This window comes from Hevea brasiliensis, chromosome 8 (genome assembly GCF_030052815.1).
Source record: "Hevea brasiliensis isolate MT/VB/25A 57/8 chromosome 8, ASM3005281v1, whole genome shotgun sequence".
Classification (NCBI taxonomy): Eukaryota; Viridiplantae; Streptophyta; class Magnoliopsida; order Malpighiales; family Euphorbiaceae; genus Hevea; species Hevea brasiliensis.
In genome coordinates, this window is record NC_079500.1 from 3,881,311 (window position 1) to 3,942,258 (window position 60,948).

The 60,948-nt window shown below is 34.1% G+C and overlaps 5 protein-coding genes and 1 non-coding gene across 6 annotated transcripts; 1 reads left to right on the forward strand and 5 right to left on the reverse strand.

The window, feature by feature from the left end:
* Positions 1-795: 795 nt before the first annotated feature.
* On the reverse strand, positions 796-2,369 carry LOC110654975 (F-box protein CPR1-like). The gene has a single exon (XM_021811126.2). The coding sequence runs from the start codon at positions 2,364-2,366 to the stop codon at positions 1,017-1,019; it is 1,350 nt and encodes a 449-aa protein (XP_021666818.2). The 5' UTR covers positions 2,367-2,369; the 3' UTR covers positions 796-1,016.
* A 14,142-nt stretch (positions 2,370-16,511) lies between these two features.
* On the reverse strand, positions 16,512-17,903 carry LOC131182428 (F-box protein CPR1-like). The gene has a single exon (XM_058151980.1). The coding sequence runs from the start codon at positions 17,901-17,903 to the stop codon at positions 16,512-16,514; it is 1,392 nt and encodes a 463-aa protein (XP_058007963.1).
* A 2,275-nt stretch (positions 17,904-20,178) lies between these two features.
* On the reverse strand, positions 20,179-23,845 carry LOC131182462 (F-box protein CPR1-like). The gene is made up of 2 exons (XM_058152015.1): positions 23,836-23,845; positions 20,179-21,936 (listed from the first exon to the last, which is right to left on the reverse strand). The coding sequence occupies exon 2, from the start codon at positions 21,929-21,931 to the stop codon at positions 20,561-20,563; it is 1,371 nt and encodes a 456-aa protein (XP_058007998.1). The 5' UTR covers positions 21,932-21,936; positions 23,836-23,845; the 3' UTR covers positions 20,179-20,560.
* A 9,022-nt stretch (positions 23,846-32,867) lies between these two features.
* LOC131182429 (F-box protein CPR1-like) lies at positions 32,868-34,079 on the reverse strand. Its single transcript, XM_058151981.1, has one exon. It carries the CDS (start codon positions 34,074-34,076, stop codon positions 32,868-32,870), a length of 1,209 nt encoding a protein of 402 aa, XP_058007964.1. The 5' UTR covers positions 34,077-34,079.
* Positions 34,080-45,260: 11,181 nt separating this feature from the next.
* On the forward strand, positions 45,261-45,367 carry LOC131182565 (small nucleolar RNA R71). The gene has a single exon (XR_009150829.1). It is a non-coding gene; the product is annotated as a small nucleolar RNA R71 (small nucleolar RNA).
* Positions 45,368-54,081: 8,714 nt separating this feature from the next.
* On the reverse strand, positions 54,082-59,261 carry LOC131182430 (uncharacterized). The gene is made up of 4 exons (XM_058151982.1): positions 58,463-59,261; positions 58,127-58,348; positions 54,424-54,531; positions 54,082-54,377 (listed from the first exon to the last, which is right to left on the reverse strand). Exons 1-4 carry the CDS (start codon positions 59,259-59,261, stop codon positions 54,082-54,084), a joined length of 1,425 nt encoding a protein of 474 aa, XP_058007965.1.
* Positions 59,262-60,948: the final 1,687 nt, after the last annotated feature.

Sequence of the window (60,948 nt, forward strand, 5' to 3'; positions counted from 1 at the left end):
ATTGACTAAAAATTTAATAGAAAACTAAAATATAAAAACTAAATAGTATATTTTTAAAATATTAAGATTAAAAAATTAATTTTATTAAAATAAAAAACTAAATAGTAATTTTTTGATAGGGTAATGGTTATGTATTTACCTGAAAAGATCACATTTTTTTTAAATTAAATATTGAATTGAATATTAGTTTGTTGAAAATATATTATTATTTAGTAAGGTGCATTTGGTAACGTTGCTATTTATGGTTTTTTTTTTTAATTTTTTTTTTGAGAAAAACATAAAATCTGTTGAATTGTTAACTATTCTCTAGTAATTACTTTTCATTTTGTGGTGACTTTTTTAAGTGGGACCCCTTTCTATCGAGTAATTATATGCTATCATCGTGATTTCATGTAAAACAGTCTATATAAAATGGTAAACTAATGATACAATAACAAATTAGTAGTGGTGAGTCCCATAAAAAAGTTATTTTCTGATGTGTTAAAAAACATATTTTTTCCAAAAAATTATAACTATTTTTTTTATCTAGTTATCATATTTTGATTAGTTTACCATTTCATGTGCTAATCCTACATAAAATAATCGGAGTTCAAAATATAATTTCTCTTCTCTATCTCCTATATACATATTCATGGGCAGACAGCTAGAAATTTTCTAAAAACTCGGATGTACATCCTGAGAGGAAAATAACATTCAAAAATCATCAAATGTGAAGATCTAATCATGTGAAAATATGCAAATGATATGTTGTATTAGGGACTAGCTGATCAAGATTCAAGACAAATAGCTATTTTTTAAAAGTTGTTATTAAAATATAATGCTAGAACTAAATTTGCAATGACAAAGACTCGATAAATGCTCCACTAAGTTTAGGTACGATATTGCTACTTCTGGTCCAAACTAGCACAAGAAGACTATTGATTAGAACATTCAGCTGCTGGACTTTGTCCAATGTGCGGAGCAGAATCATGCTCCCCAAGACATCATTTGCTTCATTCTGTAGAAATGGACTCTCCCTATGCTTCTTCATTTGCTTCATCAATTACTGTCTGTGAATTAGAACTAGATGCAACCTCCTCCAATATTTCATTTGCTTCGTTCAGTATAGTAAGACTGTTGACGTTCTTGTTCCCTTTACTGTTCTTCTGCAAGTCTTTGTCTACGCCATCAGGAGAAAAAGAATGCTCCTTTGAAACTCCATTTGAGTCATCATCCTCAGAAGCTTCCTCCTCTGCAAATTCATTTGCTTCATCGAGTAAAACAAGACTCTCCGCTAAAGTATCCAAATAAAAGGAGCTTGCAATGCCCAAAATTTGTGTATACGAGAATTCTTCTGTCTTTGGATCATAGAAAACCAGCTCTCCAGCTATGTTTGCCAATAGAACATCACCACTTTGCCTAAATGCAACTAACCTTCGTATCCCTTCCAAATGTGAAATATTGAAAAGATTGGTCCAAGATCCTGGAACACCATATTCTTTCATCATCCAAACTGAAAAACAGCCTTCCTCAGTCAATTTCGTAATAGCAACCAGCAAAAGTGATCCATCAGAAACTGCAACATCAATAAAGTGATATTTCTTAACCAAACAATCTTGTACCTCCATTTTCCCAAACACCTCTTTTCCCAAAGAAAACGACACAATCGCATAGCATACATCAGGCCCATTTGGTGGATTAGTGGCAACCCAATGACAAGTTCCATTCAGAAAAGCAGACGTTGAGAAATCAGTGATGACATATTTCAGATCATTATGAACCTTTCTCCAACCCCTACTTCTCAAAGTGTAAATCTCAACCAAAGGAGGAATCTTATGAAAGTTAAAATTACTATCTGGCAAATACACTATTCTCACAAGCTTATAATCATCAGTAGCGGAATCAAAGCCAAACCCAAGTGACTGTTTATAGAATCCATGTGAGGTAAACGTAACATTAGGACAAGGAATCTTAACAATCTTTCTAACGCTAGGGTTCCATAAAGCAGCTCCATCTGTGTATCTGCCATAAACATTGTAAGATAGACAAATGACCCCATTACAAGAACCCACTATATTAACAGAACGCTTTAAGTCTTTAAATAGGCAATCAAGTTCTTCAACAGGGTTTGCAGGGAAAGATTCATCTGGGTATAGCAAATAACGCACATTTTCTTTAAATGGCCAAACAAGTTCTCTGGTGCTGTAACTAAAGAAAAGTAGGCCACTGTTTCTTGCAGCGGTTTTCTTGAGGTGGTGATCTATGAAAGAAGGGTTGGTGATTAAAGAGTACCAAGTCTTGGAAACGCATCTGCATATGAGGATTGATTTCACTGGCAATCTTGACAAAATTCCTGCGAGCAATTCTTGAGGAAGATGATCAGACATTTTTCTTTTTGTTCTTCTTGCTGCGTCTGCTCTGTTTTATTGAGCGATGTATCTACTGGCTCTGAAAAAATGCTAGGCTTGCTGAGAAGTGGCTTGCCCCGTTCAATTTATGGAATTGGCGGTAACAGTTATTGAGGTAGAGTGTTGAGCTGTCAATGTAGTTAGGCAGCAGCCGTATGTTTCTTTATATATAAACGATAGAAGATTCTGGAATAGAGGCAGTTACTCTTTCTTTCAACACATAATTTTTCTTCTTCTAATCTCATATTCCTTGATTAGTAATTTCAAAAAAATTCTTTCATAATTTTTCTACAAAAATATTGAATTGAATATTAATTTCAAAATAAAAATATTATTTAATATTATTATTAAAATATAAAAATTTTCTTTTAAGAAATTATAGAAATAGAAATTCAAACAAAACTAAGACGAATTTCAAAATCTGATCCGAGTCTGCAATTTTCAATCTGATTTTATTTTAGAATGTTACAGAAGATTCCAAGTTACTGCGCATGTTCCAAGTTATTAAACAAATTTTAAAGGCTTATGATTAAATAATTAAATAAATAAAACCCTTATTTTATTATTTTATATTTTAAGAAATTTTTAAATGAAATGTGTTTTTTTAGATTGAATAAATTTCTTGTATTTGGAAAAATATATTATTTAGCCCCTATATTTTATTTTCATTAAACTGTTTAATCTTTCTGTCAATTTTTCCGTTAGACAATACTGATTAAACTACTATTTAATTCATTTATTTTAATAAATTAATTAATTAATTAGTCTTTATATATTTAAAAAACACATTAGTTTATTCCTATAATTTAACTATGTTAATTATTTAATTCTATAATTAGTTTTTATACCTAAATTACCCTAATTTTCTTCCCCTTACTTTATTATTGTCCTCTCTTATTCTCTCTCCTTATTTCTTCTCCCTACACCCACAACCTTCTCCTCCTCATTCTCTTGGTAAAAACGATATGAGCTATCTCCATAAAAAAAAATAATCACTTTTCTTAAATTTTTAAATAATCAAGGAAAATTATTTTCTAGCAGAGAAATACATAAAAAAGATGTCCAAACAATTAAAAATTAAAAAAATATATAAATTCAAATTTAGTCTTCACATAACAAAATTTTTATTTTTTATCTAAGAATATATTTTTTAAAATGTATTTTTCAAAATGCATAAACCAACTAATTAGTTTCATTAAAATAAAATGACTAAATAGTAATTTTTTCAAAATACGTAATCAATTAATTAGTTTTCTTAAAATAAAAGAACTAATTTAAATAGCATGAATAATAAAATATTTGACGAAATGATTAAATAATTTAATGGAAAAGTAAAATTTATAAACTAAATAGTATATTTTTCAAAATATAAAGAGTTAGTTTGGATGTAGTGACATTGCCCCAAAGTAATCACTTTAAATATCTCAGCTCAATCCTTCAAGTACATGGGAGATATGAGGAGGATGTTAGTCATAGGATTAAAGCCGGATAGTTGAAGTGGAGACGTGCCACGGGAGTTTTATGTGATCACAAGATTCTTTATAAGTTGAAAGGAAAATTTTATCGTACAGTCATACGACCAGCCATGTTATATGTTGGCGAGTGTTGTGCAATGAAGGAGCTGTATGTGTCTAAGATGAGAGTTGCGGAGATGAGAATGTTGAGGTGGATAAGTGACCATACTAGACTAGATAAAGTCCATAATGAAAGTATTAGAGAAAAGGTAGGAGTGGTGTCAATTGAGGATAAGTTGAGAGAAGAGAGATTGAAATAGTTTGGTCATATAAAGCATAGACATACGGAGGCTCTAGTTAGACAAGTAGAGCACATTGGGTTAGATGATAGAAAGAAAAGAAAGGATAGATTTAAACTGACTTAGAGGAGAGTAGTATAACATGACTTAGAAGTATTACACATTTCCTAGGATTTAATCCAAAATCGTTTATAGTGGAGAAAGAGAATCCATATAGTTGATCCCAATAATTTTTGGGATAAAAGCTTAGTTGAGTTGAGTTGAGTTGGGTTGTGCACTAGAACTAGATGCTCCTCCTCCAAGATTTCATTTGCTTTATTCAGTATGATAGGACAGTTGGCAGTCTTAGGACAATTGGTATTCTTGTTTCCTTTACTATTCTTCTGAAGTCCTACTTGTCTACAACCACAGGAGAAGAATAATGATCCTTTGAAACTCCATTCGCGTCATCACCCTCAGAAGCTTCCTCTTTTGTAAATTCATTTGCTTCACAGAGTAAAACAAAACTACCCACAAAAGCATAAAAAAAAAAAGGAGCGTACATTGCCCAAAATTTCTGTATTAAAGATTTCTTCTGTCTTTGGATCATAGAAAACTAGCTCTCCACCTCCTTATGCCAATAGAATCGTACCATTTAGCCTATATGTGACTAACTTTTGTATCCCTTCCAAATGGGAAATCTTGCAAATACGCTACTTTCACTAACTTATAATCATCAGTAGTGGAATCAAAGCCAAACCCAAGTGAGTGTATATAGGGTCCATGTTAGATAAACGTAACATTAGGAGCAGGAATGGCAACAACCTTTCTAACACTAATATTCCATAAAGCAGCCCCATCAGTGTATTTGCCATCAACATCATAGATAGACAAAAGACCCCATTTCAAGCACTCATGTTATCACAAGCACGAAAATCTAAGGCACACACATAAATCGCACAATCACACAGTATTGAAAAGATAAGAAGAATAATACAGGATTTAATGTGGTTCAACCATAAGGTCTACGTCCATGGCCAAGACAAGAGAAAAAAAGTTTCACTAGGATAAAAAGAGCAAGATACAATCAATTAGAACTCTCAAACCCTAACCCAGAGTGTTTTCCGAATATCTCACAACTCTACCACAAAGGATAGAATATTACAATATTTATACTGGTCCATACCCTATCAACCCGAGCGCTCTACTACCACCACAGATCTCACTTTTTATCCCAATCGGGTAGCAGAGCGAAAACTTTCGGGTCGGATCACAATTCGGGTCCATGAAAAAATATATCCAAAATTCAAAGCCACAAATATAACAATTCTTCCCCTTGGCTTGAATTTCCTCTATCATCAACAAAATAACCACAAACACTCTATCTTGTCATATGCCCTCGCAAGGGCATTACTGAGCACTATAAACACCAACCAAGTCTAGGCAATGCCTAAACTTGTTGACTAGGACTCCATTGATCATCATATCTGCTGGATTATCATGTGTAGAGACTTTCTGCACAACTACAGTCACTTGAGATATAATGTCCCAAATGAAGTGATATTTGACATCAATGTGCTTAGTTCGCTCATGGTACATCTGATTCTTTGTGAGATGTATTGCACTCTGGCTGTCACAAAACACTGTTGCCTTGTTCTGTATCAACCCAAGATCACCCACAAAACCTTATAACTATAAAAACTTCCTTTACTGCCTCTGCTAAGGCCATATATTCAGCCTCTGTGGTAGACAAAGTAACTGTAGCTCGCAATATTGCCTTCTAATTGATAGCACTTCCAGAAAGAGTAAACAAATAACCTGTCAAAGATCTCCTCTCGTCTAAGTCCCTTTCAAAATCTGAATCCACATAGCCAACAACTGAATCACTCATTTTGGCCTTGTTAAATGTCAGACTAACATTTGTAGTACGCTTTAAATACCTTAAAACCCATTTCACTACCTATCAATGCTCTTTCCTAGGACACGCCATGTATCTACTCACAGCACTAACTACATGTGAAATGTCAGGTTGGGTGCATAGCATAGCATACATGATGCTACCAACAACACTCGAATAGGGAACACTGGACATGTGCTCCATCTCCTCATCTATTTTCGGTGACATGTTTGTAGATAACTTGAAATGGGCAGCAAACAGAACAGTCACAGGCTTAGCATTATTTATGTTGAAACGCTTAAGTACTTTCTCAACATAGGCTTGTTGAGACAAGAAAAACTTCCCAACACTTCTATCCCTGGTAATTTCCACTCCCAATATCTTCTTTGTAGCACCCAAATCCTTCATCTCAAACTCATCACTCAACTGCTTTTTCAGAATATTAATTTGTGACATGCTTTTAGCAGCAATAAGCATGTCATCCACATACAACAGCAAATAAACAAAGGAGTCATCTGAAAGCTTCTTATGATACACACAACTATCATATGAACTATGATTAAAGCCATTACGAATCATGAATGTATCAAATCTTTTGTACCATTGCCTAGGAGACTGTTTCAGACCATATAAAGATTTCTTAAGCAAGCAAACACGGTTTTCCATACCTGGAATGACAAATCCCTTAGGCTGACTCTTATAAATTTGCTCCTCCAACTCACCATGCAAAAATGTTGTTTTCACATCTAGTTGCTCAAGCTCTAGATCATGAAAAGCAACCATAGCAAGTAAGACTCTGATAGAACTGTGCTTTACAATTGGAGAAAACACTTCATTAAAGTCAATCCCCTCCCTCTGAGTAAAGCCTTTTGCTATCAACCGTGCCTTATATCGAGGTGCTTTAACCCCTAGAGTGCCTTCCTTTTTCTTGAACACCCATTTGTAACCTACCACTTTTTGTCCCTTAGGCAATGTTACAAGCTCCCAAGTCTGATTCTCGTGAAGAGATTCAATTTCTTCACTCATAGCACTGACCCATTGATCTGCATCTGAACAAGAAATAACTTCTCTATAATTGTTGGGTTCATGCACATCAACTGTTTCAGCAACTAACAAGGAAAACACAACTAGATCTGCATATGCATATCTCTGCGGTGGTCTAATCTGTCTTCTTTCTCTACCAGTCGTAATGCTATATGGTTCCTGTTGCTGTTGCTCAAGTGCATCCTCTTGTTGATCAGGATCTTGTACCTCATCCTCTGAATCACTGGACTGAACTATTGAAGTATCAATATCAAGCTCTACTTGTTCTCTGACACCGTGATCTGATTCTGCTATTGACTTCTCCCTCTGATTATCCAATGAAGTAGACTCATTAAATCTCACATCCCTACTGATAATTAATCCCGGAGACTTTGGATCATTGCACCACAACCTATAGCCTTTCACTCCAGATGCATACCCTAGAAATATGCATTTTCTTGCCCTCGGCTCAAGCTTACCATCTCTTACATGAGCATAAGTAGGGCAACCAAATACTCTCAGCTAAGAGTAATCAGCAGGTGAACCAGACCAGATCTCAAAAGGAGTTTTGCACTCAATAGCTGTAGATGGAGATCTATTAATCAAGAAACAGGCTATATTAATTGCTTCAACCCAGAAATCCTTTTCCAATCCTAAATGTGAGAGTATGCTTCGTGCTTTGTCACAAAGCGTCCTGTTCATGCATTCTACAATACCATTCTGTTGTGGTGTCCTTGTACAAGTGGGACGTCTCACATACCTTCATTGCTGCAGAATGCATCGAACTCACGATTGCAAAATTCGAACCCGTTATCAGTTCTAAGACGTTTGACCTTCTTTTCTGTCTGCTTCTCAATCATCGTCTTCCACTTTACAAAGGTTGAGAATGCCTCATCTTTTGTTTTTAGAAAATACACCCACACTATTCGAGAGTAATCATCAATCAAAGTCATGAAGTATCTGGCACCACTCTTGGAAGGGATTCTATTAGAACCCCATAGATCTGAGTGGATATAATCCACCGTTCCTCTAGTCTTGCGCACTGCCTTTTTATCGAACTTCACCCTGGTCTGTTTGCCAAACACACAGTGTTCACAAAAGTCCATAGATTCCATTTTTTGCCCATCCAACAAATCCCACTTGCTTAACGTAGATAATCCTCTTTCACTCATATGACCAAGACACATATGCCACAATTGAGTCTGATTCTGATTATTGCTTCCGGATGCTACTACAGCTCCCCCTAAAACTGTACTGCCCTAAAGAAAATATAATCCTGAAAGCAAACTACTCTTCATGAGTACCATAGAGCCCTTGCACACTTTGAGAACTCCATTCTCTGCATGGTATCTGAATCCATGAGAGTCAAGTGTCCCAAGAGAAATCAGGTTCCTCTTTAGTCCTAGCTAGAACTTGCCAACACTCTATAGTTCTGACAAAGCCATCAAACATCCTCAATTTGATGTTACCAATTCCTTCAACAAATAATGCACGATCATTGCTCAGAAACACCTTGCCACTCATCTGTTTGTAAGTGACAAACCAGTTTTTGTGGGGACACATGTTATAAGTAGCACTAGTATCAAGAATCCAGGTGTCACACCTTACCCCTCTGTAAGGCATAACATAATTCCGTAGAATACCTAATGAACTACCGCACTTCACCTACCGATAACTCCTTAAGTACCCTACAAGGGATTTTAAAATAATTTTCTTACTTTTGTTAAGTGGTGAGCATTTTCTAATAGGTAATTAGAATATTTAATTAACATTAAAACTAGTTAATATTTTTTTAGTCCATTTTAGTTCTCCGCAAATTTTATAAAAATTTTGCCAGAGTTCCGTCTGTATTTTGAAAAAAAAGTTCTTCAAATACCTGAAAAAAAAGCACTTCCAAAAATTTTCTCAACCACTATTTCAATTTCACAATCAATCTCAATAATTTCTCAAATCTCAAAATTCAACAGTCAACATTTCTCAATTTCTAAAATTCAATCATCAGTAAAATAATATCTATCAATCTCATTCAAATTAAAATAAAACATTTCCATTCATTAAAGACAACAATCTATATATATACATCATACCAAAATCTACAGTATGAAAATTCAAACTAAATTTTATTACAAGTTTGTACAAACTTTGTACAAGCTACTCAAGACCGAATTTACATGTCCATACATTTATGTGCAATACATACCTCAAAAGAAATATTTACAGTCAGGGTATAAATTATACCCGATAACTTCAAGCTGATAGATCCACAATCCTCAGCAGCTCAATCTACTGCTCCTCTAGTCTTTATATCTGCGACAGCAATAAAAGCTATCGCTGACTACTAGGACTCAGTGGTGCACAACATACTAAAATAATCTTTATGCAGAACTTAAATCACATTTATTCAAAAATTTGATTGAACATGAGAATTAAATACAAATCATGTATTATGAGATTTTAATCCCAAACAATTTCATTTTGAAGTATCAAATCACATTTCATAAAACCCACAGTTAGATCATGCCATTCGAAACAAATAGAATCTCAATAGCCAGAGGATAAAGAGAAATCACATCACAAGGCTAGCTAGCTCAAATATATGGATATCCATTCACATCCTCTTCTACTGGCACACCTCAACACTTCTCCAGAGAAGGAATCAAAATTCGAAACTAATTACCCCCACTAGTCATGCTAGTGAGGTGTTCAAATATATGGTCATGACACTATAGTTTCAAAACTTATCTTAACAATTTGCTAAACATTGTCATTTCAAATATACACAATAACTTTCAACAATTTAAATTAAAACTTCATAAATAATATCACAAATAAACTTTCACAATTCAAAGCAAAAGTAAAATACATATTTCATTCACTTTATCAATGAATTTTTAAAGCATAGTGATGTTGTGCACAAACCTCAAGCGAGTCGCCTCTTGGCCTTGACTCGGTTCCTCGGGTTCTTTCCCGGTATTCTTTTCAACTGAAACACATAATTTCATAGTGTTTCAGTACCATAACTTAGCATAAATCTAAAAATAAATTTAACTTCACTTTTACCTATTTCTAACCTGCTAAACTCGAAGTTCCTTAAATTTTTGTGTTTCGGGTTACTATTCACTACACTATTCAAGTTAAATTGTTGACTTTCTAAGGCTTAATAGATATGGGAATTCCAACTTCACCCACATACCACATTTTGGTCACTAAATTTGTTGGTTTTGGTTGTTTATTCAAATTCTAAGTCTTTTAGGCAAATTTGATAAATTTTCAGTTTTAGTGTCCCTAGTTACACTGTTCCATTGGTCACCTTACTGTTGAAATTTGGCAAAACTTCCTTCATAGAAAATGTTCCCTATTCTCTTAAGTTTATTCTCCTTTTTGAATCACTCCAATTGGAGTTTTGTAGCTCAAGTTATACTCAAATTACGGTTACTATTCATGCTGCAGAATTTGGTTCTGCAGATTTATTGATCCAACTTCGTTCAGTAATTTGATCAAGATAAGTCCATAAATTGGTCTAATTTTCTTCATATGAAATGTTCTACTATGTCTTAGGTTTCTATCGGTTCAAGAATCACCTAAATCCGAGTTTTCTAGAGAGAGTTATAGCCATTGAAACTTTACTGTTCATATGGCAATTCTGCAGTCCTGTAGATTCAGTGACCCAACTTTGCTCAGTAATTTGATTTGGTTAATGGCATAGTTTGGGTTTGTGTTCCTCATGAAAATTCTAGGTCTATATCTCATCTAACCACTGGTAAAATTTCAGGTCATTTTGACCTGCCTAGCTCGAGTTATGACCAAATGAACAAACACTGTTCATTTAGTCAGTTTGTGCAGAGGCAGACTGTGATTTCTCAAATTTGGTCAATTTGTTTACTAGGTTTTAGTCACTTTTTGGGCATGCTTCCTAAATGAAAATTGTGTCATTTAGTACCTATTTTCATTCCCAATTAGTCTCATACTAATTGGACTTGTAAAATTCCATTTTTGGTCCCTTAAAGTTGACTTTTGGTCATGGTGCATACCCAATCCGAATTTGGCTTTGATTCAAACACTTCTAACACACTTAATTAGGTCACAAATGACCATTTCTCTCCTTAAACTATGTCAAAGACATCATTTAGCACTTCTTCACATTTTTGGTCCCTAAACCCTAATGTCCAAACCCTAATTCACACTAATTTTTTTGCATTTACTTGATTCCATGCCTTTAACCATAGTCATTCAACTAACTAAGGTTTATATACCTCTTTCAAACCATTCAATTCATGCAAATCATCCTCATAACCAAGCTGGCCGAAAATCAGTTTAATCCTTAACCAATTTTTCTTTTCATTTAAGCATATTTCCAAGTATAACTTAACTACTTAAACATAGATTTAAAGAGAAAATGAAGAAGAACACTAACCTTAATTTTTTTGATTTACAATCCACCAATTCTTTCACTTTCTTCTTTCTTCTTCTCCCTCAATCTTCTTTTCTAGTGTAGATTGGAAGCTTTTTAGGGTTTAGGGTTTATTTTGAAAGGCTAAAATCAAGTTATGGAAGCTTGATGCATTCATCAATGGTGGTTGCACATGGTGGTGAGAGAGGGAGAGATATGAGACGTCCAAGAAGAAGAAGAAATGAGATGGTTTTAATTTTTTTTTTTCTTTTCTTTGTTTTTATCCTTATGGAAGACCCAAAAATCTAAATAAGTAAATAAATTAATTTTATTCTTTATGGCATCATGCATGAGGTCATGCATGATGTCATCACCTTTTGACTTTTCTATTTTCTTTTTTTTTCTATTTATTTTTCTATTAGTTCTTTAATTTAATTCTCGATTTCGAAATTTTCTTTTCTCTGATTTTATTTGACAGTTAGGTCAGGAGTCAGCTCTCGGGGTCAATTGATAAAATTGCCCCTCGCCAGTTTATCCCAGTTTGCAATTAATTCAATATTTCTTCTGACTCCCTGACCTAATTATTTTACTGGCTTAACAGTTCTTTTTCTTGATTTTCTCTTTTCCACTGTGTTTATAATAGTCCTAAGGACCGCAGCGTCACATTTTACGGTTTGAAATTTGAGTTTAAAATGACTTCGCAGTCCTTCCCGAGAAGGTCACCCATCGCTGTGACTCTCGGCTCGTTTAACTTCTTATGTTCTGTTTTTCTTATTTATGCTTAACTAATTGACAATTACTAATTATTTGTGTTTATGGCTTATTTAGTTGTCTTAAGTGTAGTTCTAATCCCCTTAATTATCCGGACCGACACCGATAACCGGAACAGCGAAATATACCAGGCGATAGAATTAGGGGGGTTACACCAGGAATTTTGTCCATGATCTGAACTCATGGATAAAATTTCTCCAGCACTGTCATCACCATCAGAATCAATAAAACTATCAACCACATTCGCAAAACTTTCTAGTTGCTTTCCCTTTTTATTTTTCAACTTAGGACAGTCTCTCCTGTAGTGACCTTGCTCCCCGCACTCAAAACAGTTAGCCTTTTTCATTCTCGACTTAGATCTAGCCTTAGAATTCTTCCTGCTAGAAGAACCCTCCCTTGAATGTGTTCTTCCCCTCCTCACCAAACCTTCCCCCTTAAATCTTTCTCTATTATCTGGAAATTTCTTTTTCAACTCTTTCAATTTTAGAGAATTACTAATATCGTCTAGTGAAATACTGTCTTTCCCATATAATAGATTATCAACAAAGGTTTCATAGGAGGGTGGCAAAGAACATAACACAATAAGGGCCTGATCCTCACTATCAATCTCAATATTAATATTCTTCAGATCCATAATGATTGAATTGAATTCATCCAGATGTTCTTTAATGGGCGTACCTTCGCTCATTCTCATATTGTAAAGTCTTTTCTTCAGATACAGGCGGTTGGTCAGTGATTTGGCAGAGTATAACTCCTCTAATTTCTTCCATGCCGTAGATGCTGAGCTTTCACCAGCAATCTCGCTTAGGATGTTATCAGTTACGCTCATAAAAATCGCACTTAAGGCTCTCTCCTTTAGATCAGCCTTCTCCGCCTCTTTTATACCTTCTGGAAAGTTATCCTCGATTGCCTTCCATAGACCTTGTAGGATCAAGGAAGATTTAATTTTAATCTTCCACATACTGAAACTCGATCCACCATTAAACTTCTCCATCTCATACTTCATTGAAGACGACGCCATCTGTAAACCCTAGGTTTTGCACACAAAGCTCTGATACCAGTTTGTTATAATAAGCATGCAAATCTAAGGCACACACACAAATCGCACAATCACACAGTATTGAAAAGAGAAGAAGAATAACACAAGATTTAACGTGATTCAACCGTAAGGTCTACGTTTATGGGCAAGATAAGAGAAAAAAAAGTTCTACTTTGATGAGAAGAGCAATATACAATCAATCAGAACTCTCAAACCCTAACCCCAGTGTGTTTCCCGAATATCTCACAACTCTACCACAAAGGGTAGAATATTACAATATTTATATTGGTCCATACCGCGGGGGTATTGCCCCCACACCCCCAAGGAGATCAGTGGTGGGCTTCGAGCCCGGGCCTATCAGCCCGTGCCCTCCACTACCACCACTGATCTCACTTTTAATCCTAATCGGGTCGCAGCTCGAAAACTTTCGGGTTTGGTCACAATTCGAGTCCATGAAAAAATATATCCAAAATTCAAAGCCCAAAATTTCTGTATCAAAGATTTCTTTTGTCTTTGGATCATAGAAAACTAGCTCTCCACCTCCTTATGCCAATAGAATCGTATCATTTAGCCTATATGCTACTAACTTTTGTATCCCTTCCAAATGTGAAATCTTGCAAATACGCTACTTTCACCAACTTATAATCATCAGTAGTGGAATCAAAGCCAAACCCAAGTGAGCGTATATAGGGTCCATGTGCTATAAATGTAACATTAGGACCAGGAATGGCAACAACATTTCTAACACTAGCGTTCCATAAAGCAGCCCTATCAGTGTATTTGCCATCAACATCATAGATAGACAAAAGACCCCATCACAAGCACTCACTATATTAACAAAACGCTTTAAGCCTTTAAACGCTTTAACCCAATGGACATTTTTCGTTTTATTCTTCTTGCTGCGTCTGCTCTGTTTCATTGAGCCATGGATCTACTGGCTTTGAAAAAATACTGGGCCTCAGATAAGAGGTTGCTGGGAAGTCGCAAGCCCATCCAGTTTAACAAATTGGACATTTGAGTTTCATCTTTCTAATTTGATTCTATTTTCAAATTTCTTTTGCTGATTTTAAAATTATAATGGAATTTAGTTCATTACCCTTATAAAAAGAAATTGAATTTTAAAAAAAAATAAAGAGAGAAGAAATGAAAGTAAATCTAATCTCTATGATAAATTATTAAAATATGATAGAAATACAATTTTTTCTAAAAAAAATAAAAATATAATTATACTCTCTTTTCTATGTTTAAAGATATTTAAATAAATATAATATAAGTTAACACATTTATTATCCAATTTCTCTCTATTTTACTCTATTTGCAAGAAAATATTTTAGGTCAATTAAGAGGATTTGAGAAATGAAAATTTTCTTTTATTCTGTTTTATTTCTCCTCTTTTCTCTTTTCTTTTTATTTTAATATCTAAATAAAAGATAAATATTACAGAAATTAGATTTCTTTTCTTTTACCTTCCATTCATATTTCTCAATTCAAACAAAGGGTTAGAGTTAAAATTTCACATATTAAGAAACAAGCATAAAATAGAAAAAAAAATCTAATTTCAAGGATTAAAATCTCAGTATCTAGTCTAAAACACCATGCAGATGTGCATTCTAACATTTGAAAATAGAGTATGTTTCATAACATTCAAAAATCAAATGGGAAGACCTAATCATTTGAAAATATGCATATGACATGTTGTATTTGGGACTAGCTGATGAAGATTCAAGACACAGAGCTATGTTTTAAGAATCGATATTAAAATGTAATGCAAGAACTAAATTTGCAATAACAAAGGCTTGTTAATGCTCCACTGAGCTTATGCACGGTACTACTACTTCTGGTCCATACTAGCACAAGAAGACCATTCGAATATTCAGTTGCCGGAATTTGTACAATGTTTGCAGCAGAATCGTGCTCCCCAAGACACCATTTGCTTTATTCTGTAGAAATGGACTCTCACTGTGCTTCTTCCTTCGATTCTTCATTTGCTTCATCAATTACTATTTGTGAATTAGAAGTAGATGCAACCTCCTCGAACATTTTATTTGCTTTATTCAGGATAATAGGACTGTTGGCATTCTTGTTCCCTTTACTGTTGTTCTGCAAGTCCTTGTCCATACCATTAGGAGAAGAAGAATCCTCCTTTGAAACTCCATTTGTGCCATCATCCTCAGAAGGTTCCTCCTCTGCAAATGCATTTGCTTCATCAAGTAAAACAAGACTCACAACTAAAGCGTCCAAATAAAAGGAGCGTGCATTGCCCAAAATTTCCGTAGCCGAGATTTCTTTGGTAGAACCTTACCATTTTGCCTAAATGCAACTAACCTTCGTATTCATTCCAAATGTGAAATGTTGAAAAGTTTGGTCCAAGGAATAAAAACTACAATGTAGGAAAATTATTTCTAAAAAGTTAGAAAATTGAATGAAAATATTTGAACAATTGAAAAAAGAAAAGTGTATTTAAATTTAGTCTTTATACAGTAAAATTTTAATTTTCATACTGAAATATATTTTTCATTCAAAAGATGGAGACCAACTAAATAGTAGTTTGATTGGTATTATATGTTTTTCTCTTTTAAGTATTCTCTCGTAACTGCATTTCATTTTGTGGTGACTTTTTTAAAGTGAGACCCCTTTCTATGGAGTAATTATATGCTATTATCCTAATTTCACGTAGGATATTCTACCTAAAAAAGTAAATCAATAATATAATAATAAATTAGCAGTGGTAGGTCCCATTAAAAAAGTATTTTCTGATGTATTAAAAACAATTTTTTCTTAAAAAAAAATTATAACTACTTTTTTCTTCTAGTTGTAATGTTTTAATTAGTTTGTCATTCCATGTGTTAATCCTACATGGAATAACAGAGTTATAATATAATTTTTCCTTTCTATCTCTTATGTACGTATTTATGTGCAGACAGCTAGGAATTTTCTAAGAACTCAGATGTACATCCTGAGAGGAAAATAACATTCAAAAATCGTCAAATGTGAAGATCTAATCATGCGAAAATATGCAAATGATATGTTGTATTAGGGACTAGCTGATGAAGATTCAATACACACAGCTATGTTTAAAAGTTGATATTAAAATGTAATGCTAGAACTAAATTTGCAATAACAAAGACTCGATAAATGCTCCACTAAGCTTAGGTACGATATTGCTACTTCTGGTCCAAACCCGCACAAGAATACCATTGATTAGAACATTCAGTTGCTGGACTTTGTACAATGTGCGCAGCAGAATCATGCTCCCCAAGACATCATTTGCTTCATTCTGTAGAAATGGACTCTCCCTGTGCTTCTTCCTTTGATTCTTCATTTGCTTCATCAATTACTATCTGTGAATTAGAACTAGATGCAACCTCCTCCAATATTTCATTTGCTTCGTTCAGTATAGTAGGACTGTCCGCAATCTTGTTCCCTTTACTGTTCTTCTGCAAGTCCTTGTCTATGCCACCATGAGAAGCAGAATGCTCATTTGAAACTCCACTTGCTTCATCGAGTAAAACAAGACTCTCCACTAAAGTGTCCAAATAAAAGGAGCGTGCATTGCCCAAAATTTCAGTGGCCGAGATTTCTTCTGTCTTTGGATCATAGAAAACTAGCCCTCCAGCTATGTTTGCCAATAGAACCTCACCACTTTGCCTAAATGCAACTAACCTTCGTATCCCTGCCAAATGTGAAATATTGAAAAGATTGGTCCAAGATCCTGGAACACCATATTCTTTCATCTTCCAAACTGAAAAGCAGCCTTCCTCAGTCAATTTCGTAATAGCAACCAGCAAAAGTGATCCATCAGAAACTGCAACATCAATAAAGTAATATTTCTTAACCAAACAATCTGGTACCTCCATTTCCCCAAACACCTCTTCTCCCAAAGAAAACGACACAATCGCATCGCATGCAGCAGGCCCATTAGGTGGCTTAGTGGCAACCCAATGACAAGTTCCATTCAGAAAAGCAGACGTTGACAAATCAGCGATGACATATTTCAGATCATTATTATCAACCTTTCTCCAACCCCTACTTCTCAAACTGTAAATCTCAACCAAAGGCGGAATCTTATCAAATTTAAAATTACTATCTGGCAAATACACTATTCTCACAAGCTTATAATCATCAGTAGCGGAATCAAAGCCAAACCCAAGTAATTGTTTATAGAATCCATGTGGGGTAAACGTAACATTAGGACAAGGAATGTTAACAATCTTTCTAACACTAGGGTTCCATAAAGCAGCTCCATCAGTGTATTTGCCATAAACACCATAAGATAGACAAAAGACCCCATCAGTGTATTTGCCATAAACACCATAAGATAAACAAAAGACCCCATTACAAGAACCCACTATATCAACAAAACGCTTTAAGTCTTTAAATGGGTAATCAAGTTCTTCAATAGGGTTTGCAGGGAAAGACTCATCTGGGTATAGCAAATAACGCACATTTTCTTTAAATGGCCAAACAAGTGCTCTGGTGCTGTAACTAAAGAAAAGTATTCCACTGTTTCTTGCAGCGGTTTTCTTGAGATGGTGGGCTATGAAAGAAGGGTTGGTGATTAAAGAGTACCAAGTCTTGGAAACGCACCTGCATATGAGGATTGACTTCACTGGCAATCTTGACAAAATTTCTTCCAGCAATTCTCTAGTCAGATGATCAGACATTTTTCTTTTTGTTCTTCTTGCTGCGTCTGCTCCGTTTTATTGAGCTATGGATCTACTGGCTCTGAAAAAATACTAGGCCTGCTGAGAAGTGGCTTGCCTCGTTCAATTTATGGAATTGGCGGGAACAGTTATCGAGCTAGAGTGTTGAGCTGGCAATGTATAGTTAGGCAGCAGTTATATGTTTCTTTGTATATAAACAATAGAAGATTCTGGAATAGAGGCCGTTACTCTTTCTTTCTACACATAATTTTTTTTCTTCTAGTAATTTCAAAATATTCTTTCATAATTTTTCTACACAAATTATTAAATTGAATATTACTTCCAAAATAAAAATATTATTTAATATTATTATTAAAGTATAAATATTTTCTTTTAAGAAATTGAAGAAGTAGAAATTCAAATAAAACTGAGAGGAATTTCAATCTGATTTTGTTCTAGAATTGTAGTTACTGCACATGTCCTTAGTTATTAAACAAATTTTAAAGGCTTACGATTAAATAATTAAACAAATAAAACCCTCATTTTATTATTTTATATATTTGTTTTAGTTAATTTAATATTTAAGAAAATTTTAAATAAAATGAGATTTTTTTAAGGTAGAATAAATTATTATTTAGTTTTGTATTTTAATAAAATTAATTATTTAGTTTCTATATTTTAAAAAATATATTATTTAGCTTTTATATTTTACTTCCATTGAACTATTTAGTCTCTTTATTTTAGTAAAATTAATTAATTAGTCCTTATATCTTAGAAAAACATATTAGTTGATCTTTATAATTTGACTCCGTTAATTATTTACTGTTATAATTATTTTTTATACCTAAATTACCCTAATCCTTTTATCTCTCTTCATAAAAATAGTATAAGCAATCTACATAAAAAAAAAATTAATTTTCTTAAATTTTTAAATAATTAAGGAAAATTATTTCCCAGCAGAGAAGCACACAAAAAAGATGTCCAAAAAATTAAAAATGAAAAAAAAATTAAATTAAAATTTAATTTTCACATAACAAAATTTCAATTTTTGTTGAGGAGTAAATTTTTTAAAATACTATATTTTTCAAAATATATAGATAAATTAATTAGTTTCACTAAAATAAAGATTAAATAATAATTTGAATAGCATAAATATTAAAAAATTTAACCAAACGAGTGTATGCATTAACTTTATACTAAAACAGGCTATGAGTATTCTGAAACTCGGTATTTAGTCTAGAACACCATGCAGATGTAACACGTATGTTACATAACATTCAAAAATCCTGTGGGAAGACCTAATCATATTAAGATATGCACATGACATGCTGTATTAGGGCCTAGTTGATCAAGACTCAAGACACAGAGCTATGCTTCAAAATGCTAGAACTAAAGCACAAACTTAGGTGCTAAATATTTTCCTTACCATAATGAAACTTTAACATCCCGTCAAAAGGAATTAATTTACAAATAACAGAGACTTGTTAAAATGCTCCATTAAGCTTACATAGGCTGCTGCTACTCTGGTCCATATATGCTAGCACAAAAAGACCATTGATTTTGAATAGTGTTTGCAGTAGAACGATGCTCCCCAAGATACCGTTTGCTTCATTCTGCAGAAATGAACTCTTTCTATACTTCTTCCTTTGATTCCATCATTTGATTCATTAATTAACATGTGTGAACCAGAAATAGATGCATCCTCCTCCAAGATTTCATTTGCTTTACTGTTCTTCTTCAAGTCCTACTTGTCCACACCCTCAGGAGAAGAATAATAATCCTATTTTCAAATTTCTTTTGCTGATTTTAAAAATATAATGGAATTTAGTTCTTTACCCTTATGAAAAGAAATTGAATAAGAAAAATAAAGAGAAAAGAAATGAAAGTAAATCTAATCTCTCCAATAAATTATTAAAATATGATAAAAACAATTTTTTTTTGGAAAAAAAAAATATAATTATTCTCTCTTTTATGTTTAAAGATATTTAATAAATATAATATAAGTAATACATTTATTCTCCTATTTCTCTTTTTTTTACTCTATCTAGAAGAAAATACTTTAGGTCAGTTAAGAGGATTTGAGAAATGAAAATTTGAGAAATGAAAATTTTCTTTTATTCTGTTTATTTCTCCTCTTTCCTCTTCTATTTTTATTTTAAAATCTAAATAAAAGATCAGCATAGGAGAAATTAAATTTCTTTTCTTTTACCTTCCATTCATATTCATCAATTCAAACAAAGGTTAGAGTTCAAATTACATATACTTAAAAAACAAGCATAAAATAGAAAAAAAAAATTAAAACATCTAATTTCACTGATTAAAATCTCAGTATCTAGTCCAAAACACCATGCAAATGTACATTCTAACATTCAAAAATCAGATGGGCAGACCTAATCATATGAAAATATGCACATCACATGTTGTAATGGAGTCTAGCTGATCAAGATTCAAGACTCAGAGCTATGTTTTTAAAGTTGATATTAAAATCTAATGGTAGAACTAAATTTGCAATCACAAAAACTCGATAGATGCTCCATTAAGCTTATGTACGATAGAGCTACAACCACTACTAGTTCTGGTCCACACTAGCACATGAAGACGATTGATTTGAACATCCAGTTGCTGGAATTTGATACAATTTGTGCAGGAGAATCATGCTCCCCAAGACACCATTTGCTTCATTCTGTAGAAATTGACTCTCCCTGTGCTTCTTCCTTTGATTCTTCATTTGCTTTATCAATCGTTGAATTAGAACTAGGTGCAACCTCCTCGAAGATTTCATTTGCTTCGTTCAGTATCACAGGACTGTTGGCATTCTTCTTCCCTTCACTGATCTTCTGCAAGTCCTTGTCTGCGCCATCAGGAGAAGAAGAAGGCTCCTTTGAAACTCCATTTGTGCCATCATCCTCAGAAGCTTCCTCCTCTGCAAATTCATTTGCTTCATCGAGTAAAACAAGACTCTCCACTAAAGTGTCCAAATAAAAGGAGCGTGAATTGCCCAAAATTTCTGTAGCCGAGATTTCTTCTGTCTTTGGATCATAGAAAACTAGCTCTCCATCCACTTTTGCCAGTAGAACCTTACCATTTTGCCTAAATGCAACTAACCTTCGTATCCATTCCAAATGTGAAATATTGAAAAGTCTGGTCCAAGATCCTGGAACACCATATTTTTTCATTATCCAAACTGAAAAACACCTTTCCGTAGTAAATTTCATAAAAGGAACCAGCAAAAGTGATCCATCAAACACAGCAATATCCATAAAGATATATTTGTTAACCAAACAATCTGGTACCTCCATTTCTCCAAACACCTCTTCTCCCAAAGCAAAGGACACAATCACTTCGCTTATACCATCCTCCTTAGTGGCAACCCAATGACAAGCTCCATTCAGAAAAGCAGACGTTGAGCCCTCGCGCATAACATATTTCAGATTATTATCAACCTTTCTCCAACCCCTACTTCTCAAACTGTAAATCTCAACCAAAGGCGGAAACTCATTATAGTTAAGAGTACTATCTTTCAAATACACTACTCTCACCAACTTATAATCATCAGTAGTGGAATCAAAACCAAACCCAAGTGAGTGAATAAAGGGTCCTTTTGAGGTATAGTTAACTTTAGGAAAATGAATTTTAACAATCTTTCTAACACTAGGGTTCCACAAAGCAGCTCTGTATGTATTAATGCCACCAACATTATCAGATAGACAAAAGACCCCATTACAAGAACCCACTATATTAACAAAACGCTTAACGCCTTTAAATGGGCAATCAAGTTCCTCGACAGGGTTTTCAGGGAAACCCTCATCTGGGTATAGAAAATAACGCTCATTATCTGACTCTGTGTCTAGTTCTGCGATAGTGCTGTACCTAAAGATAAGTAGGCCACTGTTTCTTGGAGCGGTTTTCTCGAGATGGTGGGCTATGAAAGAAGGGTTGGTGATTAAAGAGTACCAAGATTTGGAAACGCACCTGCATTTGAGGAGTGATTTCACAGGCAATCTTGACAAAATTTCAGTAAGCAACTTTTGAGAAAGACGATCCGACATTTTTTCTTTTTTCTCAAGATGTGACATTTTGCTTCTTGTTGCGTCTGCTCTGTTTTATGGAGCTATGGATCTCCTGGCTTTGAAAAAATTACTGAGCCTTAAGGCAGGCGCATTTAGTTTAGCGATGGGAAATAAGAAAAATGAAATTTGGCGGGAACAGTTACCGTTGAGCTGGCAATGGGGTTAGGTACTTGTTGTATGATAAAAAATAGAAGATCATTCTTTGTATATTTTTAATAATTACAGTACTGCCGCTGTTAAAATTAAAAAAATAATTGTGATAGAATAACGGGGAAGATTATTATTTTGTAATTGTATTTTAGTGAAATTAATTATTAAAATTAATTATATTTTTAACTTATGAGTTAAATTAAAATAATCAATTTTTTGATAAAATTACTTAAAAATAATTTTTAAATGTTTAAGTATTTAATTAAAAAGCATTTAAATGAAAATAATGTTGGTATTTTTAAAATTTATTTGGATAATATTGTTTTTCATTTGGTTAAATAATAGTTTTAAAATAAATAGATAAGTTATAAATAAGGCATCCTTACTTATAACTTCTGACTTATTTTAAGTATTTTTTTTGCTTATAAATCAAATGCTAATTTACACATAACTCTCTATTTATAAGTAGATTTGATCAACTTATAAATTAAACTAAAATGTAACAATCTGGAATTTATTTCATATTTAATAATAATAATAATAATAATAATAATAATAATAATAATAATAATAATAATAATAACAATTTTAATATTATTCTAATATTATTTTATTGATTTAAACATTTAATTAAGTGGTACTTGATCTTATTATTAGCTAGGAATAAATGATTTATGTATTTAATTGCTTAAAATTTTTTTAGTCATTTTAATACATTTTATAAAATTATTTTGAAGTTTTGGATTTAATCCTTTGGATTATGGAGTTTAGATCTATAATTTTATGTTTAATATTTTTAAATTTAGTACAACAACTACTACTATGATTAATAATATTATTATGTTTAATTAATTTATTAAGTAAGAGTTTATTTTAAATTTTATTTTAAATATTAATAATAATTAAATATTATTTTAAATTAGGGTTTAATAAAGTTATTTTAATAAAATATTATTTATTTAAAAATTAAAAATATTATATTATGATTATATATATATATATATATATATATATATATATATATATATATATATATATATATATATATATATATATAAAAGAAAAAAAATGAAAATGATGAATGAAATGAAAAGTTGATTGAAGTGACATTGCTGCAGCTTGGGTAGCGTGAAAAGCAAGGAAAAAAAAAAAGAAATGAGAAATGAAACAAACCCATGCAATCCACACCCCTAACACTCTCTCTCCCCGACAATACTCTTCCCCTCATTTTCTCCCCCCACATTTCAGCCTGACCAGCCAGCATTAGTGCCGACGAGGTACCAACGACCTTCCCCCATGTTAGAACAACCACCAGACGGCTGCAGCACCCAGCAAGAGGCGACAGAAGGAGAGAGGAAAGAGAGGAGACAGGGAGAGAGAGCGCGACAGGGGTCCAACTTTGTAGCGTTACCCCGGCCGACTCCAGCGACCATTTCAGGTGATTTCAAGTGCCACGTACTCCCAATATGATGAACTTTCAGATGAGACCAGTGGCAACCCGTTTGGTGGCCGGAGGAAGGAGAACCGGCGATGGAAAGTTAGAAGAAAATCAAATGGGTTCCGCTGGTTCCCGACTACTTTTCTGGCGATCCGACTATTGGATCGAAAATCTGAGACCACCGATGGACTCAGAGTGACGAAATCTTCGAAATGGGATCGGTCCCACTTCGATCGGACACCGTTTGAAAAAGGCATAATCGGACGGTCCAGATCGCTTAGTAAGATTTTTGAACTTTTTCGATTCTCAAAATTTAAAAATAATTTTATGATAATTATTAACAAAATTTGAACTTAATCTCGATGCAATTGGATCAAGATCAAGGATAGGTCATCAGCGCCGGAACTGCATTTTTAGCCAAATCCGGCTGTCTGATGGCCTGTCTTGGAACGTGATCGATATTATAGTCAATCTTAGCATTTTCAGTTGTTCTAGATACGTTTTAGGTGTCAGATTTGGCATAGGTAAATCCGAACTCTATATTGTTTAATTTTTACCTTGTACTGGGTTAGAATAAAATTCATAAAATATTCGTGGATGATCAGAAAATTACGATTCCTTTTGCAATAGCCTTATAATATTATTAAGGACTGCAGGGCAAAATTTTAGAATCTTTAGAGCTCGTTTGAGTGGTTTGTGCAAAAAGGTTAATTTCAAAGATTAAAACGTAATTTTTGATTTTGTGAGTTTTTGCTTGGATTGGAGGGCCCAGGAGGAGCCTTGTGTTGTTGATGAGATATGGGTTGAGATATGTGATTTTAGAAGTATGATTTGAACCACTTTGCAGATTGGGTAGTCTTAGATACGGGGGAGACTTAGCCGGATTTCCGGCATAAATTAGGAAGTCCTTGTTTTTTTAAAATTCTTAATTTGGGTTAATGCTGATAAATTTATAACATAATTATCTAGGTAATCGAAGTCATTCCTGTGACGCCCCTCATCCGTCTACAGTGTAGCCGAGCGATGAGTGCCACATTCGGTGCTGGAGCACCCTATCTTGTCTTGTCATGTCTATTGTAATTTTTAATGTCATTTAAAACAGGTAATTTATGTGTAAAATTTTTTTTTATATATATCTTATTTATGTGGAGACCCGGACAGATCCTCCTCTGTTTTATTAGCATCTGACGAGTTCCACTATCACCTGTTAATATATTCATAGTCATCTTACATATTTCCATATCATATTCTTTTTTATCATATCATTCACAACTATTTATGAGATCTCAAAATGAAGTATCATCTATTACATTCATATGGAAATTCATAGATAATAAATTACAAGTTTTCATTTCAATCTCAAGTTTAATTTCAAGTCCAAAATGAAATACATCATAAACTAGTAATTACATCATGACTAAACATAATGAACCAAAATACTAGTCTATACATGGGCCCTACCAAAATTCAAAAGACCGGTGAGGTGACTGCGGGCGATGGCGGTCCGTGAGCTCTGTCGATTGCACTATTGGTCTTTCACTGCTGGATTCTTTGGGACCGATCTCTCCAGTACCTACGCGATGGAAAACCAACGCGCTAAGCATAACGTTTAGTGGTGCATAATTTATAATAACAATAATTTAACAATTTGAAATAATATATGCAACTCAAAATTTTTGGGTCTTTTACATTTTTATTGCTTTTTGGAAATAATTAACATTATCGGGATCTTTTATGATTACTTATTGTATTTTAAGTCTTAATTAATTTTTATCAGTGCCCAAGAAACCTATAACAAATTATAAAAGCTGGATGCACGGGTGTATACTGGTTAGACAGCCATATGTCTATCCAGTATACATCTGTCAGGTAGGAGGCCAGCTGTAGGGCACGAGACCCGCTGTCAGGCTTGTAAAGCCAGAAATAAAGTAGGCACAATGGCCAGTAAGTAGGTATATAGCCTGTAGAACAATCATACCAGACATATATTGTCAATTCATGATTTTCTCAGTAGGCAGTACTGCTATCTGTAGTCCCTAATTGGTATACCAATTTATCCAACTAAATAAATAAGTCTAGGTATACTATGGGTAATTAAACATTTTTTTAATTAATTTAGCACTATTCACTGTTACTATTTTCTAGTACTGTTCATTGGTACCATTAATTTCATATTAATAGGACATTAGTCCTAATTTATATATTCATATCATTTTTAATATTTAATTTTCCTTATGAGTATTTTAATTATCATATATAGCATTTTTCCCATGAACCTTTCTTTAGGTTCATGTTGATGTGTTATCTTTTATCTAAGAATTTGACTAGGTTAGGATGTCTATTTAGTCACACTTCCTTCATAACAATTGCTCATCTATGTTTAAACTTGAATTTCAATTTTTGAATCACTGAATTTGGGGTTATAGAACTCAAGTTATGGTCAAAATACCAAAAGAATAGTATTTTGGGACAATTTCTGGGTTGGCAGTTTTAGTGACTAAACTTGTGCTGACAATTTAATTTGGTTAAAGGCAAAACTGGGTCAAGTGGTCTTCATGAAAAGTGTAGCCCTGTGTCTAAGCTTTCCATTGATGAAATTTTAGGTCATTTGGACTAGTATAGAGAGAGTTATGACCAAATGAACACGTACTATTTATTTGGTCATTTTCTAGGTTGGCAGTTTTAGTGACCCAACTTTTGCTAGCAATTTGAATTGGTTAAAGGCAAAACTGGGTCAAGTGGTCTTCATGAAAAGTGTAGCCCTATGTCTAAGCTTTCCATTGATGAAATTTTAGGTCATTTGGACCAGTATAGAGAGAGTTATGACCAAATGAACACGTATTATTCATTTGGTCATTTTCTGGGTTGGCAGTTTTAGTAACCCAACTTGTACTAACAATTTGAATTAGTTAAAGGCAAAACTGGGTCAAGTGGTCTTCATAAAAAGTGTAGCCCTATGTCTAAACTTTTCATTGATGAAATTTTAGGTCATTTGGACCAGTACAGAGAGAGTTATGACCAAATGAACACATACTTTTCATTTGGTCATTTTCTGGGTTTGCAGTTTTAGTGACCCAACTTGTGCTAACAATTTGAATTGGTTAAAGGCAAAACTGGGTCAGGTGTCTTCATGAAAAATGTAGCCCTATGTCTAGACTTTCCATTGATGAAATTTTAGGTCATTTGGACCAGTATAGAGAGAATTATAACCAAATGAACACGTACTGTTTATTTGGTCATTTTCTGGGTTGGCAGTGTTTGGTCATCCGGGTTTGGGCAGAGAATTGGTCATGATTTTGACAGAATTTAGGCAGGGTTTCTTCTTGAAAAATGAAGGTTTGGATGTCGCAAAATACCTCCAATTAGTCTCATATCAATTGGAGTCACACATTGTCAGTTAGGGTTCAACAAACACACTAGACTCATTGAGTCCTAACCTGTAGAAATTTTGACACTCCCAAAATTCAATCTCCATCTTCTCCAAACTCCAAATAAGCATAAATGTCACTTCTATTATCATCAATCTCAACACAATTAGGTCAAATTCAAAAATGTCACAAAATCCTCAATTTCAAGTGCACAACCCTAATTTCAAACATCAAATTCATATATATAACCATGAAATCAATTCTCACATATAATACCTTGTTAATTAACTTCCCTAACTCAACAAAATCCATCATTTTCATGGTTCCTCTAGGGCTGCTGAATTCAAGGATTTCTTTCCCAAATTTTTCTTTTTAATTTCATGTAAATCTTCACTTGGTTTAGCATGATTTTCATGCTTAAAGAAGAGATTAAGAGTTTTGAGCACTAACCTTTTTTTGCAACTTGCTAAACTTCACTTTTATTGCTTCTTTTTGGTATCTATAGCTTCCTTAGGGTGTGGGAAGTATTTTTAATGAAGAGTGTTATGGGTTTTGGTGAGTGAAAGCTTGGGAAATCAAGCTTGGAGCTTGAATATCAATGGAGGACTTGAGGGGCCAAGGTGGGCGGCACAAGGGAGAGGGAGAGAGAGAAGAAGTGGAGGAAGAAGATGAAGGTGGTTGGGGGTTTGTCTTATGTGGCTTATATATTTATATTTTTATTGTACTTAATTTTGTTTTAAATACCATAAGTCTTCTTATTTTCCTTTCTTTTCTTTTCTTTCCTTTTCTTTTCTTTTCTTTTCTTCTTCTTTCTCTTCCCATTTTCCAAATTCAAATTCATAAATTTAATTTATGTTAATTATTTTATTTCCTAATTTTAATTTAACATTTAGGTCAAAATTCACCTCTAGGGGTAAAATGACCAAAATGCCCTTCATGGTGCTCATCGGGTTATTTTTATTATTTTATACCAATTTATAAATTCTCTAAACTTTAATTTATTTTTTTCTCTCTACATTTTTCCTATATTTTTTGTTTTAACATTTATTTCTTCAATTTATGCCTCCTTACTATAGTCTAGGTGTAGTTTCAGATATTTTGACTGTCCGAATAGACATTAGTCGTCAGAACAATAAAATGTATGGACTACTTACGGCGAGGGCTTTACAATTCCTCCTTCTCCCCTTAACCACTGCAGTAGTTTCTTGTAACACCCTCACCGTAGGTAGTCCGTACATTTTACTGTTCCGACGACTAATGTCTGTTCAGATAGTCAAGATGTCTGGAACTACACTTAAACTATAGTGAGGAGGCATAAATTAATGAAATAAATATTAAAAGAAATATAGAAAAAATTTTGAGAAATAAAATAAAATTTAGAGAATTTATTAATTGGTATAAATAATAAAAATAACCCGATGAGCACCATGAAGGGCATTTTGGTCATTTTCACCCCTAGAGGTGAATTTTGACCTAAATATCAAATTAAAATTAGGAAATAAAATAATTAACATAAATTAAATTTATGAATTTGAATTTGGAAAATGAGAAGAGAAAGAAGAAGAAAAGAAAAGAAAAGAAAAGGAAAGAAAAGAAAAGAAAGGAAATAGATTTATGGCATTTTAAAAAAAAAATTAAAGTACAATAATTATAGAATATATATAAGACACAAGAGACAAAAATTTACCAACTACAAGTCTTCTTCATCTTCCTCTTCTCTCTCTTTGAGCCGACACCATCGAAGCTTTCTCTCCCTCCATTTTCTTCTTTCTCAAAGCTTGATTTCCCAAGCTTTCTCCCCATAAAACATTAACCTCCCTTCACAAAAAATACTCCCCACATCTTAAGGAAGCTTTAGATACCCATTTGAAGAAGAGAAATTGAAGTTTGTAAGTTGGGTCACAAGGTAAGTGCAAAAATACCACTCCCTCTCTTCTTTAAATCTTGTAAGAATGATGAGATGAGTGAGTATTCCATGAAAATGAAAACAAATAAAAAGGAATTGAAGAACCCTAATTTTGGCAGCTATGAATCTTGTGAGGTTTGCTGTTTTTAAATGATGAAAAATGGTTCCATAAGGATGTTTAAATAGTTGATATGATAAGAAGTGTAAAAGAGTTGAGTTTGTGTAAATTGGGTGATTGGAATTAGGGTTTATGTAATGATGTGGGGATTTTATGTAAATTCTTGAAATTGACTTGGTTGAGTTGAGATTGATACTTATAGAAGTGCCATATATGCTTATTTGGAGTTTGGAAGAAGGAGGAGATTGAAATTGGGAGTGTGAATTTTCTGCAGGTTGTGTTGTTGTTGAATCTAGTAGATTTTTATTGCCATATCTTCCTTTGTGTTGCCCCAATTGGTATGAGGCCAATTGGAAGTGTTTTGGGACATCTAAACCTTCATTTTTCAAGAAGGAACCGTACCCAAATTTTGTCAAAATCATGATCAATTCTCTACCCAAATCCGGATGACCCTGCATAAAACCCAGAAAATGACCAAATGAACAGTATATATTCATTTGGTCATAACTCCCTCTATACTGGTCCAAATGACCTGAATTTGATATCATTGGAAAGCTTAGATATAGGGTTATAATTTTCATGAAGACACCAAACCCAGAAATGCCAAGAACCAAGCCAAATTGCTGGCTCAAGTTGGGTTACAAAATTGTCCAGACCTGTGTTGCCCAGAAATTTCTGGACATGAACTTACCCGACCAGTTTTGGCAAAATGGCTATAACTTGGTCTACAAGAACTCAAATGTAGTGAAACTAGTGGTAAAATTTCCACAAGACACATACCTACAAAATTGGTATTTTGACCAAAACCCAGAAATCAAGAGAACTAGGTCAAATAGTTAGAACAAATTACTGTATTAAAACCTGGAATCTGACCAAACTTCACTTGACCCCAGATAGTATTTTAGTCATAACTCCCACTAGAAAAAATCCAATTGAGATGAGCCATACCTTTCCAGAAATCTAAGAAATAGGGCTACAACTTTGTTTTAGGAACCGTCTTCAAATTATGAACTTAAGAACCTCAAAAAGTGACCTGCAATCATTGTCCTGAACTGAGCCCCTGTTGGCACAGGGTACATGAGCCTAGGTTAGTTATTTGGCCATAAATAACTCCACAAAACTTGAAAAATTGTGATTAAAAATTCTAAGTGACCACAAGACAGAGGAAAACAGTTTTTATGAAGATCACCATGCCTAAAAGTGACTGCAACCTGTTCTATTAATTAGGTAAACTTTAAGTCCGAAAGTTGCATAGTTAAGGAACCAGAATCTGGAAATGAGTCAGTTATGGTTATCCGACCATAACTTGAGTTCTGAAAATCAAATTGACATGATTCAAAAAGGAAAACAAAGATAAAACATAGGAGAATAACTTCCATGAAGGAAGTGTGGCCAAATAGTGGCTGCAACCTGATCAATTGGATAGGTAAAAATGAGACACAAAAATTGAAACTAAAGAATAGTCCATAAGATAAATTATCTTATGGTAGGGCATTTAACCCTAACAAGCTATTAAACACCAAACTACTTGAAAGAGGTATGTGGGACCTATTTTCCCACTATAAAGTGATATGAACATTCAAATAAAAATGTAACAAGATGCGATTGCCCATAGTATACCTAGACTTATTTATTTAGTTTGGATCGATTGGTATACCAATTAGGGACCACAGATAGCAGTACTGCTTACAGAGCAAATCATGAATAGACAATATATGTCTGATATGATTGTTCTACAGGCTATATGACTACCCATTGGCCATTGTGACTACTTTATTTCTGGCTTTACATGCCCGACAGCGGGTCTCATGCCCGACAGCTGGCCTCGTGCCTGACAGACATATACTGGACAGACATATGGCTGTCTAACTAGTATACACCCGTGTATCCAGCTTTTATAATTTGTTATAGATTTCTTGGGCATTGATAATAATTAATTAATACTGAATACACAATAAGTAAACAGAAAAGATCATAATAATGTTAATTGTTTCCAAAGAGCAATAAAAATGTAAAAGACTCAGAAATCATGATTTACAGATATTAATTCAATTGTTTAATTATTGTTATTATAAATTATGCACCACTAAGCATTATTCTTAGCGCGTTGGTTTTCCATCGCGTAAGTACTGAAGATCAGCAGCCGCCATAGTAGTATTCGGACAGAGTTCCGATCAAATCTGCCATCGACCAGAGTCACCTCACCAGTCTTTTTGCATTTTGGTAGGGCCCATGTATATACTAGTATTTTAGTTCATTATGTCTAGTCATGATGTATTTCATTTTAGACTTATAATTAAACTTGAGATTGAAATGAAAACTTGTAATTTATTATCTATGAATTTCCATATGAATGCAATAGATGATACTTTATTTTGAGATCTCATAAATAGTTGTGAATGATATGATACAAGAGAATATGATATGGAAATGTGTGAAATGAATATGGACATATTAACAAGTGATTAGTGGAATCCCGCCAGATGCTAATAAAATAAGGGAGGCTCTATCCGGGTCTCCATAGAAATAAGTCATAAAAAAAAAATTCTACACATTGAATACATGTTTTAAATGACATCAAAAGTTTACAATAGATATGATAAAGTTTACATAAAAAATTCTCACTTCTGTTCACCTATTTTTCAGGCTATAGGAGGAGTTCTTTTATAGAGTAACATGCTTTCTTCCTTACAGGTTTAACATCGGTTATTTAATTGTTTTATTATTTTTCTAAAATTAAAATCTATAACTCCGCATGTATTAGTAGTAGTATGGACATTGTTAGAAATCGTATTAATTTAAATTATTGAGATTAATAAATGAAGATTAGTATAATATTTAAACAATTTGTAGGTGATAGTATCAGGGTTGAGCGGGACTCCCCTGACTTCAGTTTTTTATGGTTATCGGGTTGGGTTGACCCGAATAAAAATATTTTATTTTATTTAATTTTATTTACATGTTGGGCCTTAATTATGGATTTGGAAATAGTAAGGCTTACTACGGGCCTCGGGGGCTTTAAGCTGGAACAAATCCTAGTGCCGGTCCGGCCCATGGGATCTAGTCGTGACATAAACATCCTCTTATTTTTAGTCAATTAAACTATTTACACAATGTATCAATTTTTTTCATTGGTTAATGGACTTTAATTCCAATGAAATTATTATTTAATTTCTCTATTTTGGTGAAAATATTTAGTAAGTTCTGGTATTTTAAAAAATACATTAGTTAATCTTGTAATTTAGTTCTATTAAAACTTTAGCTCTTCCCTTTTCTTTATATTCAAAATTTTCAGATTTTCTCTTCTTTTTTTCTCTTATCTCTGCTTTATTTTTCTCCCTCCATGCTTATTTCTCTCTGCAACCACACTTTTTTTTTTCTCTCATTTTATCTTTATTTTTCATCTTTTCATAAATGCTACAAGCTTTATATGTAAAAAGATTAATAAGTTGTCTTAGATCTCCAAGGAATAAAGGCAATAATATAGAAAAATTATTTCTCAATAGAAAAAGTATAAAAAAATGTCCAAAGAATTGAATGAAAATGCTTAAATAATTAAAAAAAAAAAAAGAACACATGTAAATTTAGTCTTCACACAGCTTTTCATTTTCATTTATAAATAAGTTTTTTATAATATTATGCTTTTCAAAAGATATAGGCTAATTAATTAGTTTTACTAAAATATAGAGATTTTATAGTAATTTGATTGGTATTAAAATTTATTAACTAGTAAAAACTTTAACAAAAATTTCCCAGAGAGACGCATTTATTCATATATGCAAGTATCTATGCATGCAATTATTAGGACCTAAATATGTACGATACTGCTACTTCTGGTCGAAACTAGCACAAAAAGACCATTTGCTTCATTGTGTAGAAATGGACTCTCCCTGTGCTTCTTCCTTTGATTCTCCATTTGCTTCATCAATTACAATCTATGAATTAGAACTAGAAGCAACCTTCTCCAAGATTTCACTTGCGCCATTATCCTCAGAAGCTTCCACTTCTTTAAATTCATCTGTTTCGTTGAGTAAAACAAGACTCTCCACAAAAGTATCCAAATAAAAGGAGTGTGCATCGCCCCAAATTTTTGTATCAAAGATTTCTTCTGTCTTTGGATCATAGAAAACTAGCTGTCCAAATAATTTTGCCAATAGAAACTTACCACTTTGCCTAAATGCAACTAACTTTCTTATCCATTTCAAATGTGATTTAAAATCAGGAATATTGAAAAGTTTGGTCCAAGATCCTGGAACACCATATTCTTTCATCATCCAAACTGTAAAACAGCCTTCCCCAGTCAGTTTAAAAGATGCAAGCAGCAGAAGTGATCCATCAAAAACTGCAACATCCACAAACTGGTATTTCTTAACCAAACAATCTGGTACCTCCATTTCTCCAAACGCCTCTTCTCCCAAGGAAAACGACACAATCGCATCGCATACACCAGGCCCATAAAATAGCTTATTGGCAACCCAATGACAAGCTCCGTTCAGAAAAGCAGACGTTGAGCGCGCAGTGATGACATATTTCAGATTATTATCAACCTTTCTCCAACCCCTACTTCTCAAACTGTAAATCTCAACCAAAGGCCGAATCTCACCAAAGTTAAAATGCGAGTACACTATTCTCACAAGCTTATAATCATCAGTAGTGGAATCAAAGCCAAACCCAAGTGAGGGTATATAGGGTCCATATGAGGTAAACGTAAAATTTGGACAAGGAATGTTAACAATCTTTCTAACGCTAGGGTTCCATAAAGCAGCTCTCTCAGTGTATTTGCCATAAACATCATCAGATAGACAAAAGACCCCATTACAAGAACCCACTATATTAACCATACGCTTTATGCCTTTAAATGGGCAATCAAGTTCTTCAACAGGGTTTGCAGGGAAAGACTCATCTGGGTATAGCAAATAACGCACATTTTCTTTAAATGGCCAAACAAGTTCTCTGGTGCTGTACCTAAAGAAAAGCAGGCCACTGTTTCTTGCAGCGGTTTTCTTGAGGTGGTAGTCTATGAAAGAAGGGTTGGTGATTAAAGAGTACCAAGTCTTGGAAACGCATCTGCATATGAGGATTGATTTCACCGGCAATCTTGACAAAATTTCTGCGAGCAATTCTTGAGTAAGATGATCAGACATTTTTCTTTTTGTTCTTCTTGCTGCGTTTGCTCTGTTTTATTGAGCTATGGATCTACTGGCTTTGAAAAAATACTGGGCCTCAGATAAGAGGTTGCTGAGAAGTAGCAAGCTCATTCAGTTTATCGAATTGGCAATCTAGTTAGGTACCAGCCGTCTGTTTCTTTATATATAAACAACAGAAGATTCTGGAATAGAGGCAGTTACTCTTTCTTTTTTTGGTCTTCAAATCCATATTCTTTCCATTAGCATCCATATTTGACAAAATAAAAATTAGCTTATTTAAAAAAATAAATCGAATTTAAACTTAATTTTTAAGCTCATTTAATAAATAAATTGAGCTTGAACTTAATAATATTTGATACATTAAAGCTTACGAGCAGCTCATTTAACAAATTTATTTGTAAAAATATTTATATTAATTATTATATTTTATTATATTATAAATGTTTATTATTTTATATAAAAATATGTATTATTCACAATTATGATATTATTATGTATAAAATATATTTATTAAATATAATTATTTATAATTTAAATTTATTTTCTAATGAAAATTAAGATATTTTTTTATGAGAGCAAATATAATTAATTAGTATGAACTTTATAATTATAAACTTAAAATTCATTCTTAAATGAGTCTAACTACTTGAGATTTAATTTAATAAAAAATTCAATTTGACTCAACTAGTTTAGAGCTCGTTGTCTAAAGAATCAAGCTTGAGCTTATAGAAATTATATATTGTTCGACACAAGTTTAGCTGCTTTAAAAAATTTTAATAAATTAAATTTGTTTATATGGGATTGGCTCTTCTTGCTGCGTCTGCCCTGTTTTATTGAGCCGTGGATCTACTGGCTTTGAAAAAAAATACTGGACCTCAGATAAGAGGTTGCTGGGAAGTCGCAAGCCCATCCAGTTCAACCAATTGGACATTTCAGTCTCATCCTTTTAATTTGATTATATTTTCAAATTTCTTTTATTGATTTTAAAAATATAATGGAATTTAGTTCTTTTCCCTTATGAAAAAAAATTGAATAAGAAAAATAAGATGGGAGAAATTAGATTTATTTTCTTTTACTTTCCATTGATTTTTCTCAATCCATAGAGTTCAAATTTCACATACTAAGAAACAAGAATAAAATAGAAAAAAATAATAATAAAACATCAAATTTCATTAATTAAAATCCCAGATAATTGATACAACTTGCTTGTCTTTTGGATCACTACTAACCCAACGGCAACGCTATGATTATATTTGTCCTTAAAGACGCAGTAAGCTTACGTTACCTTGGAATTGATTTCCAATGCCAAAATGAGCCATCAATGGCCAAACAAAAGTAACAAGTTCTCCACCTTTGGTTAATTGTCGATCATGGGATGTTGCAGTGCAATGATTTGCAGCATATGACATCATCCCCACCCACACACTGCTTAGTATCTTCCATTTCTGGTCTTTCAATTTTTTCAGCTCTTTGGTTAACATACTTGCAGTGAACAATACAGATTTGCTTCCATCTCCCTTCACTTCACTTCTGTTGGCTTAAACTCTGTATTCACTTCAAGAATCATTTGACATGCTTTCTTTAGTTAATATGATCTTATGCCTCTCTTTCTAAAAATTCTTTCAGCATCAGCACAGGTATCTTTAAACCTTACCTTACAAATTCCTGCCACAGTAGCCATCATCGTCGACTGCATAACTAGAAGATACAGCATGTAATCTGACAAAATTTTACTGAATTCTTTTTCATTACTCTTCTCTCTCCTTTTTATCATTGATCAAGAGCTCAGTTGCAATGTGCCAAATCAGGATGCTCTCGTCGTAAGGGACAGCAAGAACATAAGCTATTAACTCGTCACTCCTTTGTTTATCCAAACCATTATTTTGAAGAACCCAGCCACCTCTAGCCGAACATATTTTCCTGATATTTTCTGCATCATCTATCAACCGAGATCTCTTTTGCAGCTCGCCGAAAATATATTCCCAGAGCTCCATTGTCAGTGACTCGCTGGAAACATATCTTATCTCATCCAGAAAATCCTTGAGGCCCACACGATCAATGAGTCGATCCTTGAAAGCATTCAGGCACAGGATGGCTTTATCAATGCACGAAAACCGAGTGAACTTTTTAGGTAGTCTTTATGCACTGATGTGTCCCAACCGCAAATGCACGAGTCGTACAAGTAATATAGAAAATATATCATTCCCACGATGAGTTGTGTTAATGATTGAATTTTTGATATAAAAATTCTGATTAATTTGAACTATTTTTTAAATTAAAGTAATAAATTGATAGATATTGAAGTCTGAATTCTATGTGCGTAAAATTAACAATTTATTCAACAATGTAATGATTTAACTAAATTTGCATCAAATTAAAATAAGCAAATTGAAATATGGCAAGATTTAAAATGGCAAGTAATTAAATTCAATTAGAAATTAACAATAATAAAAAAGCGATTCCGGAGTTTGGGAATTTATATTCAAGCTATTTTGAGATTTTTAAATTGGTTATCCAATCTTGTGGAACTTACGGGTTTTAAAGAGATTAATTCTTAAATCCTTTGAATACCCTTTCGAGTGGGACAAAGAGTGCCTTAATCAATCTAATCCTACTTTCGTGGAGTTAAAGTTAATCAAGACCCATTAAGTTCCTTAATTAATCTGTAAATCCTCTTAATCCTTAGTCTATTTCTAGATCTAAGTTAATTAAGTCCAATTTCTTGATTATCTATCACAAGGCTTTCTCCTTTCGGTGCTTCAACCATGGATTAAGAACAACACTTAATGGAATCCTACACTAAGCATGTCATTGAGCACACAAGAAATGAATAAAACTCATTAAAACCACAAAATATGGATTACCCAATCAAAACCCACAAAATATCTCAAATATTACATCCCAACTCCAGAATTTAATGAAAACTACTCACTATCCATAATATTTACAAGAAATTCTGAGTTAATATGAAAATAAGTCTTTAATCTAAGCTAAGAACTAAGAAACTCAATACAAGAAAGGTAGGAAATATGTAAGAAAGGAAAAAAAACTCCAAATCTGTCTGGAAATGGAGGGGGTGACGTTTTTGCTCCTTTTTTTAACTCTTCAGCTGCTGCTCTTTCCTTTTCTATTTTTTCTAAAATGGGATAAGGGCCTATTTATATCTTTTTCTCTAACAAGTAGCCCTAAAATGGTGTGTTTGAGGTGTGTTTTTCTGAGAGAATCTTCTGCCAGCTCATTATGAAGACTTTATGGAACTGCATAAGTGGACTGCATAAGTTATGCAGTCCCTTATGCGCTTCACTGGTTCTTGGGCTCTTCGTATGGCTGCATGAGCAGGGTGCAAGACTGCATAAGTTATACAGTTTTCCGTGAGGTCGCATAAGCAAGGCACGAATCTGCATAAGTTATGCGGCAACTTATGCAGATTTCGGCAGGTTTGGGAAATTGTTTCTTCTCCCTATGCATAACTGCACAACTTAAGCGACAAGTTATGCGCAATTTGGCCAATGCATACTTCAACTTTGAAACTTGTTTTTGACATCTTTGGCTGTAGAAATCACTCCTCAATGGCAAAATTTCTTTTTAGTCCCTAAAAAACACCATTTTTCCTACAAAACAAAGTAAAATTACAAATTAATCCAAAAATTGACAATTATGAAAAACTATCTAAATAACTAATGAAATTAGCTAAAAGTGACTAATAATCAAATAAAATGGCCATGAAATTAAACCTAAATGACTATGCAAAATGCATGAATCAAATACCCCCAAACTCAAGTTTTTGCTTGTCCTCAAGCAAACTTTAAAATATAATGCAATTTTAGGGGTGCCTTATCCAAAAAGCTATGAAAATTGCTTATTAAAGTAACTTAACATACCTTTAGCCATACCAACAATCCATATACCCATCCTTTCAAAAATGCAAAGAATTTAATGCTTATCCAAACTTTCACCGCTTAGCCATCAAGTCAAATATCATCCAAAATTCCCAAACCAACCAATCAAAAGAGAGAGTCATGCTCAAAAGGAATTCTAGAACAATCAATAGTCAAAGTGTCTCTATATAGAATGATGGAATTGAATGAATGAATGGATAATTTTTCAATCCCATAGGCAAATTCTCTACTCCTATCTCCACTAATGTAGCAAGTACTATCAAGAGATCAAAGGTCTTTTAGGGATGTAATGGGGCCATGAGGTTCAAAATGAGGCTAAGAAGAAAAAGGAGAAAAGGATTTAAAGCATGAGAATATTTCAATCTTGAAAACATAAGGTACACTTCTTATTTTATTATTTTTTTCTTCTTTATATATATATATATATATATATGGAGGAGAGAAATACACAATGAAAATTGTCAAGTGCTAGCATATTTTACAAAATACATAAAAATGGAGGAATACTTTGATACTTTAAACTTGTATCTTGTATTTTCTCTTGATGATTGTCCCTAAAAATATCGCCCCCAAACTCATTTCCTTTGATTACTTTAGGTGGATTTCTTTCAATTTGAATGACAATAGTGAAAAGCACATATACTAGCACTTTTACAAGATGACAAGCATTTCTTCTCACTTTCATTAATATATTTTTTTTTCTTTTTTTTTCTCTTTTTTTTTATTTTTTTTATCAGAGTATAAAGTGTACTTAATATTCAATTATCCTCATGAAAAGCGTTGGAGTGTTTGGTTCATTGGCTAGGTAGCAATAAGGGTTTCAAGAAAAATTAGGAATAAAAAGGCTCAAAGGGGTTTGCAAGGGTTAATTTTAATTAGGAAAAAGGCCAAAGGTTTAAAATGAGAAGGTTTAAATCAAAGAATGCCTAATGATCTCTCTTTTCAAGTATAAGCTAGTATTTCGCCTTGAAAGGTTTAAAAAATTTGTTCTAGGATTGGTGAGACATCATTTGACTACCTTATATCCAATAACTCCCTCTAAACACTCCAATCTCTAAAGGATTAGTTGGGTGGCTTTTTGGCTAAGAAGATATAGGCAAGGGATAAATACTTCAAAACTTTGCACCTCTTAGGAAACTTTCAATCCACAAACCCAACTAAAGGTAAGTGAAATCACTCTCATAAGCAACTTTTCAATACTCAAGGGATTTGGCAAAAGATTTTATTTCATGATGCATGATTCCTAAAAAAGAGCAATGCATTAACTAAATGGAGGAAATCTATTTGTGTGCAATGTGTACAATTTCTAAGTGATGTATAATGTGTGTGTAAATGTGTTATGTATATGTATGTATGGATGTATATGTAAAATATTTACAATATATATGTAAGTGGAATGGGATGAGATATTCCTATACTCAAAATGTGAAAAATGTAGCAAAAATCAAAATGCACACCCCCAAACTCAAAATTGGACATTGTCCTCAATGTCTAAAGCAGTGCAGTATCAAAACTCAAAGCAAAGGGGAATAACCAGGAATAGTTAAATTTAAGAGCAAAAAGAAAGAGTTACCTGGTATAGAGCATATGTGAATTCAAGAGATGATAGTGATGCATAAGAAAGCTGCACAAGTTATGCAGAATAAATGCTGTACAGAACAGGTGCATAAGGAGAGTGCATAAGCTGTGCAGTATGGCATGAGTTGCATAAGGGACTGCACAGGCTATGCAGAACATTTGCATAAGAAGTTTCACAGCCTGTGCAGTATATTGAAAAGTTGCTGCATAATGATATAGCAAGAAAAAATATGCAAACACCAGTAGAGGTATGTAAATATATACAGTGTATTGACAAGTATGCACAAAAGGGCAGTAAAGGCAATGAGAATCAATAAAAAAAAAACTAATAGAATAGCCATCTAATAGAACTTCAAGAAAACAGAATTCAAGACAAACTAAAATTATTTCAGCACATCCAAAAAGAAAAACTCCTAGAAGTTTAACAAAAGCAAAATAAAAACTAATCTAATTCTATGGTTTTGCCCTTGTCTAAAGGTACTGCTAAAGGACTGGATGGAGTTGGCTGCTGCCGAAGGGGTGGTTCTGGAGGAGGTGATGGAGGTGGAGGTGGCATTCCCAGAAAAGCCATGAACTGCTTCATCATCTCTTTTAACTCTTTCTGCTTATCTCTGGTTTCCATAACAAAATCAAAGAGTTGATCATGACGATCCTTGAGGGTATCAAGACCAGTTTCAAGCTTCCTATCCACAAAATATACATCATCACTAAGCCCCTCAAGATAGGTGAATAAGGCTTTAGTGTTGAAGGGAGGAGGTGCTGTGGATGAAGAGGGTCCAGCTGCAGATGGTGTTGGCATGCGGTCTGCTAGGGTATCTGTGCGCATCGAGTAGGTGGTGCAGTTCGGTAGAATCTTTGTTGGGTGGTGACAGATTGTGCCTCTGGTTGTGCAATGGGTCATGTATCTGCCATCTTTGGTTAAAGTGTCAGATGGTGGCAAACTGAATTCAGTTTTGGATAAGTGAGTAGCATCAAAATATAGAGTGTCTGAAAGTGCTGGTAGAGGATGCTCTTCCGGATCAAAACCAAAATGCTTAGCTATAACAGTTATGAACCCACCCATGACTATATCACCTACAGATTTGGTAGCAATATGTAACACATGCTCATAGAAGAAGTAACCAGGAGATATTTTGACTTTGTGAAAAGCACACCATAGCATGAACAAGTCAGATTTTCCAACAGCACCAGAACTAGTCCCTCGGCCTAAGATAGTGCTAGTAATAAGCCTATGGATAAATCTAAGTACAGGGTCTATTATTTGGGAGGTCTTGGATCTGCCAGCATAAAAACCCTGAGGTTGGTTTGTGATACTCCTCCAAAACTGAACAGCATTCCAAACACCTTTATTTGCTACCTCTATGCCTGTATATGGTACCCTAAACAATCCATCAATTGTAAACCCAAAAATACTATGAAATTGGTCTAATGATAGCTCTCTATTTTGCCCCAAACACCTAAATTTCATAGTTGGCTTGTAGTCTATCTCATGCAATTTCAGGGTAGCAGAAAAAGAGGAAATAAATTCCAAAACTAGAGCTGGATAAACTAGTTCTTGTTTATGCACAAATTCCATCCAACCTAAACCATCAAGGTAGGCAATAACATTATCAAATAAACCAACTAATTGGAGGGCATCTGCAGAAATGTACCTAGTGGGTTGCACTTTCCTGTCCTTTAGACTCTTAAAAGTTGCCTTATGGGTTGCATCAGGAAGGGGCCAAGGTAGTTTGGATACCTGTGATGCCACTGTTGAATGTTGCTTCTTGCTAGAGGAGGGTGATTTGGCTTGTGGGGTAGAGGTAGAAACGCCAACCACCTGTCGTGTGGAAGCTAAAGTTTTGGGGTTTTTGGGTGTAGGCTCTGAAAGTGGAGTAGCAGGTGGGTCTTTGCGTTTTGTGAGAGGAGGTGCAAAGGCCATGGGTCGGGTTGATTTCGACCGGATTCTCCTCTTATAGGTGGATGTAGGAAGAGGTGGAGAGGTTTGTTGTGGAGGAGAATCGGGATTGGGGGCCTGCATTGCTAGGAGCGTGACTTGGAGAGGAGAGCCTTGAGGGGAAGGGGGAGGTGATTCCATGGTGGTTGTCGTCAATGGTGGGAATGGAGTAGGGAAGAAGAAAGTGAAAGGGGTAAAGGGAAGTGAGGGCATCGATCGGTGAAAAGAGGCGTGGGGAGAAGGATTAATGCCGAGAAAAACGAGCTGGGGGGAGGTTGTGAACAGGAACGACGGGAAATGGGAGGTGGGAAAGTGGGGTGCTGAAAATTTTTTATTTGCACAGGATATGTGATTTTCTGCATAAGGGGAGAATGGGTGTGCATAAGTTATGCACTCTCTTATATAGGTTTCGGCAGAAAATAGAAGTGTGAAAAATTTGTTGTACAAAAGTGCATGACTTATGCACTCCCTTATACAAGTTTCGGCAGAAAATAAGAGTCTGAAAAATTGGTCGTGCAAAAGTGCATGACTTGTGCACTCCCTTATGCAAGTTTTGGCAGAAAATAGAAGTGTGAAAAATTGGTCGTGCAAAAGTGCATGACTTATGCACTCCCTTATGCAAGTTTCGGCAGAAAATGGAATCCGAGAAAATGTGGTTATGCAAAAGTGCATAACTTATGCACTTGGTCATGCAGATTTCGGCAGAAATGAAAATGCAAGATTTGAAGTTATGCAAGAGTGTATAAGTTATGCACATCCTTATGCAAGTTTCGGCAGAGATGAAAAATGGCAAAAATTGTTGCAGTGCAGAATTGCATAAGTTATGCACATCCTTATGTAGATTCAGCAGAGATGAAAAATGGCAAAAATTGTGGTCTGAAAGCTGCATAAGTTATGCAGTTACTTATGCACATTCCAACAAGATTGAGATTACAATTGAAAATATTTTGCAAGTTTGAAAAACACACTAGAATGAAGAAATGTAATCCTATGAAGCATAAATCATGAGAAATTATCACCAAAAACACATCAATATATATACAAAATCCATCACAATTGTACCATACAAGCTTGTAGAGGTAAGTTCTGCATAAGAGGCATTTGTGAATTATGCCATTTCAACTCAAACTCTGCAAATTAACATTTAGCTCATTAAAGCTCAATAAAAATCTGCACAAAGTTACATTTATCTACAAAAGAAAATGGACTCTCCAAGTTATGCCAAGAAAATGCAGCATGTGCACATTGAATCACACAACCCAAATAAGCTCAAAACTACTAAAATGACCCACTTACCATCATATTAACATGATAAGCACAAATACTTAAAAGTTACACCCCCAACCTCAACAAGGAAGCAAGCACCATATGCTGCAGACCCCTTTTTGCTGAAAACTTTATTTCTCTGCATAAGCCAAGAAGGAGTCCTGCACAGATTATGCAATGAAAGTAAACCAATCTTGGGAGAGTTAAAGGATAAAATATCATATTAAGAGTTATTCCTTAGCAGTGCAACAACCTTCATCCATTGAAATACATCTACAAAAGACAAAATTCAACAATGTCAAAATTTGAATTTGGGGAGATTTAAGACAAAAACAAAAGTAATGCAAATAAAAGTAAATCAACAAAAACAAAATAAAGAACTTGGGGTACCTCCCAAGAGCGCTAATTTATAGTCCTTAGCTAGACTATTGTCATTTCATGATGGCTGAAATTGGAATTTATTGCCTCTGTTTCCAATAGGTGCTTCAATGAATCTATACTTCATTTTCTTTCCATCACATGAGAAGATCCTTGTTGCTTTGTCTAAAAATCCGACCATTTCTTTCTTGACAACCTTTGGTGCATCTTTTTCTTTGAGAGATGGTTGTTTTACTTCACTTTTCTCCACTTGCTCAACTTGAAAGATTGGTGCCATAGGATAAGGTGGATTACTATTCAAATGTTGTGCAAATGCAGCCTCTTTTGGATTTTCATCATTGATACTCCCTTCATGGATAAGACAACTTTCAAGAGAAGCCTTCGGATAGCTCTTTCTAAAGTGCTCTTTTACTAACTCATCAAATATATCAATTCTCAAACAAGAGTCTACATCTTCATGTTGCTTCTTCTTATCATTGCCAATGTTGAAGACTAAATGATCCTCTCCGACTCTGAGAGTAAGCTTTTCACCTTTCATGTCAATCAAAGCACCAGCTGTAGCTAGGAAAGGCCTCCCCAAAATGATTGGCATATGAAAATCCTCTTCCATGTCCAAAATGACAAAGTCAACTGGGATGTAAAATTTTCCAACCTTCAGTGGTATATTCTCCAAGATCCCTTCTGGATACTTAATTGATCTGTCTGCCAACTGAAGAGAAATGTGGGTTGGCTTAAGATCTCCCATATTGAGCTTCTCATAAATGGAGAGGGGCATAAGGCTAACACTAGCCCCTAAATCACATAAAGCTTTTGTAGAATATGATTCCCCAATGTGGCATAGAATTGAAAAACTCCCTGGATCCTTGAGCTTTGGAGGAAGTTTCCTTTGGAGGATAGCACTGCATTCCTCAGTTAAGGCTATAGTTTCATGGTCTTCAAGTTTCCTCTTGTTTGAGAGAATTTCTTTTAAGAATTTTGCATAAGAGGGCATTTGTGAAAGAGCATCAATAAAAGGCACATTTATGTATAGCTTCTTCAAAACCTCTAAGAACTTTCCAAATTGCTTATCAAGCTTGGCTTTTTGAAATCTTTGTGGAAAGGGAAGTTGTGGTTTGTAAGGCTCTGGAGGTATATACTTCTCTTCCTTCTCTTCAATTTTCTCTTTACATTTTTCTGCACTTTCTTTCTCACTTTCTTGTTTTTCACTCTCATCAATTTCTTTCTCATTTTCTCTCTTCTCACTATTTTCACTTTTCTCATTTTTTTCACTCTTCTCATTATTTACTTAAAGTAATAGCTTGACACTACTCTCTTGGGTTTTCCGGTTGACTTGGAAGTTTTCCAAAAGACTTGGTACCTGAGGAAGATGCTTGTTGTGCAATCTGATTTTTCAACATTCTGTTATGTGTTTGCATCTGTTCTAGCCTTGCTTTCATCTCTCTCATCTCCTCATCATGCTTAGTTTGGTTAGCAAGAATCTGTTGTAATAAAGCTTCTGTAGTGAAACTTTGTTCTTGCTATTTTGGTGGAGGATTCATATTTCTCTGCTAAAAATTAGGCAATGGTTGCCTATTTTGCTGATATGGAATTCCTTGTTGCTGTTGTGACTGAAGATTCTGATTTGGGACTTGACTTTGCTAATTTCCCCATAAAAAGTTGGGATGATTCCTCCAAGTTGGATTATAAGTTTGAGAGTAAGGATTCCCCATTTGTTTGTTTCCATAATTACCAACATATGCAACTTGCTCTCCATAGTCTACTATACAGCTGGTAGTTCCTTCTGCATAAGCAACTTGTTGTGAACTTCCAGATGATGATGATGAACTAACCAACATACTTAAATCTTCCATCTTCTTAGCCAAAACATTTGTAAGTGCATCAAACTTTGCATTAATCATGTTGAATGGATCAAGGTCATACATTCTAGCAGCTTGCCTCTTTTGAGTTGGAGCTAGTCCTCTTGGACTACTCTAAAGATGAGTATTCTTTGCAATTTTCTCCAATAGCTCATAAGCTTCATCTTCATGCTTCATAATAAATTCTTCTCCTGTTTAAGCATCAATAATCCCTCTAATTGCAGGAGTAACATTGGTGTAAAAATTCTGGTTTATCATCCATTTTGGAATGGCATGATGTGGGCATTGTCTCTCTAATTCCTTCCATCTCATCCATGATTCATAGAGAGTTTCATCTTCTCTTGGTCTAAAAGCTGTCATTTGATTCCTCAATTCTTGAGTTTTTTCAGGTGGAAAATATTGTGCAAAAAATACATCAGTGAGTTGCTCCCAATTTGTAATGGAATTGTGAGTTAAAGAATCAAGTCAATCCAATGCTCTATCTTTCAAAGAGAATGGGAATAGCTTCAATTTTGCTGTATCATCAGATACTCCAGGTTGTTTTTGCATATCATAAATCATAGCAAACTTCTTTAGATGTGTGTGTGAATTTTCAGAAGGATGTCCCCCAAATTGGAAATTTTGAATCATTTGAAGAACCCCAAAATCCATCTTGTAGCTATTTGCATCAATTCTTGGTCTTGCTATACTCTCTCTCAAATCATCAAAACGAGGAAAAGCATGATCCATCATACTTCCCCTAGGCACATTGGCATTTACAACCTCTTCACGTTGGGCTGCATTTTCATTGTTTCGATCATTTCCAGCATTACCACCACCAACTCTAATTCTTTCATCAGTCATGTCTGCTTCAATTTCAGTTTCTCTCAAGGCTTCTTTCCTTTTTTTGGTTTCTTTCTTATTGGCTCTACAAAATTTCTCAATTTCAGGATTAAACAATAAGGATGTGTCACTTGTGCTTCTAGCTCTTCTCATAAAAGATTAAGAGTACCTAAAAAGAACAAACACAAAATGAAAAGATAACAAAGATAAAACTATAAACAACTAAAATAATCAAAAATTCAATCTTAAACAAACAACTCCCTGGCAACAGCGCCAAAAACTTGATGTGTCCCAACCGCAAGTGCACGGGTCGTACAAGTAATATAGAAAAGATATCGTTCCCATAAGAAGTTGTGTTAATGATTGAATTTTTAATATAAAAATTCTGATTAATTTGAACTATTTTTGAAATTAAAGTAATAAATTGATAGATATTGAAGTGTGAATTCTATGTGCGTAAAATTAACAATCTATTCAACAATGTAATGATTTAACTAAATTTGCATCAAATTAAAATAAGCAAATTGAAATATGGCAAGATTTAAAATGGCAAGTAATTAAATTCAATTAGAAATTAACAATGATAAAAAGGCGATTCCGGAGTTCGGGAATTTATATTCAATCTATTTTGGGATTTTTAAATTGGTTATCCAATCTTGTAGAACTTACGGGTTTTAAGGAGATCAATTCTTAAATCCTTTGAATAACCTTTCGAGTGGGACAAAGAGTGCCTTAATCAATCTAATCCTACTTTCGTGAAGTTAAAGTTAATCAAGATCCATTAAGTTTCTTAATTAATCTGTAAATCCTCTTAATCCTTAGTCTATTTCTAGATCTAAGTTAATTAAGTCCAATTTCTTGATTATCTATCACAAGGCTTTCTCCTTTCGGTGCTTCAACCATGGATTAAGAACAACACTTAATGGAATCATACACTAAGCATGTCATTGAGCACACAAGAAATGAATAAAACTCATTAAAACCACAAAATATGAATTACCCAATCAAAACCCACAAAATATCTCAAATATTACATCCCAACTCCAGAATCTAATGAAAACTACTCACTATCCATAATATTTACAAGAAATTCTAAGTTAATATGGAAATAAGTCTTTAATCTAAGCTAAGAACTAAGAAACCCAATACAAGAAAGGTAGGAAATATGTAAGAAAGAAAAGAAAACTCCAAATCTGTCTGGAAATGGAGGGGGTGACGTTTTTGCTCCTTTTTTGACTCTTCAGCTACTGCTCCTTCCTTTTCTGTTTTTCCTCCCCTTTTCTAAAATGGGATAAGGGCCTATTTATATCTTTTTCTCTGACAAGTAGCCCTAAAATGGTGTGTTTGAGGTGTGTTTTTCTGAGGGAATCTTACACGACTCATTATGAAGACTTTATGAAATCGCATAAGTGGGTGCATAAGTTATGCAGATCCCTTATGCGATTTTAGTTCTGGGCTCTGTGCGAAGCTGCATGAGCAGGATGCAAGACTGCATAAGTTATGCAGTTTTTCGTGAGGTCGCATAAGCAAGGCACGAATCTGTATAAGTTATGCGGCAACTTATGTAGATTTCGACAGGTTTGGGAAATTGTTTCTTCTCTCTGTGCAGAACTGCATAACTTATGCGGCAAGTTATGCGCAATTTGGCCAATGCATATTTCAACTTTGAAACTTGTTTTTGACATCTTTGACTGTAGAAATCACTCCTCAATGGAAAAATTTCTTTTTAGTCCCTCAAAAACACCATTTTTCCTACAAAACAAGGTAAAATTACAAGTTAATCCAAAAATTGACAAGTATGAAAAACTATCTAAATAACTAATGAAATTAGCTAAAAGTGACTAATAATCAAATAAAATGACCATGAAATTAAACCTAAATGACTATGCAAAATGCATGTATCATGCACTGACAGAAATTGTTGGTGATGCCACATTAATGAAAACTTTTATCAATTCCCGAATAGGAATGATTGTGTTGTGCAACGCGGAAGTGTGAAAACTGCAAAGAAATAAAATAAATACACAAAACACTAATATTTACGTGGTTCATTCCCTCAACATAGAGCTACATCAACGGACATGCCATCTTCCACTATCAATAGTAATAAATCATCATTACAAGCTTAAAATTATACTACCCATAAACTCAATTACACCCAAAAGAAATCATACAATATCAAACTGCTTATAGTAAATATATTAATTAGTCCATCTCAGTCTTCTCTACACATAACTCAATATATTTACTATTATAATATTACACCACAAATGGTACCTTCAACTATATAGGCTAGAGCCCTCTCATCAATGGACAAGAATCTCTTCCTTTTGAATTCTATGTCCTTTCTCCACCTTAGGCCGAAGCCTCTCTTCACTGCAATGGGCAAGTGCCCCTCATCAATGGGCAGAGCTAAATCCTCAGTAATTAGCAAGACCCCTATCTACAATGAGCGATAGCATCACTCCATGAGCTGAAAGCGAAATAACCCTTTCCACCATTCTCCTGTTTACAGTGTTAATTCCCTCAATCCTAATCTGATTGAAGTCCCACTTAATTTAGGAATAACACTAAAATAAGAGTTCTACTTTATATAGAAAAAATTCCACTATTAATATTTCTCCTACTCAAATTAGGAAAAGGTCTCTTCAAATGTTACTAGGATTTTGAGTCATAATTCTAACAATCTTCACCTTGACTCAAAATCCATTAACTATTGCATACCTCAAATTCTTAGGTGCCTTCAATCATCACATCTCTATGCTTGAGCTTGAACCCTTCAAATCATCAATCTCTCCAATCTTCATCTTAGGTGTAACTTGCTTCTTTCTTCAAAAAATTTTCACGTAATCAATTTTCTCAATTCTGCATCAAGAGCTCCACTTCAATTTCAACTCTCCATCATCACCATTATTGCATGTGCGACTTTTACATGTCGCAGTAGCTCCACCTTCAACCAAACTGACCAATATCATTCCCATACTCTAAGACCAATTTGTTGTGCACCACAAAAGCGTGTAAACTGTAAATAAATAAAATAAATACACAAAACACAAATATTTACGTGGTTCACCCCCTCAACATATGGCTACATCAACAGGCATGCCATCTTCCACTATCAATAGTAATAAATCATCATTACAAGCTCAAAACTATACTACCCATAAACCCAATTACACCCAAAAGAAATTATATAACATCAAACTGCTTATAGTAAATATATTAGTTAGTCCCTCTCAGTCTCATCTAGACATAACCCAATATATTTACTATTACAACACTACACCACAAAGGATGCCTTCAACTATATGGGCTAGAGCCCTCTCATCAATGGATAAGAATTCCTCCCTCTTGAATTCTATGTCCTTTCTCCACCTTAGGCCGAAGCCTCTCTTTACTGCAATGGGCAAGTGCCCCTCATTAATGGGCAGAGCCAAACCCTCAGTAATTGGCAAGGCCTCTCTCTACAATGGGCGACAGCCTCACTCCATGAGCTGAAAACCAAATAATCATTTCCACCATTCTCCTATTTATAGTGATAATTCCCTCAATCTTAATCTGATTAGGAGTCCCACTCAATTTTGGAATAATACTAAACTAAGAGTTCTACTTTATATAAAAAATATTCCTCTATCCTATTGAGAAATATTTCTCCTACTTAAATTAGGAAAAGGTCTCTTCAAATCTTACTAGGATTTTGAGTCATAATTCTAATAGATTGAGATTATGGATCTTACTTGGACATTCTTTGAAACAGTATCTTATCAAGTTATGGCCAGACACAGATTCAGACCACATGCAAAAAAAAAGGGCCACAGTCAAAGTTGTATGTTTGTCTGGTTCAAGATCAACCTTCTTTGATTTCTTTCGACTGAGAAAGTTTCTGAAGAGACTCAATGCCCATTGAGGTGATATTCTGAAGAGATTCAATGCTCAATGAGGTGATCTTTCTCTAAGCCTAGTGAATTCCTCCAGGACAGTCACCACTGTCCAGTTTGAGAAAATGGCCATGAAGAATGATAATATATCGAGTCCTATGGCACCAAACAGCAGAGAATAAGTAAGTTTAACACCAAACTTGTTGAAAGCATACTTTTTTACTTGGAAATGGAAGATAGTAATGGATACCATGACTGAACTAAATGATATGAAGTAGAAAAACATACCCCACTTGGAGTGAACAATCACTACGTTCATGTAGAGAACTTCTAGAAGTTGAGCTCTCCTGTCATTACTTTGAAAGCATCTTCTGTAGATATGCTATTGAAAAAGTTTCGGCTCTCATCGCGCTCCTTGAAGCTGAGGATGAGATCAACAATAAGTCTCTTGAGGATTTTGAAAAACTCGTAAGCCTCCTCCACCAGTTTGACATCATCTACGCCTCTTTTTTCCTGACGCATATCTGTAACCTCGGTTTCTCCTTTATGTTTAGATAATTTCTTTTTTCTGATTTCGTCTGATTTCTCTGAAAGTACCTCCGAAAGCTTGGCATAATTGACACCAGGATCTGGATTTCTGAGCATGGAATCTCTGAATTTATCCTTTCTTGCAAAATACAAAGAAGAAGTGAGCTCCAAATTTGATTATCCCTGCTAGAAATAGGAGCGCGGTTGTAACATCCCGATCCATCTTCAGTTAATATTATCCGCTTTGGCCCGTGGGCTTCACGGATTTGTCCCTTGGGAGGTTTCGTTCCCAAAAGCGTGCTAACCAGGTGAGGAAGGCTCCCACATATATGGCCCCAATCTTTCCTTCCCGTTTCTGATGTGGGACACGAAATCCACTCCAGTGCGTAGCTAGTTGAACGAGCACGTCTCAACCCCATCCCTAAGTCGTGACAAGCCCACCAGCTTCCGCTTGGTGCGTCCTCGCACCACACACCGTACTAGAGGGAGTCCAGCTCTAATGCCACATTATAACAACCCGATCCATCTCTAGTTAGTATTTGTCCGCTTTGGCCTGTGGGCTTCACAGATTTGTCCCTTGGGAGGTTTCGTTCCCAAAAGCGCGCTAACCAGGTAAGAAAGGCTGCCACATATATGGCCCAAATCTTTCCTTCCTGTTTTCGGTGTGGGACATGAAGTCCACTCCAGTGCATAGCTGGTTGAACGAGCATGTCCCAACCCCATCCCTAGGTCGTGACAGCTGTTGGGATCATAACCCTATTTCTAGGAAGTGTTTTGATGAACACATAACCAGTAGCAACAGCCTAGGTTATGAATGCAAGCAAGTGCCTAAGCCACAATTGGTCATCCTCAACAGAAAAAAGCAGTGATAGTGTCTAGGCCACCAAGAAGCACTAAAAGAAAAGGAGCCCAAAACGCCAAGAGATCACCATTTTCATAAGAGCAAAGACAATCGTCAGAAGGGTTGCTTTGGTTGTTGAATATGGTTCCATTAAAACTTTAGCTCCTTTGTTTTTTTTTATTTATTCAAATCGTCCTGATCTTCTCTTCATTTTTTTGTTACCCTGCTTTGTTTTTCTCCCTCCATGTTTATTTCCCTCTGTATCCACACTTTTTTTTTTCTTCTCTCATTCTATCTCTATTTTTTATGTTCTGATAAATGCTACAAGTTGTCTCACACCCATTCTCCTAATTAAAACATGAGAAACCTGAAACTAAACTATAGTTTTCTATAAATAACTGATCAACTAACAATAAATACCTCATATAAACATAATTTTTTTATAGTGACTAATTAAATATATTAATAAATCAATTTATATATTAAGACATCATACTTACAAATATTATTTTAGATTCAAATATTTAGAAAACTAGAAAGACCGACATTGAAAGCAAAGAGAATAAAATTTTACCTACTTTGGACCACACCCGAAGGTTGCCTACGTACCTTCATTTTAACATGAAGGATCAGGTCCACGTAGCTCTCAAATCGCTTATAATTGACATTTCTACTTTATAGTTTCTAATTATCAATTCTACTACAAAATTTTTAAACATTTCCAAATTCTTGACAAAAATTCAACAACATCTTCCTTGTTGTAAAATGGACATTTCTCAAGTGTAATTGATCAGGATCTTGCACCTCATCCTCTGAATCACTGGACTGAATTGTTGAAATATCAATATCAAGCTCTACTTGTTCTCTGACACCATGATCTGATTCTGCTATTGACTTCTCTCTCTGACTATCCAATGAAGCTGACTCATTAAATGTCACATCCCTGCTGATAATTAATCCTGGAGACTTAATGTGACGCCCCTTACCTATTCACTATATAGCCGAGCAAGAAGTGCCACATTCGGTGCCGGAGCACCCTATCTTGTTTTATCATATCTATTGTAAGCTTTTAATATCATTTAAAAGTAGTAATCTATTGTCCCAAAATAGTCCAAAAGGGGGGTGAATTGGACTTTAACAATTTTTCGGCCTTTGCTTGTAGCCTAATAAAAAATTGCGGCTTTGTTCAACTAGATGCTCCTTTATATATAATGAAAGTAATATGTGTTTAAATAATGTGTCCCTAAATTGCAATTCAAGCTTTAATCAATATTTATAGCAATTTTTAACATAACATGCATCACAAAATATTCAACTAATTTCTCAACTTACTCAATATATCCTCAAGTATATCAACTCAATCTATTCAATCAACATTCAATATCATGTATAAAAATTAAATTGCACAAAAGTAAGGAGGTCAAGGTTAGAGAGATCAAACACAATGATTTTTATAGTGGTTCGGCTTAACTAGCCTACATCTACTCTCTCAAAGAACCCTCTTTGAGTCTTCTCTCCACTATTTGCTCTTTTAAAGGCAAGAGACCAATTACAACTTTTCAACACCAAGCTTTAACCAAGGTAGCTTGAACCCTTGACAAGTGCTATCTCAAGCACTCACACTCTTAAGCTTCAATAGGTGCTTGTACAACCTCTCTTAAATGCAACTTAATGTTTTAACACTCACTCTTACTCAATACAAATCAAACTATAAAGAAGAGATGAGTTGATTTGCCAATGGTAGCTCAAAGACTTTAAAACTCTTGAATGAAAGTAATAAATAAAAAATCAAGGTTGGAGTTCAAATGTAAGCTTTCATCAAGTGTAAAATGAAGTAAAGAAAGTGTATTTATAGTCCCAAATCATTTTAAACCGTTTGAAATCTTTTTGGAACGTTATACACTCTGTTCTAGGCGAAATAGTCGTTATTTTGTCTTTTTGTGCGAAGATAAGCAACTCTGATCATTTAGCAAACTAATGAAATTTTGACAACAGTAGTAAACTAGTTAATAAACTAATGTTTTAGCAAACACATTAGCAAACTAATATTTTAGCAAACAAGTTAGCAAACTAATTTACCAGATGCCTGTTTCAAATTGTAATCTTAAACAAATGATTTTAGACCTTAAGAAAAATATATATATACTCCAATAGTAATATCCAAGGTCATGATGAGAGAAAAATTTATAAAATAATTAAAAGATAAAATTTTATTTTTGAGCTCCATTCGACTAAACTTTCATCTATTCTTTTTACACAAGTCTTAAGACTCAATTTCTAACTCTATGACTTTCATACCTTTACTTTGAGTCTTGGCTTACATAATCTTGTTCTTTCTCATCTTGGATTTGTCTTGAGATGTCTTTGAGTATTCTTCCTCCTTAGATGCAACTTCAAAGATTCTTTATGAATAAGAGAGAGAATCTACACATCATTTTAAAGTTAGGTTAGATAGATTCTGTTTGAGTTTTGTTATCATCAAAATCAATGCTTATTTTGAGCTACATGGGGTCAACAATCTCCCCCTTTTTGATGATGACAAAACTCAATTGAATCATCAATCAAGAATCAATAAAAGTGAGCGTAAGTTTATGTATATCCAAGCAAGTTAGTATGCAGAAAAATGCTCCTCCTAAATATATGCACATAATTTCCAAGAATTTTATCAGCTATATAAATTTAAAAAAAACCCCCCCTGAATTTATGCTACAAAGCATGTTCATAAGATATTCACAATATTATCTCAATATGCAAGAAAAATATTAATATGCACATAACCATACTTCCATTTTCAAAGTACTTCCATTTGTGAAAGTATAAACACATATCCATCCTATTCTCCCCCTTTTTATCATCATTCAAAAAGAAAACAGGAGATATTAACCCAAAAAGAATCAAGTTAGCCCAAACTTAAATGCAGTAAGGTAAACAGTAGCAAACTGAAAAATCAGTCAACAATAGTAGCAAACATACTAGTAAACTAAAAATGCAGATAGGAAACTAAAAATCCAGATGATGTTCTAATCATTAAGTCTTTTGCTCCTTCGAGTAGCTTTGAAAGGCACCATCTTCTTCCTAGAAGGTTTAGCAGTAAGTGGCTGAGAAACTTGGGCAGCCAAATGCTCATGCTCCTGTGGCTCATCCTCGTCAGATGGGGTTTGAAGGGCAGCAGCCAAAGACTGGTATGGATTAGACACCGTAGACTTAGAACTTTTTCTACCTTTCTGGACTGGAGGTGCAGCAGCTGCAGAGAGTTGAGATGGAGCACTCTCTTGTTGATCCTTTTGAAAGGCTTTCTTTTGCTGTGTAGAGTCAGCTGCAGGATCCATATTGTTCACTCTCAGGCTCAACAGCTGGCTCACTTTCAGGTTCTTCAACCTGTTCACTACCATGCTCAACAGGGGCATCAGCTGCAGGTTCAACTTCAGGTTCAACAACCTGTTCACTAACATGCTCAACAGGGGCTTCAGCTGCAGGTTCAACTTCAGGTTCAACAATGTCACACCTTACCCCTCTGTAAGGCATAACATGATCCCGTAGAATACCTAATGAACTACCAAACTTTGCCTACCGATAATTCATTAAGTACACTACAAGGGATTTTAAAACTATTTTCTTGCATTTTGGAAGTAGTGAGCATTTTGATAGGAATTAAAATCATTTATTCAAAGCTTATAAACTAGTAAGAATTTTTGTCCATTTTAATTCTACTGCAAATTTTATAAAAATTTTGACAAAGTTTCGTTTGTATTTGGAGAAAACCGTTCTTCAAAATCCTGTAAAAAGCACTTCCAATAATTTTACACAACTCCCAATCACCAAATAATTTCAAGTCAACTCAAAATTTTGAAAACAAACCATTTCAAATAATTCCATCAACATAGTATGCACAATTTAAATTTACAGATATAAAATCCAAAAATAATATTATTACAATTTATTATACAACTGCTCACTTTACATTGATACACACAACATCACAATATTTACATCAAAAGAACTACAAGGGTATAAAACAATACCCGTACAAAAAGATCAATGGAATCTTCAATATTGACAGCAGCTCACTCTGCTGCTTTCTCCTTGCTCTTATTTGCGACAGCAAAACAAGCTATCGCTGAATATATAAATACTCAATGGTGCACAATAAAAATTTTAAGTACAATACATAAATCATTCATTGCCAAAATACAATTTAAATACTGTACAATTACATTTCACAAATTATCAAAGCTCATGATAACACAATTTAGTCAAATAATTTAAGAAACACAGTGTTGCCAATTCATACACAACTTAAGCCATGACACAAAATTTCCAATCAATGCCGCGTTGTACACCATGATAAAGCAATCTACAACCTCACTAATCGAAATCAATGAGGGAGGTGGCTAGCTAGCTAATGAGTACTCATCCGATCTACAACCTCAACTGGTAAACCAGAGAGGGAGGAAAAATAATCGATCTCACCCCATGAATGGAGGAGGAATAATAAGATACTGTCATGCTAAGTATGAATCAAAAATCAATTTCAAACATTTTATTCAAATGATTCGTAAGAAATCTAATAAATTTCCAAAATGATAATTTCATTCACAAGATGGCAACACAATTCATAGTTAACTTCAAATTTTCATAAATCACACTAAATCAATTTTTCAATGACAAAAGGCTCAAATAAGGTTTATTGTGCACAAACCTGACGTGAGTCGCCTCTAGGCCTTGACTCAGTCTCTCAGAGCTTCCAAGTCTTTTTCAGCTGAAACACACAGTTTCACAGTGTTTCAGTACCATAGCTTAGCATAAATCCAAAAATAAATTTAACTTCACTTTTACCTAGCTCTAACGTGCTAAATTTAACGTTCTCAAAATTTTTGTGTTTCGGGTTACTATTCACTACACTATTCAATTCAAATGGTTGACTTTCTAAGGTTTAATAGGTATGGGAATTCCAACTTCACCCACATGCCACATTTTGGTCACCAAACTTGTTGGTTTTGGTCATTTTCTTAACACTTAAGTCTTTTAGGCAAAATTGTAAATTTTCAGTTTTTGGTGTCTCGGTTGCACTGTTCCATTGGTCATTTTACTGTTGGAATTTGGCAAAACTTCCTTCATAGAAAATGTTCCTTATTGTCTTAAGTTTATTCTCCTTTTTGAATCACTCCAATTGGAGTTTTGTAGCTCAAGTTATATGCAATTTACGTTTACTATTCATGCTGCAGAATTTATTTCTGGCAGATTTATTACTCCAACTTCATTTAGCAATTTGATTAAGTTAAGTCCATAATTTGGTCTAATTTTCTTCATATGAAATGTTCTACTATGTCTTAGGTTTCCATTGGTTCAAGAATCACCTAAATCAGAGTTTTCTAGAGAGAGTTATAGCCATTGAAACTTTACTGTTTATGTGGTAAATCTGAAGTTTTACAGATTCAGTGAGTCAAATTTGCTCACTAATTTGATTGGGTTAATGGCATAATTTGGGTTGGTGTTCTTCATAAAAGTTTTAGGTCTATATCTCATCTAACCACTGGTAAAATTTCAGATCATTTAGACCTTCCTAGCTCAAGTTATGACCCAAACACATTTACTATTCATGTGTACTGTTCATACTGCAGATTTTCAAGTTTGGTCAGTTTGTTCACTAGGTTTTGGTCACTTTTTGGGTATGCTTCCTAAACGAAAATTGTGTCATTTAGTGCCTATTTTCAGTCCCAATTGGTCCCATACCAATTGGACTTGTAAAATTTCATTTTTGGTCCCTCAAAGTTGACTTTTGGTCATACTTCATACCCAATCCGAATTTGGCTTTGATTCAAACACTTCTAACACATTTAATTAGGTCACAAATGACCATTTTTTACTTCACATTAGGTCAAAGACACCATTTACAAGTTTTTCACATTTTTGGTCTCTAACCCTAATGTCCAAAACCCTAATTCATGTCATTTGTTGCATTTAGCTATTTTCAAGGTCTTTAATCATAACCACTCACTAATTTAAGTTTCTAAACCCATTTAAACCATTCAAATCATGCAAATCACCCTCTCCCTTCATGCTGGCCAAATTTCAGTTTGGTCCCTCAATAAATTTTCTTTCCATTTTAAGTTTATTTACAAGTTAATCAAGCTAAAAATGCAACAATTAAACTAACTTCACATCTTAAATCACTAACCTTGTTAGGTGTCTTTGAGCTTTCCTTTTTTGCTCTTTCTTTGATGACCAATCTCCTTCCCAAGTGACTAGAACAAGCTTTTATGAAGTTTCTATGGAAGCTATTGAGGTTTAATGAAGGATTGTAAGCTTGAGTGCAAGCTTTAATGGAGGATATCCATGGGGAAATGAGGGAGAGTGAGGGTGGCAAGGGAGAAAGGAAGAAGAAGACTTTTGGTTTTTGTTTTTCTTTTCTTTGTTTTATTTTTATCCTTATGGAAGACCCAAAAATCTAAATAAGTAAATAAATTAATTATATTCTTTATGGCATCATGCATGATGTCATGCATGATGTCATCACCTTTTTTATTTTTTCATTTTCTCTTCTTTTTTTTTTATTTTTCTATTAGTTCTTTAATTTAATTCTCAATTCTGAAATTTTCTTTTCTCCTATTTTACTTGACAGTTAGGTCAGGAGTCAGCTCTCGGGGTCAATTGACCAAATTGCCCCTCGCCGGTTCATCCCGGTTTGCAATTAATTCCATATTTCTTCCGGCTCCCTGACCTAATTATTTGACTGGCTTAACAGTTCTTTTTTGTGATTTTCTCTTTTCCACTGTGTTCGTAATGGTCCTAAGGACCACGGCTTCACATTTTACGGTTCGAAATTTGAGTTTAAATCAATTTCGCAGTCATTCCCGAGGTCACCCATCGCTGTGACTCTCGGCTCTTTTAACTTCTTATGTTCTGTTTTTCTTATTCGTACTTAACTAATTGAACATTACTAATTATTTGTGTTTATGGCTTATTTAGTTGTCTTAAGTGTGGTTCTAATCCCCTTAATTATCCGGACAGACACCGGTCACCGAAACAGTAAAATATACCAGGCTATGCAAATAGGGGTGTTACAAACAACTTGTTCACTTTCATGTTCCACAGCAGCTATAGGCTCACCAAGCCTAGTACCTTCACATTCAACATTACCATGAGCCGAGACATGAGTAGCAGGAGAAGAGGCATCATTTGCAGGTATATCAGTCTCAACTTTGGTTGGGAAACCAGTTTCCCTTGCCTGTTGAAGATCTACAATCAGTTTCTTTAATTCCTCATTTTGAGTAAGCAAATGACTCACTTTGTGATCAACCACATCCACAAATTTTCTCAGAAGTTCAATAGACTAATGTGTTGTACTAAATTGCTCATTAATAGAAGTTCTTAGCCCTTGAAGCTCACTCATAAACTCACTTGGAGAATCTGAATCAACTTTAGCTGAGGAAGAACCACCTTTTTCAAACCGTTTCTTTCTTCCATCAGTATCGGAGTGAATTTCTCTAAGCACAATCAAATCTATCCTAGAACTTTCTTTAGAAACATTTATATCCAACTCTTTAAACAAAGTAGTCAAGAGATGTGCATAAGGCAATTTTCCAATCCCATAAGCTTTACACATATTCTTGAAAATCAGATAAGCCAAATTCATTCTTACTCTGTTAACAATATGCCACATGATGCACATATCCAGGTAACTCAAATAGCCACAGCTGCCAGACTTAGGACAAAAAATATAGTTCACCATACTGTGAATGATTTTAATATGTTGAAAAGCTTTTGTGCTAGTGGACTTTTCACTGGTGGCAGTGTTGGCAGGAAAGACTTCATTTTCAAACTCAGCCAAGTTAAAGCCTGGAACTCTAGCAACATCTCTATGAGTAGAGATTTTATTTCCATCATTAGGCAATTTTAAAGCCTTAACAATCAACTCAACAGAAATAACATACGCACTATCATTCAAGGCAACTTCAAATTTGTCTTCTTCATCAACTATTCTTAAAGTTCTATAGAATTCTTGAACCAATCTAGGGTAATAAGCATTAGTGCACTCACAAACGTTCATCCATTCTTGAAATTCAAAGAATTCTTTGAATTGAAAATTTACCTGACCAAAATAATCCCATTTAATGAATTTACAATCAAGCAGTGCTTTGTCAACAGAACCCGAAGATTGTGCAGCACCCTTTTTGTGTTGAGTATCAATCCCGTGCATTTTTTTCCCCTTTTTCTTTTCTGGTGCCGACACAGCAAGTTCTATTACCTTAGATGGGTCAAAGGATACGCTAGTCGATTCAGCTTCTGGTGTTTTCTTCTTTTTCTTCAATTTCTTCCTTAATGCGTGTCACACCTTACCCCTCTGTAAGGCATAACATGATCCCATAGAATACCTAATAAACTACCGAACTCCACCTACCGATAACTCATTAAGTACCCTACAAGGGATTTTAAAACAATTTTCTTATTTTTAACAAGTGGTGAGCATTTTCTAATATGTATTTAAAACATGTAATTAAGTTGAAAGCTAGTTGGAAATTTTGGCCCATTTTATTTTTTCGCAAATTTTATAAAAATTTTGATAGAGTTCTGTTTGTATTTTGAGAAAACAGTTCTTCAAATACCTGTAAAAAGTACTTCTAAAAATTTTTCTCAATCACTACTTCAATTTCACAATCAAACTCAATCAATTTCTCAAGTTCAAAATTCAATAATCCTTAGAATACTAGCAATACATTTCATTCAAATTAAATAAAATAGTTGTACTCATATTTCATTAGAGACAAAACAATTTATATACATTCTTTCAAAATTTACATCAAAAGAAATACAAACTAAACTTTATTACAAACTTCATACAAATTTTGTACAAGCTGCTCAAGACCCATTTACATGTCCATGCATTTATATGCAATACATACATCAAAAGAAATATTTACAATTAGGGTATAAATTATACCCGATAACTTCAAGCTGAATGATTTTAATCCTTAGCAGCTCAGTCTGCTGCTCTTCTAGTCTCTGTATCTGCGACAGCAATAGAAGCTATCGCTGAGTACTAGGACTCAGTGGTGCACAACATACTAAAATAATCTTTATGTAGAAATAAAATCACATTTATTCAAAATTTGAACTGAGCATGCAAGTTAAACACAAAACATAATTTATGAGATTTTAATCCCAAACAATTTCATTTTGAAATATCAAATTACATTTCATAAAACCCACAGTTAGTTCATGCCATTCGAAACAAATAGAATCTCAATAGCCAGAGGCTAAAGAGAAATCACATCACAAGGCTAGCTAGCTCAAATATATGGATATCCATTCACATCCTCTTCTACTGGCACACCTCAACACTTCTCCAGAGAAGGAATCAAAATTCGAAACTAATTACCCCCACTAGTCGTGCTAGTGAGGTGTTCAAATATATGGTCATGACACTGTGGTTTCAAAACTTATCTTAACAATTTGCTAAACATTGTCATTTCAAATATACACAATAACTTTCAACAATTTCGATTAAAGCATCATAAATAATGTCTCAATTCACTTTTTCAAATCATTCAAAATAATATGCAGCAAATAATTTACAAAAAATACACGTTGTGCACAAACCTCAAGCGAGTCGCCTCTTGGCCTTGACTCGGTTCCTCGGGTTCTTTCCCGGTATTCTTTCCAACTGAAACACACAATTTTATAATGTTTCAGTACTAAAACTTAAAATAAATCCAAAATAAATCTAGCTTCACTTTTACTTAGTTCTAACGCGCTTAACTCGACGTTCTTGAAATTTTGTGTTTCGGGTTACTATTCACTACACTATTCAAGTCAAATTGTTGACTTTCTAAGACTTAATGTAACACCCTAGGCAAATCCCACATCGACAAAACACGGGAGAGATG

Excerpts from the sequence above, each read along its gene's own strand:
- LOC131182429 (XM_058151981.1), bottom strand. The coding sequence starts at position 34,076 with ATGTCTGATCATCTTACTCAAGAATTGCTCGCAGAAATTTTGTCAAGA.
- LOC131182428 (XM_058151980.1), bottom strand. The coding sequence starts at position 17,903 with ATGTCTGATCATCTGACTAGAGAATTGCTGGAAGAAATTTTGTCAAGA.
- LOC110654975 (XM_021811126.2), bottom strand. The coding sequence starts at position 2,366 with ATGTCTGATCATCTTCCTCAAGAATTGCTCGCAGGAATTTTGTCAAGA.
- LOC131182430 (XM_058151982.1), bottom strand. The coding sequence starts at position 59,261 with ATGCACGGGATTGATACTCAACACAAAAAGGGTGCTGCACAATCTTCG. Across the intron at positions 58,349-58,462 it reads AGTTGATTCAGATTCTCCAA|TGAGTCATTTGCTTACTCAA; the intron begins GTGAGTTTATGA and ends TTGATCACAAAG. Across the intron at positions 54,378-54,423 it reads ACAGGTTGAAGAACCTGAAA|CTGACTCTACACAGCAAAAG; the intron begins GTGAGCCAGCTG and ends TGGATCCTGCAG.
- LOC131182462 (XM_058152015.1), bottom strand. The coding sequence starts at position 21,931 with ATGTCGGATCGTCTTTCTCAAAAGTTGCTTACTGAAATTTTGTCAAGA.